A 72,089-nucleotide genomic window follows, 5' to 3' on the forward strand; every position below is an offset into this window, starting at 1 on the left:
TGTTTGGGGGGTCTAGGCTGTGTGAGACAGAGGGAGGGAGATACTCAGGAACTAGGGTAAGAAGGGTTCAGTGGATGGAGGACATGGTGGGGGCTGGAATCAAAAAGCCTGAATCTCCTCTTCCTTAGACCAGCTGTACTGCATCATAACGCCACTAAGTCACCCTGGGGTGAGAGGAGAGTCAGCCCCATTGAATTACTCCTGACTAAGTGTTGGTCATGTCAGCCCAATTGACTGCAGTGGAGTTACTTCTAACTTTACTTAAAGTTAGGGTATTTTGGTGCTGATTTTTTTTTCACACACAGAGAGATCAAACCGGGGCTCAGATCCTCATAGAAGCAGGTTTTCCAGTGTTTGATGGTTATTGCACCATAGTGCAGGCCAGATACCAGCCCTTTGGGGGAAATCAAGTTACAGTGCTATTAGCCATAGTGTGTAGCTCTCCAGTTAGGCACTTCAGCCTTTGAAGTGGTTGGTGTGGCACTAAACAGATTACACAATGCATGTGCATGGAGAGAGCATGAGCTGGTTGAATGCTACCTCTGGATCACAGACCTAAGCTTCTGAAGGACAAATGGTCTGGCCATCAAACCTGAGCCCCACTCGGGCACTGAGTTTGACTCTAATAGTGGGCCAAAGTCTGAAACTAAAAGAAGGTGGGGTCTGCCTCTGTCCAAGGGTTTCTAATTTTTCGATATGTCACCCAAGCACAGCAGAAAATTTGGAAGATGCTGAAACTATTTTTGGAATGAAAATAGGTTACACATGCACATTCCTGCTGGGTAGAGAGGATGGGGGGGAACAAAGGGAGAGGGTTTTACCAGCCGGCTTTCTAAACCCAAAGCTCTCAGTAACTTTACTCCTTATGAGGCGGTGTCTGGAAATAAATCAATGGGGACACAGCAAACCCATCTGATAAGTGGTTGATATAAACAGTGCAAACAAGAGTGCTTTCACTTAAAGCTTTTACTTTATTTAGCCTCCAGCACGTACACACACAAGCAACAGATTATGTTGGAGCACCCCAAACTGTAGTTACCCCAAGGTCTGGAGTGGTCCTCGAGTGTCCAGTGACAGATTTCCAGTGACCAGCCTTCCGTCTGCTGCTGAGGAACTCAAGATGGGTTCACAGCAGAGTTCACTTAACCCAGATCTTGTCCCCTTCTTATCCTTACAAGTGTTACGTAGCTAACCAATCAAAACCAACCATTAAGCAAGAAGCAGGTGTTAAAAAAAATGTCACTTAAAAAAAAAACATTAGCAAGCAATTTTCAGCTGTTAGCCTTGCAACTGTATTTCCACATCACAGCAGTCAAAACTATGTAGCCAGACTTCCTGTTTTTCTAAGATGCAAACTTCAGCAATTTCAAAAGAGAGCTTACCAGGAGGGATGCAGGCTCATGCTCACGTCTTGTGGTCGCTCACCCCCTGAGCTGCTTTTAGTAATGAGCAAGATAATCAGGATTCCAGCTACTGGCAGTGGCCGAAGCATTTTGCTAGTTGTGAAAAGCTCCCCAAGGAGGGTTTTTGGGGGCAGCAACAGAGGGGTGATTAAATTGGGGGATAAATGAGGTGGTGGGTCAGTTGGAGAGGAATGGGAGCTAGGTGAAGTGGAGGGTAAGGGTGGGGCACTGTGAAGGGGGATGTGATCGTGAGTGACAGCGGATTGGGGGGAAACAGAGGTAGAACAGGTATGGCTGACAGCCCCTATTTCCCTCCTATGTGAGTGCCAATATCTGCCTTTACCATTCAATAGAGCTACAGCGGACATAGTCAATGCTGCTAGTGTGCAAGCAGATGATTACCACTAGCTATTACCAGCTCTGGGGGACAACCTTAACCAAACTTCAATGTTAACTAAAGTTTTGTTTTGGTTTGTTGCAAGAGAGAGAGAGAAATAGATAGATAGATAGATCTTATCTAATTTACACTGGTATAAGCCTAAAGTAACTCTATTCACTTTAGCTAACTGAGTTTGGATGATTGCCACTCTGAATATATCATTTTACATAAAGAGATCGCACGTCACATTCTTGTGGAGACAATTATTCTATCTGCAAAAAGACAGACAGAATGAAGTCATGGTCGTGGGAGAAATCTGGAAATATTATTCTTGTTTAATAAAGTTCACTGAGTCAGTTTCCTCAGAGCACCTTTAATTTCCTTGTTCCTCATGCTGTAGATGATGGGATTCATGATCGGTGGCACTACAGAATAGAGCTCACCCACCGCAAGATCCAGACCTGATAGACAGATTTAGGGTGGTTTCACATAGGCAAAGTTCCCAGTGCAAACAAAAAAGGAGACCACAATCAGGTGAGAGAGGCAGGTGGAGATGGCTTTATGCTGGCCCCGCTCAGAGGAGACTCTCAGCACTGTGGTGAAGATCTGAACATATGACACAATTATTAAAACAAAGCAACTTATAGTTAAACATGCAAAAAAGGCAATAACCCCAACTTCATTGAGATATGAGTCAGAGCAAGTGAGTTTGAGTAGCTGTGGAATTTCACAAAAGAATTGATCCACTATGTTGCTTCCACAGAAGATTAATACAGATGTGTTCCCAGTGTGCGGTGCAGAGCAGAAAATACCACTGATCCAAGCACTGGCTGCCATTTCAATACAAGCTCTCCTGTTCATCAGAGACTCATAGTGTAGTGGTTTGCAGATGGCTACATAGCACTCGTATGCCATGATGGTGAGAAAACCAAAGTCAACCGCAGTGAAGAAAATGAAGAGAAAGACCTGGACAACACATTCAGAATAAGAAATTGACCTGGTGTTCAATAAGGAATTGGCCATGGACTTGGCGACAGTGATGGCGATAGATCCGAGGTCTATCATGGACAAATTCATCAAGAAGAAGTACATAGGGGTGTGAAGATGGTGGTCCAGGGCCACAGCTGCAATAATGAGGAGGTTCCCAATCAAGGCTGCCAGGAAAATCCGAAGAAACACCACAAAGTGCAAAATCTGCAGCTCTTGAGCCTCAAAGAAGCTCAGGAGAAGGAATTCGGTCACGATAATTTGGTTGGACATTTTCCTTCTTAGGACATCATGTGCTATCTGTGGAGGGACTGCAAGGGCAATGTCAGGATAGAGCACTTCTACCTCCTCACCTCTGACAATCACACCACGAGTCAGGTGCATTATCATCACACCAGTGTAAATCGGTATGGCACACCTACAGTTAAAGGATGGCTCCATTTCCACCATCTGACTATCCATCCAAGATGTGGCTTTATAAAAATCAGTGTAAATATGGAATGAGTCACAACACAAATTGAACAATCTTAGGAATGATGGTCCAGCTATTGTGACAATTGAGAGCTATTTTAGGAGAGGAGAATGACGCACTGCCTGCACTATGAGCTAGGAGTGTGATTCCCAGCTTGCATACACACACTCGCAGTAGCTCAATGATAGCTGGTGCGAGTATAAATTGCAGTGTAGCTACCATAGCATGGGCAGTGGCAGTAGAGGCACAGCTGAGCACATTCCCGCAGGGCACAGGTGGGTTTGTAGCTGTGCCCATGGCCCCAGAGATACACTGCTATTTGTACTCGCGCTAGCGCTCATCAAGCTAGTACATGTATGTAAGCGGGAAATTGCACCGCTAGCCCTTAGTTTAGACATAGCCTAGGTGAGTTTGGCTTGTGTAGCCTAGCAAAACACCAGCTGAGAGAGGATACGATCACTCTCTGTAAATAGATCAGGGAGGTAAACACTAGCGAGGGAGAAGAGCTGTTGATGCTAAAGGACAATGTTGGCATAAGAACAAATGACTATAAACTGGCCATGAGTAAATTTAGACTGGAAATGCAGAGAAAGTTTGTCCCCGTCAGAAGAGAGAGGGCCAGGAACAGCCCTCGTAGCAGATAACCCAGCTAGATTAATATGGGGATGGGTCAGTTTCTGATGGAGATTATATGACGGGGTTGTCAATGGTAGCAGAGGATTGGACTTGATGACTCAGATCCCTTTCTGTCATATGGTCTTATGACACACAGCAAGTTCACCACTTGGACAGGAAACAAAACTTCTAAACCACCAGCACAGCCTGATTCCCTTGTCCTAGAGAAACACGAAACAGACACCCCCAGTGCCCTGAGCACTGGCTTATCTCTAATAGTTCCTCTCTCCCTTTCCCTCCTTGTCCAGGGCTGCTGAGAGCGGGTTCAGGACCCGGAGAAAAAAAAATTTTGGGCCCCCCCAGCAAGGGTGGACTGGCTAAAAATCTTTACTCGGGATTTGTATTGATGTTCAGAAAAAATAAATGCCCTGCCTGGTATACAAATGAAACATGGAATAGGAAAAGAAAACATTTATTCTTAAGGAACATATAAAAAAAACATTTTAAAAAAACTTAAATTAAAATCACATATGCAACGTAGTCGGGCCCCCTTCCGGACCACCGGGTCCCAGTAATTTGTACCGGCGTCCCCCCCTCTCGTCAGCCCTGGCCTTGTCTAGTTGAACTGTGAGCTCCTGTGGGGAGTGTTTGTGTCTTACTATGTCTGTCTTCTATACCCTTGTCAAGGGCATTAGTGTTTAGCTGGCATCAGTGTGGGGCAGAGGCTCTGATGCTAGAATAGGAGAGCTGGGTTCTCTTCCTGTTGACCTCCTTTCTCTTCTTGGGTTGTGTCAGGATAGCCAGACCTTAGCTAGCCAGTTCAACTCCTACTCTAAGTTGAAAGGTACTAGTGGTTGTAAAACACATTCTGTGGCTAAGAGCTTTGCTTGTTACTCAATTTTTATCGTCTACTCATTTTTCCTTTGAAACACAAATAAACACAGTTGCAACAGCACAAATGGGTTGGAAATCATGGTATTATTCAAAACTATTGATGTTTCCCACTTTTGCTAACAACGCCATTTCCAATAAGGGGCAGTCAGAAATTTTCGTTCGAATTTTTGTTTTCAAAAACAGGATTTTAAACTAAACAAAAATGGTCAGGCAAAGTGTCTGAGATATTATTTTTTAAAAAAATTGGAAACCCCAGTTTTCTTTTGTTTTCAAATTAAAATTTTTAGTTTTCAACAGTTTTCAGCTGAAAAAAATAGTTTTTGGCTGCCAAGTCTCCAAAACTTTTCTGATTTCGGGTTTCTGGTGCAAAGTCAAAATTTTCCACTGATTTTTTTTTTCTGACTGGATCTAGATGTATGACTAAATAGATAGCAAAAGCCTTACAGAGTTCAAAATGTAATTTACATGTAGGGTCTTACGTATGCTTTGTATATTAATCTCCAAATATATTTAATTGAAATAAAGAACTTACTGTGCAGGTCATTGTGGATTTTTCCCAAACTTGTGATGCATTCAATCCTCCAGTGCCAGGATTCTTTGGTCATTATCTATCTAACTCCATTGTTAACACCGCTGGAGTATCTAGAAGCCAAAAGCTAAGCCATGCAAGAGTAATTTCTCCTCTCACTCTTAGACTGATCTGACAGAGCTAGGCACAGACCTGTTGCCCTCAGTAGATGAGCTGTGTGCAGCTGGCTTTGAGCTTCACTGATATTAAAGAACTGATGCTGTGGAAGGTGACTTATCCATGTCTATTTTCAGGCTTATGGGACTCACTCCCCGGAGCTCTGCACAGCTCAAAGCAGAGGCCCAGAGGCAAAAGTTCAAAGAGTCATAGAGAAAGCAAAAAGGAGCCATTATGATCCTATAGTTTGACCCTCTGCATAGCACAGGCCCTAGGATCTCCTCCAAAGTTCCCCAACTCCAGCCGAGTTCTGTTATCTGTGGGTCAGGATTACAAAGGCATTTAGGCGCCTAAAGATGGAGACAGGTGCCTAGTGGGATCTATCAAAGCTCCTAAGTGAGACAGGTGGCTAAGTCCTATTGACATCCAATGGGAGTTAGGAGCCTAATGTGCTTAGGTGCTATTGTAAATCCCAGTAGGTCTGCATCTCCATTCTTAGGTGCCTAAACCCCTTGCAATACTGGTCCTGTGTCTATCTTATTAATTTCCAAGGCCTGGGCTTCTCTTGAATTTCAGAAACATTAAGTCTGAGTTTTGCAAAGGAATCTGAGAGAGTAAGACAAGAACTCCCTTAGACTCCTTTTAACACCCCAGCCTATGATAACAAGTACAGCCAGGTAACAGTGACTAGAAAGATGATCAAGAAACTAAGTTAGCTCAATTCTTTGTGCCTTAGTGTCTCCAGGCCTAACATGGGACTTATAGTGATTCCTTAATTAGGGCCTGACCCACAATTTTTTTTCTCTAAGTAGGTGCTGTTAAGCTATGTGTTGATATATTTTGTTTGTTTGTTTGTTTATTTTATGGAAAATTGAGTTTTCAGCTAAACAATTTTTTCTCAGAATATTTTCTTGGAAATATTGATTATTCTTGGAAAACTGAAAACTAAAAAAAATGGTTTTAATCTTAAAATGTGCATTTTTCAGCTGAATTTTTTGACAGACAAAAAGTTAAAAAAATGAATACAAAAATAAAAGTCATATTTTGGGGTTTCAGTGAAAATTCAAAATTTTGCAGAAAGGAATAAAAATTCCAACCAGCAGTAGATATTTCATTACATTGATACCAAAAGTCAAAAATAGGTCAGATTGTAATTTCATATTTATGTTCTTAAATTTCCCCTGTATATTAATCCCCCAAAATATATTTAACTGAGATAGAAAATTTACTGTACTGGCCTTTGTGGAGTTTGTCTCAGCTTGTGATTCCTTCAATTCTCAACCATCAGTATTGTTTAGTCTATCTAACTGTCATGCACCCTCATTGTATTAGCCCACAGTCGTTTCCATGTGTTCAGTTGAGTTATGCTGATTTACACAGGCTGGGATCTGGCCCACTCTCTCCAATGGAGCTATGTCAATTTAAATCAGCTGGGGATCTGTCTCATTACAGTTTCAAATCCATATTCTGTGCCTGTGAATCTGAACTGAAGACAAGTCACAAATTCCTAACTCTTCTGCACGTCCTTAATTTCTTGCCTTTGAGATTAATTAGAAGTGTAACTTTTAATGGTTAAGGATTGATTCATTCAGTCCTCGGGATAGAACTTGGAGGAATTCAGTGTTGCTAAGATTTTCTGTATCCAGTCTTCCTCTTCTATTGGGATGAATGGCCCAACTTCTTTCTTTCTTTCTTTCTTTCTTTCTTTCTTTCTTTCTTTCTTTCTTTCTTTCTTTCTTCTTTCTTTCTTTCTTTCTCAGCAATTCCATTTTTTTTCTTACCTCAGACAACAGCTCATCAAGCAGCAGGTGCAATGATTCATGGCATTAGTATATATTGGCTGTAATTTTATTGAAGTCAGGGGGACCTGATCCCCAGTTTGTGTAAATTGGTATAGTGCTAAGGAGCTCTGTTGCTTTGCCTAAGTTGAGATTTTGAAGAACTTGCAAAAGAAACAAAAATTAGCTGCATAATAATAATAATAATAATAATAATAATAATAATAATAATAATAATAATAATAAAACAGAAGCAGGAAGCCTGTCAAACAGTCAGTGGATCAACTGGATGATTGAGGTGCTAAAGGAGCACACAAGGAAGACAACGCCATTTCAGAGAATCTAAATGAGTTCTTTCCATCAGTCTTCACTTCAGAGAATGTGAGGGAGATCCCCATACCTGAACTGTTCTTTTTAGGTGACAAATCTGAGGAACTGTCCCAGAATGTGGTGTCAATGGAGGAGATTTTGGAACAAACTGGTAAATTAAACAGTAATAAGTCACCAGGACCAGACGGTATTCACCCAAGAGTTCTGAATGAACTCAAATATGAAATTGCAGAATTATTAACTGCGGTATGTAACCTATCGCTTAAATCAGTCTCTGGATCAGATGACTAGAAGATAGTTAATGTAACACTGATTTTTTTAAAAAGTCTCCAGAGGCAATCATGGCAATTACAGACCAGTAAGCATAACTTCAATACCAAGAAATTGGTTGAAACTACAGTAAAGAATAGAATTATCAGGCACATAGATGAACACAATATGTTGGAGGAAGAGTCAACATGGCTTTTGTAAAGAGTAATCATGCCTCACCAATCTATTATAATTTTTTGATGGTGTCAACAAACCTGAGGACAAGGGTGATACTCTCAACACTGTGTACTTGGACTTTCAGAAAGCCTTGACAAGGTCCCTCACCAAAGGCTGTTAAGCAAAATAAGCAGTCATGGGATAAGAGGGAAAGTCGTCTCATGGATCAGTAATTGGTTGGAAGATAATAAACAAAGAGTAGGAATAAATGGTCAGTTTTCCACTGGAAAGTGATAAATAATGGGGTCCCCCAAGGATCTGTACTGGGACCAGTGCTGTTCAACATATTCATAAATGACCTGGAAAAAGGGGTAAACACTGGCATGGCAAAGTTTGCAGATGATACGTATTTACTCAAGATAGTTAAGTCCAAAGCTAACTGCAAGGAGTTACAAAGGGATCTCACAAAATTGGGTGTCTGGGCAACAAAACAGCAGATGAAATTTAGTGTTGATTAATGCAAAGTAATGCACACTGGAAAACATAATCCCAACTATACATACAATATTATGGGGTCTAAATTAGCTGTTACCACTCAAGAAAGTGGAGTCATTGTAGATATTGTTCTGAAAACATCTGCTCAATGTTCAGCGACAGTCAAAAAAGCTAACAGAATGTTAGGAACTATTAGAAAAGGGAAAGATAATAAGATAGAAAATATCATAATGCTTCTATATAAATCCATGGTACGCTTGCACCTTGAATACTACATGCAGTTCTGGTCACCCCATCTCAAAAAAGATATATTAGAGTTAGAAAAAGTACAGAGAAAGGCAACAAAAATGATTAGGAGTATGGAAAAGCTTCCATATGAGGAGAGATTTAAAAGACTATTTAAAAGGGCCTATTCAACTTTGAAAAGAGATGACAAAGGGAGGATACGATAGAAGTCTATAAAATCATGTATGGTGTGAAGAAAGTGAGTAGGGAAGTGTTATTTACTCCTTCACATAACTGAAGGACCAGTGAATTTCATTGGGGGACCACCCAATGAAATTAATAGGCAGCAGGTTTAACACTAACAAAAGATACTGGGCAAGATGGACTATTGATCTGACCCAGTATGACCATTGGGGAATACATCACATGTCTCTATGTGAGACAGATGCATGTATATCTATCATTGTACGTAGAGATAAAAAGATAGTCATGTACCTTTATTTTCTATTTTTTCTCACTGTCTCTGATACTAAGGGATAGTATTAAAATGGAAAAAAGTCAATGATGGTTATGAAGGAGATTAGAGAGATACAATGTCAGATAGTAAACAGTCAGTAGGAAAGTTTTAGAGTTGACTTAAATAGCTGAAAGCTAAGAAATAAAAATGATAACACCAGATGACAAAGCACCAGGTATAATTTTTAAAGTAAATTTTACTTAACATTTTCTACTGATGCCCAGGCAAATTTCCATCTATGCAGAGCCCGTCCCTTCTATGGTGACAATGAATACACAATGTCAAGTAACACACAAACCAGGGGCGGCTCTACACATTTTGGTGCCCCAAGCACAGCGATATGCCCACTCCACTTAAGCAGTGCCTGCGGGAGGTCCACTGGAGCTGCGGGGCCATCAGACCCTCGCAGGCAAGCTGCTGCAGGCACCCTGCCTGCCACCCTCCCAGCAACCGGCAGAGTGCCCCCTCACGGCTTGCTGCCCCAAGCAGGGGCTTGGCGTGCTGGGGCCGGGAGCCACCTCTGACAAAGACTGAAACAATGTTAATGTCAGCTTTTGGCCCTGCTCCCTTGGCCGGAGTCCAGCAGAGGTCAACAAAAAGTCCACTACTGGCAATGTTGGCACAAGCATCCAAGCTATATGAACTGGATTGGGGATCTGTGTACAGTTCATAAGAATGGTCAGGGCTGGTTTTAGCCAGTGTGGGGCCCAATTCCTGGGGCATGTACTCTCCCTGCGGCACTTCGGATTTCCAGCGGTGGAAGCGGGGCAGCAGGGCTCCGGCCGCGAGAGCGGGACAGCCGCACTTGCCACTCTAGGGCAGGGGAACCAGGGCTGCGGGCTTGTAGAACTCTGGCCGGGGTAGCGGGCTGCGGGGCAGCTGGGCTTCGGCTGGGAGAGTGGGGTTGCGAGGCTCTGGCTGGGGGAGGGGGACCGCTGGGTTGTGGGGATCCAGCTGGGAGAGCAGGGCTTTCCTTATAAGTAGGAGCATAGTCAGCAGATTGAGAGAGGTGATTGTTCCCCTCTATTCAGCATTGCTGAGGCCTCATATGGAGTATTGTGTCCAGTTTTGGGCCCTACACTACAAGAAGGATTTGGAAAGAGTCCAGCAGAGGTCAACAAAAATGATTAGTTTCAGAGTAGCAGCTGTGTTAGCCTGTATCTGCAAATAGAACAGGAGTACATGTGGCACCTTAGGGTATGTCTATACTACCTTCCAGATTGGTGGGGAGTGTTTGATGTATTGGGGATCGATTTATCGCATCTAGTCTGGATATGATAAATCGATCCCTGAATCAACGCCTGTACTCCACCTTGGCGGGAGGAGTAAGCGGAGTCGGTGGGGGAGCTGCGGAAGTCGACTTACCGGTGTGAGAATGGCCAGGTAAGTCGAAGTAAGATACTTTGACTTCAGCTACATGAATAGCGTAGCTGAAGTTGTGTATCTTAGTTTGAACCTCTCTGCTAGTGTAGCCCAGGCCTTAGAGACTAACGAGATACATACAGAGAACATGAAAAGGTGGCAGTTGCCCAACCCACTCTAAAAGGCTTGTTAATTAAGAGGGGTTTTATCAACAGGAGAAAAAAAATTGTAGTGATAATCAAGAGCCCATTTGAGAGAGTTTGACAAGAAGGTGTGAGGATACTTAACATAGGGAAATAGATTGAATGTGTGTAATGGGTCTGCCATTCCCACTCTCTATTTAAATATAGTTGATGGTATCTAGTTTGAATATTAATTCAAGTTCAGCAGTTCCTTGTCGGAGTCTGTTTTTGAAGTTTTCTGTTGCAAAATTGCCACCTCTAAATCTGTTACTGAGTGATCAGAGAGGTTGAAGTGTTCTCCTACTGGTTTTTGAATGTTATGATTCCTGATGTCAGATTTATGTCCATTTATTCTTTGCGTAGATTGTCAGGTTTGGCCAGTGTACATGGCAGAGAGGCATTGCTGGCACATGATGGCATCTATCACATTGGTAGATGGCTGGAGCACATGACTTATGAGGAAAGGCTAAAGGAACTAGGATTGTTTAGTCTGCAGAAGAGAAGAATGAGGGGGGATTTGATAGCTGCTTTCAACTACCTGAAAGGGAGTTCCATAGAGAATGGACTGTTCTCAGTGGTAGCAGATAAAAGAACAAGGAGTAATGGTCGCAAGTTGCAGTGCGGGAGGTTTAGGATGGATATTAGGAAAATCTTGTTCACTAGAAGGCTGGTGAAGCACTGGAATGGGTTACCTAGGGAGGCGGTGGAATCTCCTTCCTTAGAGGATATTAAGGTCAGGCTTGACAAAGCCCTGGCTGAGACGATTTATTTGGGGATTGGTCCTGCTTTGAGCAGGGGGTTGGACTAGATGACCTCCTGAGGTCCCTTCCAACCCTGATATTCTATGATTCTATGAACTCATCCACTCAGGGAAAGGAAACAGAGCATGTTAAAAATGTATCCAGTTGAAACAGCTTAAAGTTCAAACCCCAAGTATTTAGGATGAACTGTTTGTAGCTGAGCTGTGGATTAAGGTATTGTGAGAGAAATTATTTGGTAAATAATGTTAAATAATTAATTTTTATAAGAAAATCATGATCTGGGCATAGTCTTGGATAGGAAATGAGTCTCAATAATTTGCATAAACTATTCATTATCTAGCTAGCTAGCTAACTAACAATTCACAATCAAATAGAAATCTATCATTATGACACAATTAGGTTGTGTGTTAGGACAAAGAATGGTCCTCTCTCTCTGTCTATCTAATTTCAGACCCTGCCTTTTTCTGTCATATATGAAGTGTACACAACCATGCACAAAGATAGTGTTATTATACTAATAACAGGCCAACTTCTTAGATTCTTTCTCAGTTTGGATGTGACTAGATTTACACTGGATGGCATATGGAAAACCAGATCAGTGTATGTGATAGCATTTTCCCATTCACACCAATATTATAACAAATGACTCCTGACAAATAACTTGCACCAGACTTTGTTACTACTGAACTTAGTCCTGTGTCTTTGGTCCAAGACCTTGTCAATATTAAACTGGTGGTGTCAATGGAGCTACTCTGTATCTGCTCTGATTTAGATGAGATGAGAATCTCACCCTTATATCTCTGTTGCATTCATTTTTCCAAGCTGCCTGGATCCACACTTGGATCCTTGTGTGTTTTGGCCACTGACCAAATCATGATTCCTTTGAAGTGAGTGGCTAAATTCCAGTTACTTCAATGGGATCAAAATTTGGCCTCATTATCCAGAGTCTGATTGTCTTTAGGAAACGTTGAAAAACCTTCCTTTTAAATAAGACTTTCAACAATATCAAGAATAACACAACATTGATTTATGCAGTGGTGTTGTAGCCATGTTGGTTCCAGCATATTAGAGAGACAAGGTGAATGAGGTAAGATCTTTTATTCCTCAACTTCTGTTGGTGAGAGAGACAAGCTTTTGAGCTTACACAGAGTTCTTCTTCAGGTCTAGGAAATGTACTCAGAGTGTTACAGCTAAATACAAATTGGAACAGATTGTTTAGTGTAAATAGTTAACAAATATTTCAAGGGACCATTCAAGATGAATTAGCCTGTTGATGACACAGGGTATCATCAAACAATTACAATCTATACTCAATGGGGACCATGAACTAAAAGAAATCTTTCCATCACTCCTTCTTCTGGCCCTCAGACAACCTTCCAACATCTCCAAGCTCATCTTTTGAAGCAAGCTCCCCACAGAACAGGACACACTAACACAGCCACAACAACAGATATAAAACCTGCAGACATATCTCCACTGCTATGATGATCAGCACCCCCCACAAAACATCTGTCAAGATCCATGGGTCCTACACATGCCTATTGCAACATGTGGTGTTCCTCTTCCAGTGCACTAAATGCTCCAATAACAATTATGTGGATGAAACCAAACAATCACTACACTCTTGAATGAACTCACACAGGAAAATGATAAAAGACAAAAACACCCTATTGCCTGTGGGTGAACACTTTTCATAAAGTGATCATTCTATATCTGCAAAAAAAATCTATATCTGATCGCTCAGTCCTTCTCTCAAAGGAAACTTGCACAACACCTTCAAGGGATGGGCCTGGGACCTTAAATTATTAATGTTGCTAGATGCCAAAAATCATGGACTGAATAGAGTCACTGGATTTATGGCTTATTATAACAATCCATAATTCAGTAACCACCCCACCTCCCACCTCCTTCTCTATGACTGGAGACATGTTAATGGACATTTAACTTACACTGGTATAAACCTAGAATAATTCCATTGACTTAGTGGAGTGAGTCTGGATTTACCACTATAAATACAGCATTTTACATAAAAAATCATACAGCATATTCTTATGGGGACAGTAACAAAGTATTATCAATTGATTGTGTTTGTAAATAAACACAGATAAAAGCCGTGTTCATAAGAGAAATATAGACATTTTATTCTTGCTGAATAACCTCCACCCAGTGAGTTTCCTCAGGGAAGCTTTGATTTCCTTGTTCCTCATGCTATAGATGATCGGATTCATCACTGGTGGCAGCACGGAATAAAGAACAGCCACCACGAGATCCAGACCTGATGGAGAACTGGAGGTGGGTTTCAGGTATGCAAAGATGCCAGTGGAAACAAACAAGGAGACCACAATGAGGTGAGGGAGGCAAGTGGATAGGGCTTTATGCCGACCCTGCTCAGTGGGTATTCTCAGCACTGTTTGGAAGATCTGAATGTATGACAGAATTATAAGAACAAAACAGCTTAAGAGTAAGCATGCACTCAAGATGATTACCTCAACTTCACCAAAGTACGTGTCAGAGCAGGCGAGCTTGAGTAGCTGTGGAATTTCACAGAAGAACTGATTCACCTCATTGCCCCCACAGAAGGAGATTGCAAATGTGCTCCTGGTGTGCAATGAAGAATACACAATTATACTGATCCAGGCATTGGCTGCCATTTGGACACAAGCTCTCCTGTTCATTATAGCCTCATAGTGCAGTGGTTTGCAGATGGCAACATATAGATCGTATGCCATGACGGTGAGTAAGGCGAAGTCAGATACAGCAAAGAAAACAAAGAAAAAGACTTGGGCGACACATCCAGAATAGGAAATGGACCTGGTGTTCATAAGGGAATTGGCCATGGATTTGGGGATGGTGACAGAGATGGTACCAAGATCTAGAATGGACAAATTGATCAGGAAGAAGTACATGGGGCTGTGAAGGTGGTGATCAAGAGCTATGGCTGTGATGATAAGAAGATTCCCTGTCAGGGCTGCCAGGTAAAGCACCAGAAACACCAAGAAGTGCAAAATCTGCAGCTCCCGAACATCAGAGAATCCCAGGAGAAGGAACTCAGTTATGTTGGTTTGGTTGGACATTTTCTTTCTTAGTTCATCGTGTCCTGCCTGTGGAGGGAAAGACAAGGGCAATGGTCAGGATTATACTGAGAGAGAGAGTGACCCTGATCAAGATGTGAATATCAAAGGTACACAACATTGGTCATGACTATTGACTGGAGTAGTTAGTGTTCTTCACCGCTCATAAACAGAGCTCTATTCTGCTGTTTTATCACATGAGTGTAAATTGGCATCGCTCCCTTAAAGTCAATGTAGCTTGGTCAGTTTACACCATCTGAGGATTTGGCCCAATATGTGGCTTGATCAAATGCAGTATGGAGGATGGAACAAAGTACAACCCAAATCCAACAATGTTAGCCAATGTTTTGCCCCTATTTCTCACCAGGCTCATAAAAAGACCCAAAAATTGGGGCACCTGCTGACCCTAATTCCCACTTTCCTGGGAAAAGCAGCGTAAACTTATCAGGAGTCCCGCATGGCTGCTCCTCTGTGATGATTCCATCCCAACACCACACAGGCGGCCTGCTTCCTGTTTACACATTGATTTATGGCACCAAATTGTAGCTGCATTTCCATCTCTGGGAGATGATGGGCTAGTAGCATTGCTCAGTTACTGCTAGGTTGTATTGTTTCCCTCTGTGACTCTATGTCTGTATAGTGTGGGTCAGCAGCAGTCAGGAGACTTGGGTTCTACTCTTGGCTTTGCCACTGACCTTCACTGTGACCTTGGGGCTGTCACTTCTGCCTCTCTTTCCTCTCCCTTTATTTCTCTGTCTTGTCTCCTTTGAATGTAAACTCTTTTTGGGGATTGACTGTTTCTTCCTCGGGGTATGTTCTGTGTATGCGTGGACAGTATTTTTGTATAGTAGGCAGCAGTGTGGGACAGAGGCTACGATAGTAGAAGAGGAGAGCTGAGTTCTAGTTCCATCAACCTCCTGCATTTTCTTGGGTAAGATCAAGATAGACAGGCTTTGTCTGGGGACTTCAAATCCCTGGGCTTCAGTTTAGAGAGGTTAGTATGTTTAAGACATATTGTGTGGGCTACCAACTTTGCTACTTAGTTTCACCATCCTGCAGCTACCGCTTTGAAAGACATAAACACGGTTGCAATAGAGGGAATGGATTGGAAACTGTGGTGTCATTGGACAATGTTCATGTTCCCCAAACCCTGGCTGAAAGCTAAGTTTCCAGTAGTCAGACAATTTCTGCTTTATTTCAAAGGAAAATTGAGTTTTCAGTTGAATACGTTTTCATGGAAAGTCTCTGCTAGCTGTAAAAATGAAAACATTTTCTTATTATAACTAAAATTTTACAGTTTCCAGCAGATTCAGGATTAAATTGCTTGGTTCTCACAACCTCAATGAAAAGTCATTTTTTTCTGATTAATTTTTTTTTTAAATCTGATCATCTCTAGATGTTTGCATAATTTGATAGTTAAAGTCTTAAAGAGCTCTAATGGCAATTCATATTTCTGATATTAAATTTTCCCTGTACATTAATACTCTAACATATTGAAATAGAAAACTTACTTTCATAGACTCATAGAATCATAGAACTGGAAAGGGCCTTGAGAGGTCATCTAGTCCAGTTCCCTGCAATCTTGGCAGGACTAAGTATTATCTAGACCAGGCCTGTACAACTCATAAAGAGGCAAGGGCCATGTTACTCCAAAGAAAATAGTGGAGGGACGAATCCCCCTGGCCCCGTCGAACCCCCTGCAGGTCCGGCAAGCCCTCCAAAATACTTCCCCGCTCAGCACCGCCCACCCCATGGAAAGAAACCCACTTCCCCAGCACTGCCCCACTGAAACTACGGTATTGAATCTTGGTAATATGTAATAGCGGGCCCCTAAGGTAGTATAATTAAGGTAAAAGAAAAATCTCTTTTTGCCAGAAGTAGAATAAGATCTTTCTCCAACTTTGTAATCAGTTGTCCTGTTGAATGAATGAGGTGTGAATGAGGAAGGTGTGGAAGGCAGCACCTCCAGACAGCTGCAACCCTTGGAGGGGGGATGAGAGCCAGACCAGTTCAGTAGAACAGGTCAGACACTGACTCCACGCTCGCCTCCTCAGCCCCCCACCCACCCCTGGCTCACCTACTCACTCCCACCACTGCCAACCCGCCTCCTCAGCCACCCTCCCTCACCCGCCGCTCGCCTATTCACCCTCCCTGGGCCGCATATTGAGCCCACCTACTCACCCCCCCGTGGGTCACACAGTGAGCCCACATGGGCCGCATGCAGCCCCCAAGCTGCATGTTGTACAGGTCTGATCTAGACCATCCCTGACAGGTGTTTGTCTAACCTGCTCATAAAAATCTCCAGTGAAGGAGATTCCACAACCTCCAGGGGCAATTTATTCCTGTGCTTAACCACTCTGACAGTTAGGAAGTTTTTCCTAATGTCCAACTTAAACATTCCTTGTTGCAATTTAAACCCATTGCCTCTTGCCCTGTCCTCAAAGATTAACAGTTTTCTCCCTCCTCTTTGTAACAACCTTTTATGTACTTGAAAACTGTTATCATATCCCCTCTCAGTCTTCTCTTATCCAGACTAAACAAACCCAATTTTTTCAATCTTCCCTCCTAGGTCATGTTTTCTTAACATTTAATCATTTTTGTTGCCTTTCTCTGGACTTTTTCCAGTTTGTCCACATATTTCCTGAAATGTGGTGCCCAGAACTGGACACAACACTCCAACTGAGGCCTAATTAGCACAGAGTAGACTGAAAGAATTACTTCTCGTTTATTGCTTACAACACTCCTGCTAACACATCCCACAATGAGGTTTGCTTTTTTTTGCAACAATGTTGCACTGTTGACTAATATTTAGCTTGTGATCCATTATGACCTCCAGATCCCTTTCTGCAGTACACTTTCCTAGGCTGTTATTTCCCATTTTGTATGTGTGCAGCTGATTGTTCCTTCCTAAGTGGAGTACTTTGCATTTATCCTCATTGAATTTCATCCTATTTACATCTGACTATTTCTCCAGTTTTTCCCGATCATTTTGAATTATAATCCTATCCTCCAAAGCACTTGCAACCCCTCCCAGCTTGGTATCATCTGCAAACTTTAAAGTGTACTCTCTATGCCATTATCTAGATCATTGATGAAGATATTGAACAGAACAAGACCCAAAACCGATCCCTGTGGAACCCCACTCGTTACACCCCTCCAGCATGACTGTGAACCACTCATAACTACTCTCTGGGAACAGTTTTCTAACCAGTTATGCACCCACCTTATAGTAGCCCCATCTAGGTTGTATTTCCCTAGTTTGTTTATGAGAAGGTCATGCCAGAAAGTATCAAAAGCCTTACTAAAGTCAAGAAATACCACGTCTATCGCTTCTTTCCTATCCGCATGGCTTTTTACCCTGTCAAAAAAAATATCAGGTTGGTTTGACGTGATTTGTACTTGACAAATCCATGCTGACTGTTATTTATCACCCCATTATCTTCTAGATGTTTGCAAATTGATTGCTTAAGTATTAGCTCCATTATCTTTCCGGGTACAGAAGTTAAGCTGATTGGTCTGTAATTCCCTAGGTAGTCCTTATTTCCCTTTTTATAGATAGGCACTATATTTTCCCTTTTCCAGTCTTCTGGAATCGCTAATGGCTCAGATATCAACTTCTTCATATTCATCCTTTGTAATTTGACCCATACTTCCTATCTTTCTTACTCAGTGGGATAATTTCCTCTGTGCCCTTAGTAATGTCTCTTTGCAAAACTGCCAACTGTCTTCAATTGTTTTTCCCCTTGGACTTGCTTCCCATGGGATTTTGCCTACCAACTCCCTGAGTTTGCTGAAAAGTCTGCCTTCCAGAAATCCATCGTCTTTATTGTGCTGTTTTCCCTCCGACCATTGCTTAGAATCACGAACTCTTATCATTTTGTGATCACTTTCACCCAAGCCAACTTCCACTTTCAAATTCTCAACCAGTTCCTCCCTATTTGTCAAAATCAAATCTAGAACAGCCTAGTAGCTTTCTCCACCTTCTGAAATTAAAAAAAAATGTTTCCAGTGCATTCCAAGAACTTGTTGGATAATCTGTGCTCTGCTGTGTTATTTTCCCAACAGATGTCTGGGTAGCTGAAGTCCATCACGACCAAGTCCTGTGCTTTGGATGAATTTATTAGCTGTTTAAAAAAAGCCTCATCCACCTCTTCTACCTGGCTAGGTGGTCTGCAGTAAACCCCTACCATGACATCACCCTTGTTTTTTTACCCATTTTATCCTTACCCAGAGACTTTCACCAAGTCTGTCTCCTATTTTTATGTCAATGTAGGTCCAAGTGTATACACTTTTGATATATAAGGCAACACCTCCTCCATTTTTAACCTACCTGTCCTTCCTGACTAAATTGTACCATTCTATACCAATATTCCAGTCATGTGTATTATCCCACCAAGTCTCCATGATGCCAGCTATGTCACAGTTGTGTTTATATACTAGCATTTCAAGTTCTTCTTGATTATTGCCCATACTTCTCACATCAGTATACAGATATCTAAGATACTGATTTGATCTCCCTCCCACTCCCACAGTTCTGTCTCATTTCTCCTTTATTTCTGTTATAGCAGCCCATGCTCCCCCAGATTCTGACCCTTCTCCCAGATCTCCATGTTTATGACCTACCTGTGGTCACCTGCCCTCGTTGAACCTAGTTTGAAGCCCTCCTCACTAGGTTAGCCAGTCTGTATCCGGATATGTTCTTGCTCTTCTTCGTTATCCCAGTTTGCAGTGCATTTGATCTTGCAGTGTTAAGAATCATTGGTCATTATCTATCTATCTATCTATCTATGTGCCCACTGCCAGGATCGATTGGTTTTCTCGCTCTCTCCCATGCCCCAATGACTGTATTATGCACCAGGTGTTGTTGTGCCTCTTCACTGCATGTTCTGAGTTGCAGCGTCTCTCTGCAGTTCCTAGCATAGATGAGTGCTCCCTGCTTCCCTCCTAGGGTAGGTTTGGGTGAGAGGCAATGGACTGATTAGGATCAGGCAATGGACTGAAAGCCCCTCCAAGCTCTAGAGATGATGCCAGCTTGTGCATACTTCAGACACAGTTGAAACTTAGGATGTTCCTGTTGGGGCTAAATAGCTGAATCCAGTCTCCAGGGCTGTGAGCCCAGCTCTGATCTCATCTCTGGAGCAAATCACTCTGACAACCTGCACTACCTGACCCTAACCCCACCCTCCGAGGGGGAACAGCACCTGCCCTGGATCTCAAATGATGGCAGCATCCCTGGAAGTAGCCTTGGCTAAAAACAAGGCAGGGCTGAGTCACAAAGGAAATCCCCACAGGACGGCAAAATAAAATATAAATTAGTAGCACAGATATGTGGTCTACAATAACTGAGAGCCTAATGGCACCAGAGTGTCAGCTGGCCTGGAATGGCCTGTTCCTTCAATAACTTCACATAATTACTTCTGAGTGAGCAGAGATGGTCTTCTGCTGCACTGCACCAGCAACTTTTCGGATGCAGCCACCAGAGGAATCCTCAGCTCAGGCTGTCCTGGCTGCTTGAAGTTGGTCACTAAGAGGTACCCAGAGGCAAACAGTAAAAACTAAGGACCAGGTCCTGATCTGTTGTAAACTGATGGTGTAAAATTCCATTGACTTCAGAGTAGCAAGGGCTGTTTACACCAGTGGGGATCTGGCTCACTGACTTCCATGGAGCAGCATCCATTTACTCCATCTGGGGATCTGGCCCATGAGGCAGTTTCCAATCCATATTTTTTGCCTGTGAAACTGAACCAAAAAAGAGTCAAAAGTTCGTAATCAATCTGCTCTTTCTTAGTGCTTTGTCCATTGATATTAGTTACAAGTGTAATTTGTAAGGGTGATACAATGATTCATTCCCACTGGGGACAGAACTTTGGAGGAATTCCGTGTTGTGGAGATTTTCTGTATCTGATCTTCAACTTCTAGTGGGATGAATGGCCCAGCTTTTCTTTCTTTCTTTCTTTCTTCTTTCTTTCTTTCTTTCTTTCTTCTTTCTTTCTTTCTTTCTTAGTAGTTACATTTTTCCCTTTCTGCAGACAACACTCAAATAAAAGGCTCCTTTCTCTGTAGATTCACTGTTTAAAAGTGTTACATTCACACTAGACATTCATGTCACAGAATGAAATATGAAGGGCCAGATCCCCAGTGGGTATAAATCAGCCCTAGATCTATTGGAATCAATGGTTCCAATCCCCAGCTAGTTCAAATTAGGGTAGCACCATTGGAGTGAGTGGGTCAGAGCCCCAGTTTTTGTAAGTCACCTCTAGCTGCCTTGGTGTCAAAGGGTCCAGATCCCCAAACAGCTGTTGTGTAAATCAGCCCCAGCCCCACTGAAATCGATTAGACCAGTTCTCTGCAGCTGTAAATTGGCATAGTGCTATGGAATCTGGCCAGGTGACATGAGCTGAATATCTGTGCCGTGATATCTAGTGTTTTGCTTTTTCCTGTATCTGAGATTCTCATTGCTGGACATCACAATCCTATCTCAATGCTCATAGAATATTCCAATAACATGGTTAATAGAAACCTATGAGATGGGTACCCAGACAGTAAATGAACAGATTATTATTATAACTATACAGGAATACCCCGATAGTGAAGGTTGCACCATATCTTCTGTTTAAAGTTCCATCTCTCTTTATAAAAAATGATACGCTTAGTCAAATTTCTTTGATATTTAATGTGTCTTAGGAGGGTGCAGGGTAGGGTTGGTGACCTAAATTTGGGGTCATTTGAGCTAAGGGTTGTGGAGATATGAGCCCAGTTACAAGTTTCTAGGTTTGTTTATTTTGCTCAGAGCTAGAGATCAAATTATTGATGTGATGTGGGTCAAAATAGTATCAAGGTGTTGAGTTTTACCCCAGTAGTAAATGGCCCCCATTAAATGTTCTCTGAGCTCATGCAGTCCCACACTGAAAGAGCTCATCAGAATGTGTGGAGGCAAACAGTGTCAGAGTCCAGGAAAGCAGGTAATGAACGCAAGAAGAGGACGGATGAGTGAGATGAGAGGTGGCAGCAGCACGATGAAAGGAGGCAGGATCCAATGCTGAGGCTATATGCGGGAATGAAACTGATATGCTCTGGCATCTGGTGGAGCTGCAGGAAAAGAAGCTGGAGCACAGACCACCGCTGCCAACCTTGTGTAACTGCCCTCCCCCCTCCCCAAGTTCCATAACCTCCCCACTCAGATGCCCAAGAACACGGAGGGGTGGGGCTCCGGGGACCCAACCACTCCACCCCAGAGGACTGCCCAAGCAAAAAAAGACTGGCATTCAATCAGTTTTGAAGTGCAGTGTGGCCTTGTCCTTCCCTCCTGCCCTCATCCACTACCTCTCCTGGTGATTCCCTCCTCACCACCCCTCCCAGGCTACCTTGTGAGTTTTCCCACTATTTGTGTGATGCATTAATAAAGAATGCATGATTTGAAACAATAATGACTTTATTGTCTCTGCAAGTGGTGATCGAATGAGGGAGGTTGGTTGGCTTACAGGGAAGTAGAGTCAATCAAGGGGGGCAGGTTTTCATCAAGGAAAAACAAACAGAACTGTCACAGTGTAGCCTGGCCAGTCATGAAACTGGTTTTCAAAGCTTCTCTGATGCACAGCGTAGGCTGCTGTGCTCTTCTAAGCACCCTGGTGTCTGGCTGCATGTAATCAGTGGCCCGGCAATTTGCGTCAACCTCCCAACCCACGATAAATGTTTTCCCTTTACTCTTACAGAATAAGGGGATCACATCACACAGCAAGCAGCAATTAAAATGGGTATATTGGTTTTGCTGAGGTCTAACTGAGTCAGTAAACTGCTCCAGCAAGCTTCTAAACCTCCAAATGCACATTCTATCACCATTCTGCACTTGCTCAGCCTGTAGTTGAACAGCTCCTGACTACTGTCCAGATTCCTGTGTATGGCTTCATAAGCCATGGCATTAAGGGGTAGGCTGGGTCCCCAAGGATAACTTTTGGCATTTCAATATTTCCATTGGTAATTTTCTGGTTTGGGAAGTAAGTTCCTTCCTGCAGCTGTTCAAATCGATCAGAGTTCCTGAAGATGCGCGCATCATGCACCTTTCCCAGCCATCCCACATTGATATCGGTGAACGTTCCTTGTGATCCACCAGTGCTTGCAGCACCATTGAAAAGTACCCCTTGCTGTTTATATACTTGCTTCCTTGGTGCTCTGGTGCCTAGACAGGGATATGCGTTCCGTCTATCACCCCACTGCAGTTAGGGAAACGCACATCCTCCTCCTATGTAGTCCAGACAGGCACCTGTTTGCTGCAGGAAGCCAGCATGCTCAGCTGGGCAGTAGCTATGTGAGGTCTCCACATCAAGCAAACAGGAAGAATAATTTAAAACTTTCTGGGCTTTGAAAGAGGAGGAGTGCATGCTAGTTTAGCTTGATGCAGGAACGCTGAGTTCAAAAACAGTGACCAGAGTGGTCACAGTGGGCATTGTGAGGTACCTCCTGGAGGCCCGTTACAGTGATGTGAGGAACGCAGTGACTACACTGACGTTATGTTGCAAAAAGCTCCACGACTCTTGCCAAGGTGGTTTTATTATGTTGGAGTAGCAGGAGACTTAAATCTGCAGGAGGAGCATTGCAGTGTGTACGCTGTCACTGCTTTGTCAACAGAAGCTGCCTTTTGTCGACAGAACTGTGTAGTGTAGACAAGGCCATAGAGTCACAGCTAATTATGAGGTAGAAAATATAGTTTAGCATAAGTAGTTGACACATATTCCAAGAGACCATTCAAGATGTAGTGCCCTGTTAACACTCCTCCAGTTATAGAACAAAACAAAGCACACAGAAGCCAAAGTGGCAGCTGTGGAATCTTACCCCACTCAACAGTCTCTGGAAATGTGCCTCTACCCTGCCCTGGAAGGACCCTTTCTGTACATAAAAGGAGATTCCCTTCTCCATATCCCTGCATGCTTCCTTAGTAATGGACCAGAAGAATTACTGTGGCAAATTATTGCCAGTAATGTTGATATTAGTGTGATGGGGAGACATCCTCTGGGAACTGGACAAAGATACCCAGTGCATTTCATACAGGCCACCATAAAGAAATCAGAAAAAAACTAACAATTATTTATCCAGAGTGGAACAGCTTCAAATGGAGTGATTCTTGGAGCCTCAAATCAGAATAGCCCTAACTCTGATGACATGGATGGGGCACTGGATGCTTTCTCTATGCAAGTCCCTGTCAATTATGATCTCTCTCTCTACTCCATTCAACAGTGTGGTGTCTAAAGTCACTGACACACCAGGTCCCAGAATCCTAATTATTGAAAGAAGCCAGCAAGAGTGGCAGAATGGTGTCAGAGGGCACAGCATTAATGTAGATAACATTGTCCCGACAGTTTACATAAGAACTGAATTTGTGTTGTTCCTTATGAGACTCACAGCTCCAAGTCTGGAGACTCCTTGCAAGTTCTCAGATGTGAAATGTCGTAAAATCAAGTGAAAGCAATATTTGTATTATTTGTTCATTAGGACTGGTAAGAAAGCCCAAACGCTAGACCTCTGCTCTGTATTATAAGAATATATGCAAAATACACTGACTTGGTCCACCAAATCCTGGGTAACATTCTCCTTCCTTCAGTATTAAACTCTCCCATTAACCTATAGTAATTTTTCGCCATTTACCAATGGCAAAATTTCCCCCATAAGTCAACTAGAACATTCTCCTCCTTCAACCACCTATAGACTCCTCTTCCCTCAACCAACCAGACAAATCTGTCCTTCACCACCCGTAGACTCGTCTGCTCTCTACTAATGATAAGATTATCCTCCATTCACCCATCAAAACATTCTCCAGCAGAACCAGCCATAGACCTCTTTGCCCTTCACCACACAGCGTCTTCCGCACTTGACAACAATCACAGACTTTCCCTCCTCCTTATTTCCTATTCACAATTCATACAATTTGCCTTAACCAAAGTAGACTTCTTCCCTTTTCATTGACCAGGAGATCATTCCCCATTCATTGACTTTAATATTCTCCCTCCTCAGCCAATGAAACTTCCATATAATTTCCCCATCAACCCAGCCAAGCCCTCAAGGAAAGCTAGGGAGAACAGGTAAGCCAGCAGCCCATCCTGAAGGTTAACAGACTTGGTTTGCAGCTTCAGAAGACAATTCCACTGTCAGTGAAGCACCATTGGTTTGTTCAAGTGCCTCAGCAGATTACTGTTGCCCTGGTGTCTACCTTAGGGTGAAAGAAGGGACACTGTACCTTGATGTTTTCCAATGAGGCCATAACAACAAAGCTTGAAAGCAGAGCTGGCCAAAACATGGGCTTTCTGCTTTGTGGGAAATTTTGCTGTTTCAAAATTTCCCTCTAACTGAAAACTTGGGGGGAGAGAATGTTTTAGAAACACCAACACTTGGTGCTTCAGAAACGAAATTTTCTCTACAGGACCCTGGCATCTGCTGAGTGAAATGAACATTCTTGTCAGTTTCATGGCTGCTAATAGGAGCAGAATGTGAGTTTCACTCAACAGCTGATTCTGGTCTACCAGGCCAGCTGGTTGCCCACATTATGTGACTCAATGGCCATTTTGGGAAGCCAGCTGGCCTGGAAGTCTGGAAGCCCTCGTGTTTCTGGGCCAGGGCTGTCTGCATGCTGAGATTGCCCTAGAGCCATGGCCCATGGGAGCCCATACCAAGGTCTTCAAACTTCTTGCTCCTTAGCAGCTCAGCTTGGCAGGCTGGCAATCCATTGCCAATCTGACCTTTCTTCCCTGAAAGTTCGTCAAACCTGAGATGTTTCTGTGAATCATTTTGGGTTCTATGAATCAGCATTTTTGGACAAAACTCTGTTTCAATCAGAAGTTTTCCATCCAACTCTATTTGTGAGCTACCCTGTGATTTATCTCTTCCAGAAGCTGGAGTGAGCTCCTACTCTGTATCACTGGAAAAACGGAATGAATACAGCTAAATCTTTTTGTACGAATAATAACTTTGCTTTTTCAGGGAATGTGATTCAGCTGAGTTGATGGCCCCTGTGTGAACATTCCAGCCATGCAGATAGGAACGTTTATGGAAACAGTGACATTTAGGCAAATGGGATGGGGTTTTGGTCAGTGCACCCAATGGCACTTACATGGAAGCTAGGGAAGAAACTGGTCTTCCAGCTGCACACCATGTTGATCAACATCTTGGTGATGAGCATGCTGGTGAGCAGGATTTCCAGGAGGAGAGGTTGATGATGAAGAGTCATAATGGACTGGTTAGTCTAGAGAAGAAGGCCCAGTGATTCTAACTTTGAGATAAAAAAATTATTTTATCTTAATAATTCAAACTCAAGAAGGGGAGAGTAATTCCAATGCACCAATTGTAAGGCTTTATTTGACTGGGAAAGGAGAGAAATGGAGACAGTGTCAGGGTCTGACACCAGTTTGGTGTTAGCCTTGAGCCCTATCCATATCCTTAACCCATATCCAACAGAGAATTAAGCATGAGTTTCTCTTTAAACCTACAATTAAAGTAAAGAATGTGCTGAAGTGGCTGTGGAATCAGGGCCTTTGTACAGAGTATTCAAAGGGAGTGAGTTTGAAATTCATAATCATGGGTGTTTGGAGCAGATCCTCAGATGATGAAAAGTCTCTGAGATCTATTGACTTCAATGGAGCTGTGACAATTTAAACCAGCTGAGGGCTGCCTCCTTGATGTTTAAGGATCCCAAGTGTGATACTTCCATTTGTTCAGAGAAATGAAAGAGAGTATGTTAAAAATGTATCCTATCAAAACAGCTCAAAGTTAAAACACCAAGTATTTTAGGATGAACTGTTTGTAAATGACAGATAGAGTAAGATATAGCCATAAAAATCTTTGTTAAATAATGTTTAATAAGGAGGATTTATAAGAAAATCATGATCTGGACATAGACAATCATTAACAGGAAAAGAAGCACAATAATTTGCACAGTAATATCCCTAGATTATTCATTATCTAGCTAGCTAGCTAACATAATTCACAATCGAATAGAAATTGATCATTATGATTAATGAGGTTGTCATTGTGGAGAGCAAACCTTCATATGTCTCAGAAAATCCCATTAAAGAGATGACATATGAGCACTTCCAAGAGAGGGCAAACATCGAGAATCCTGTCTAACCAAACACTCATCACCTCCTCAGGCTTTCTCACCTCCAAAGAAACAAACCAAACCAGCAAACAAGTTAAGCAAAAAAAAAAAAAGGTAAAAATCTGACAAACAAGTAAACAAAAAACACAAAGAACAATTGCATTGATACCTCAATCAGAGATTATCCCCCCAAAATAAGAAGAGCCTGAGACCTCACTAGGGACTTTATTATGGGTACTGATTTTATGGGCAAGGTGCTCAGATAGTATAGCGGTGGATAGCAGTATATGAAGATAGTTTCCAATCTTATTTACATTGGTGTAAACCTATAATAACTCCTTTATTCTTGAGTCATGTTTGTCTGGATTTTTCCTAGTGTAAATACCCAATTCTGCATAAACAGATTGAACAGTATTTTCTCAGGGAGGCAATAATGTCATCAGCTGATTATATAAAGAAACACAGAATGAAATTGTTACTGACAGAGAAATATGGACATTTTATTCTTAGAGAATAACTTCCAACCTATCATTTTACTCAGTGCATCTTTGAGCTCTTTGTTTCTCATGCTGTAGATGATCGGATTCATCATTGGTGGCAACACAGAATAGAGAACAGCCACCATGAGATCCAGACCTGAGGTTGAGCTGGAGGTGGGTTTCAAGTAGGCAAAGGTCCCAGTGCAAATAAACAAGGAAACCACAATGAGGTGAGGGAGGCAGGTGGAGAAGGCTTTATACCGGCCCTGCTCAGAGGGGATTCTCATCACTGTGGTGAAGATCTGAACATATGACACAACTATGAAAACAAAGCAGCTTGAGGCTAAGCACACACTAAAGATGAGAAACCCGACTTCACTGAGGTCTGAGTTAGAACAAGCGAGCTTGAGGAGCTGGGGGACTTCACAGAAGAACTGATCCACCATGTTGCCTCCACAGAAGGATATTGCAAACGTGTTTCCAGTGTGCACTGCAGAATAGAGAATAACACTGATCCAGGAAATGGCTGCCATTTGGACACAAGCTCTTCTGTTCATCACTCTCTCATAGTGCAGTGGTTGGCAGATGGCGACATATCGGTCGTACGCCATGATGGTCAGTATGGCAAAATCTGCTGAAGCAAAGAAGAAGACAAGAAAGACTTGGGCGACACATCCAGAATAAGAAATCAATCTTTTGTTCATGAGGGAGTTGGCCATGGATTTGGGGATAGTGACAGAGATGGATCCGAGGTCTAGGATAGACAGATTGATCAGGAAGAAGTACATGGGGGTGTGAAGTTGGTGGTTGAGGGCTATGGCTGTGATGATGAGAAGGTTCCCCAGCAGAGATGCCAGGTAAAGCACTAGAAACACCACAAAGTGTAAAATCTGAAGTCCTGGAACATCAGAGAACCCCAGGAGAAGGAATTCAGTCATGGCGGTTTGGTTGGACATTTTCTTCCTCAGTACACTGTGTGATGGCTGTAGGAGGAATGAGAAGGGCAATGATCAGAGTTAGAGCGACAGTGGGAATGGCCTTGATTCCCTTTTATGTACTATCTCATTATATGAAGGTCGAAGGTGCACAGCACTCATCACTTGCAATGATGAGGTATTGTTACTGTTCCTCACCTCTGACAATCAATCAGTCATGTTATCACCCTAGCGTAAATTGAGTCAGCTCATTTAAAGTCAATGGAGCTTTGTTACTTTACTCCTTTTGAGGATTTAGCCCAAGATGTGGCCCGTAAAATGCTTTATGAAGGATGAAACAAAGTACAATTCAAACCCAACAATGCTTCCAAAGAAGGTCCCTCTGCTGCAGCCATCACCAAGCTCACAGGCTGGCCATGAAATGGATAAACTGAAATGCCAACACAGCCTGATTCTCATGTAGACTCACCCAGCATCATAAGTAGCAGCTCATCTGTGATTTTTCTACCCCAAGCTCTATGCCTAGACGGCCTGCTGCCTGCTTCCAAACTGATTTATGGCACCAACTCCCAGCTGCTCTTCGGCCTGCGTGTAACAATGGACTAGCGGCATCCCTCTGTCACCACTATGTTGTATCATTTACTCTGCATTGTGTGGTGAAGGGGTTGTCAGAACACTTGGGCTCTACTCTTGTCTCTACCAGTAACCTGCTGTGTGACCTTAGGCCAGTCATTTCCCCACTTTTTGCCTCTGTTTCCCCTCCCTTCCTCCCTTTCTCTGCTCTGTCTACTAGGACAGCTATCCCTTTGGAAGAGAAATCACATAGATGCAGCAGAATAAATGGTTTGAAATTAAGGTCTTATCAGGCAATATTAATGTTCCCCAATTTATTTGAAGTTTAAGGCAGGTTGGAAATTTTCATCTGTGTTCTTTTTAATAGAAAGCGGGTTTTCAGCTAAGCAACAACAAATCTCAGAATCTGTCTGCTTTTCTCCAAAGATTTTGTGATTGGTTAGTAAAGAAATTGAAAATTCAAAACCAAAACATTTTTGGTTTTGTGATAAAAATAATCCAGTTTTCAGCAAAAAGTTTTCATTTGCCAAAAACTGAAAAAAAAAATGAATTTGAGGTTTTCAGTTTAAAGTCAAAATTTCCCAGAAGGATGGAAAAATTCAAATCAGCAGTAGGTATTTGATTAAATTGAGAGTAAAAGTCTTAACAAGTTCCTATTGTAATTCATGTTTATTATCCTCATTTCCCTCTGTATGTTGATTCCCCAACATATTTAATTGAAATAGAAAACTTACTGTGCTGATCCTTGTGGATTTTTTTCCCAACTTATGATCCATTCAGTCATCCAGCACCAGGATTCTTTGGTCAATATCTACCAGAATCTGGAAGCTAAAGGCACAGGCATCTGAGAATCCTTTCCCCCTTCATTTTGAGACTGCTTAGCCAGAACTTGACTCAAACCTGTTGGCTTTGCAGATGAGCTGTGTGTAGCTGGCATTGATCATCACCGGCATTAAAGGACCGATGCTGTGGGAAGGTGATTTATTCATGTCTATTTCCTAAGGGCTAGGGGACACACTCCCTGGAGCCCTGCACAGCTCAGCAGCACAGGCCCACAGGCAAGTGCATAGATGAGTAGGTGATAAAGCCAAAAGAGCCATTCTGATCCTCTAGTCTGCACCTAACATAGCACAGGCCTATGATCTCCCCTGGTGTTCCCTGATTCCAGCCCAGCTTCTGTGTTATCTGTGGGCCAGGATCACAAAGATGGAGACAGGCATCTACGAGGATTTATCAATGCTCCTAAATGAGTTAGGTGGCCAAGGCCCATGGTCATTCAGTGGGAGTGAGGAGCTTAACCTGCTTAGATGCTATTGTAAATCCCAATAGGCAGCCATCTCCTTCTTTAGGTCCCTAAACCCCTTTGTAATCCTGGCCCTGTGTCTCCCGTTAACTTCCAAAGCGTGGGCTTCCCCTGAATTGCTGAAAAAGTTGCCTGGGATTTGCAAAGGAGTCTATAGCAGTAAGGCGTGTACATCTTGGGCTCCTAAATCCCTTAGACACCCTTGAGAATCCCAGCCTGAAATGATAACTAGGACAGCCTGGTATCTAAAGAAAGAAGGTTGAGATGCTAAGAACTCCTGTGATGGAAGCCCAGCTACGCAGCTATGTTACCTCAACTCTCTGTGCCTCACTTTGCCAAAATCTGGGGGATAATAAATGAGACTGGATGAAAATTTTATAAAGAAATGTTTATTTAGAGATGATTCATGATTCACCCACTGAACCCATCTTACCCTAGACCTTGAGTGTTTCCCTCCCTCTCCCTCACCCTACCCAGATCCCCAAGCACACACCCACAGCCCTTAATCTTCTCCCACCCTTCTCACAACCCCCACCCCACAGACCCTGTCAGCCCCTGTTCTTTGAGATTCCCCGTCCCATGGCCGAGTCAATTCTCACCCAGAGTTCCTGACTCAGCTTCCTCAGAGATCCCTGCTTAACCCCTCTGCCCACCAGTCCCCTGCTCTGCCCACCAGTTCTCTCGTCTCTCAGCCCCACTCCCCTGACATGGCCCCAGCTCCAGGGAACAGCCACTCACCCCTTGCTCCAAACACCTGCCCATTCTCTCCTCCTCCTCCTCCTCCTCATTGGCAAGCCCCAGCCACCACTTCCTTCCTTTCCAACTGTCTTCCTTCATCTTCCTGGCCAAGCCCCTTTTCTGAACAGTATTTCCAGGGTGGCCTCTGCCCACTGCCAACCAGGAACTCACTTCCAAAAGGTATTGCTGAGACAAAAAAGTCAGCAGGGTGAGACATTGGCATGGACCACGAAAGCCTTCGTGGTTACATTAGATCAGAGAATGAATTCAACTGCCATGGTGCAGGTCTCCAACCAGCCATTAACTCACAGGGAACCTCCCTGAAATGGAGATCAGTGCAGAATTGTCCACTGGGGGGGCTGGTCCCTGTCCCTCTATTTTCAGCAGCTGATGGTGGTCCCTCCAAGAGTCACAGCTCTGAGCTGGGCTGTTCCCAGGAGCCTGTGGAAAGAGGCACATTTACTCCCATAAAGCTCTGCTGATTCCCAGGGCTGGATTCAGACACTCCAGGGCCATGCATGGAGGTGGAAAAGGCTTCAAAGAAAGGCTCGGACAATGGCATGGGACCCTGCTCTGTCTCAGAAGAGTAGCAGGTGACTGTCCCCCAACCCCTTGGAATTAGCTCGGTGCCCACAGACAGGCAGAGGGCAGTCATGGTCCCCACAATCCTTACCTCCCCAGCCAGGATGTGTCTGCTAGGGTGAGGCGGTCAGGACTGCTGTGCTATTTTGCTCCCCTGCAGAGAAATCCCCCTGCATTGGTGGGGTTGTTGAGGTGCTCCAGAGCACAGGTGCTGGGAATTCAAATGCCATAGAGATGCCTGGGGCAGTTCCCTTCTCCCAGAGCCATTGTCTCAGACCCTCTTCAGACTCAGGCAGACAATGGGGCAGCTGCTGCACTGGGGGCAGATCTCCCCATTCTACCCCTATTGTACCAGGCTGTGGGTAGTGCAGCATCTGTTGCTGGCCCCAGTCAGACCAAGGGTACTGGACACCCTCACTCATCGTACCCCAGCATGTCCCATTCCTGGTATCTAGTCATGCTGTCCTTGATGCGGTACAGCAGGCACTCTGATATCAGTGGGTGCTCCATGAGATTCACCAGGTGGGGAATTTACTGAGGTAGGGCAGAGGGATAGTGAAATAAAGTAGGAAACGCTGTGATTAGTTGGGGGCTGAAGGGCAGAGCACTCCACAGAGAACGGCCATGCCCCAGGGGATTCTGGGTTTGAAGGGCCCAGGACCACACAGAAGGGCCACACCTCTGCAGGGGCTGGAGTCAAAGGACAAGCATCTCCTCTTCCTTAGACCGGACATACTCCATTGTAACACCCTGGGGTGAGTGAGGGGGAAATCAGCCCCATTCAGTACACAGGAGTTACTCCAGATTTACACCAGAGTGAGTGAGAGGGAATCAGCCCTATCCACTCCAAAGGAGTCACTTCTAACTTTTCTTAATGTTGGTGTGTTTTGGTGCTGATTTATTGTGCACAGACAGAGATCAAACCAGGGCTCAGATCTTCACAGCGTTTCCAGGGCTCAAGGGCCACTCACCAACTCTTTGGAGGAAATAAAGTGACAGCGTTATTAGCCAAAGGGTTTAGTTCTCAGTTAGGTCCGTTAACCTTCGAAGGGCTTGGAGTCGCACCGAATGGATTACGCTGAGCACATGCATGGAGAGAGGATGAACAGGTTCAAAGCTACCTCTGGCTAACAGGCTGTGAATCCTTGAAGAGAGTATGTCCAATAGTGGCTGACAAACCCGCATGCCATCTGGGCACTTTGAGTTCAGTTCAAACCCTGAGCTGAAATCTGAACCTAAGAATAAGGAGGCACCTGGCTTTGTCTGAGGGTTTCTAACTATAGGGCAATGTCACCTGGGTACCACAGGATATTTTGATGGTAATGAAACAATTTTTGAAATACACTTACCTTCTGGGAGAGGAGGATGGTGAGGTGGAAGAGCTAGTGTGAATTGCGGGAGTAGGGTTTGGGGGGCAGCGAGGAAAGGGAGGCTATGGGGAAAGGGACGAATAGGGTGGGTGGGTAGGAGATGGGTTGGGGGTCAGGAAATGAAGGGGTGGGACACTGTGAAGAGGGGAAAGGGGGTGAGTGACAGGGGACTGGGAGAACAGAGGGGTATGATGTCCTATCTCTTTCAATCTTCAGAGGGCTCTATGTTCTCTCCCCTCCCCAGTGAAAAGCCTCACTTTCCTGTTAGGTCCAGTTTTGCAGCATGAACAATAAAGTGAGCACAGCACCGAGCTGTGTTTCCATCAGCGCTCTCTGCACCTGTGTGCCTATCTCCTACCCTGCTGGATCCAGAACTAGAATGAGGGGCAGGGCGCCTGACAGCCCCACATTCACCTCCCTTGAGTGTGCCAGTATCAGGGGGCTCACAATGCATCTATGGTGTCGGACACCCCTCCCTCTCCCTCTTTTGTGATCTTGGAGGCTTTCTCCTTCCCTTTCGACAGGAGGGGGAACTGGGCCTCTCCCTAATCACCCATCCAGATGTGTGCCAGGGTCTGGGGAAGCACCGCCGCCCAGGGTGTGAAGCTGAGAGAAACCCAGAATGACCAAGTAGAGCACAGAATACAGCTCCTTTCTAGAAAAATGTGTTGATTCTTAAAAGAGCCTTTTACTTCACTCATCATCCATATCCACAGCCACCTGCAGCTGCCACAATGACCACTAACTCCAATCAATAAGCTTCCTTTCTGTTGAAAAACTAGGAAATAAAATGGCAAAAAAAATTATTAACACAGAGTTAACATTTCCCAATGACAGTTCGTGCTTGTGCAGAAGGTCGAGTTCAGCTAACTCATGCTTCTAACAAGGAAATGCAGAAATGAATTAAATGCCCTCATAATTTAGATAGATAGATAGATAGATTCTTATCTAATTCACAGTAAAGTAACTCCACTGACTTCAGTGAACTTAGTCTGCATTATTACTACTGTGAACACAACATATTTGCATAAAAAGCCTGAACATCACATTCCCATGGAGACAATAATGTCATCAGTTGATTATATCTTTAAGGAAGCACAGAATAAAAACATGGTCATAAGAGAAATCTGGAAATTTTATTTTTTTGGATAACTTCCCCTCAGTTAGTTTCCTCAGGGCACCTTTTATCTCCTTGTTCCTCATGCTGTAGATGGCTGGATTCATCACTGGAGGGATCACGGAATAAAGAACAGCCACTGTGACATCCAGACCTGATAATGAGCTGGAGGTGGGTTTCATGTAGGCAAAGGTGGCAGTGCAAACTAACAAGGAGACCACAGTGAGGTGAGGGAGGCAGGTGGAGAAGGCTTTATTTAGACCCTGCTCAGAGGGGATTCTCAGCACGATTTTGAAGATCTGAACATATGACACAATTATAAAAGCAAAGCAACTTAAGCCTAAGAACAAGATAAAAGAAGTAATAACAACCTCACTGAGGTATGCGTCATTGCAAGTGATCTTGAGCAGTTGGGGGATATCACAGAAGAACTGATCCACTTTGTTACCACCACAAAAAGGTAATGCAAATATGTTCCCGGTCTGCATAGTAGAAATGGGAATTCCACTGATCCAGGCACTGGCTGCCATTTGGACACAAGCTCCCCTGTTCATTATAGTCTCATAGTGCAGTGGTTGGCAGATGGCAATGTACCGGTCATATGCCATGATGGTGAGAAAAGCAAAGTCAACAACAATGAAGAAAATGAAGAGAAAGACTTGGGCAACGCAGCCAGCATAAGAAATAGACCTGGTGTTCAACAGGGAGTTGGCCATGGACTTGGGGACTGTGACGGAGATGGAGCCGAGGTCTAGTATGGACAAATTCATCAGGAAGAAGTACATGGGGGTGTGAAGATGGTGGTCGACCACTACAAGGATGATAACAAGGAGATTTCCCACCAGGGCTGCCAGGTAAATCCCTAGAAACACCACAGAGTGTAAAACCTGCAGCTCCCGAACCTCAGAGAACCCCAGGAGAAGGAACTCGGTCATGGCAGTTAGGTTGGACATTTTCTTTCTCAGGACATCACGGACTGTCTGTGGAAAGAAGGACAAGGGCAGTGGTCAGGCTAATGTCCTCCCACCTCCTCATCTCTGACAATCACACCACCAGTGAGGAGCATTGTCACACCAGTGTAAATTGCCACAGCTCCCTTACAGTCAACGGATGGCGTCCGTTTCCTCCATCTGAGGATCTGGTCCAAGATGAAGCTTGATAAAGCACAGTGTAAATATGGAACAAGTTATAACCCAAACCCAACAATCTTAGGAATGATGGTCATCCTATTGCGACAATGGAGAGCTAGTTTAGGAAAGAAGAATAAGGCTATATCTAAACTACAAGCTCGGGGAGTGATTCCCAGATCACATTCACTACTTACAATATCTCGAGGATGACTAGCACAAGTCTTAAAATAGTATAGCCATGGCAGAAGGGGAAATTGTGCTAAATACAGTGCATAGCCCCAGAGTACAAGTGGGTTTGTATTCTGCATGTCTACCATAGGTACACTGCTATTTATGCTCACAAAGCTAGCACATGAGTACGTCCATGCAAGCTGGTGAATCACAGCCCTAGCTTGCTGAGTAGATGTAGCCTAAAAGAGTTTGACTAATTACCTGAGCAAAATGCCAGCTGAGAGGGGTTATGAACACTCTCTATAAACACATCAAGGGGGTAAACACCAGGGAGGGAGCAGAGCTATTGCTGCTAAAGGAGAATGTTGGCACAAGAAGGAATGGGGATAAATTGTCCTTGAGTAAATTTAGCTTGGAAATGAGAAGAAAGTTTGTCCCCATCGGAGGAGGCATGATACAGAGCAACCTCCCAATAGGAGATAGTGGGGACAAACAACCTAACTGGTGTTAACACTGAGCTGTGTCCGTTTAGGATGGGGATTATATGACTGGGTTGCCAGTGAGAGCAGGGGATCTGACTCAGTGACCCAGGTCCCTTCTAGTCATATCTTCCTAGCAGAGCCGGCTCTAGGTATTTTGCTGCCCCAAGCACGGTAGGCAGGCTCTCTTCGGTGGCTTGCCTACAGGAGGTCCGAGGAAGCTGCGGGAACAGCGGACCCTCCGCAGGCATGCCTCCGAAGGCAACCTGCCTGCCGCCCTTGTGGTGACCAGCAGAGAGCGCCCCATGGTTGCCGCCCCAGGCATGCACTTGGTGTGCTGGTGCCTGGAGCCGCCTCTACTTCTTAGGACAAACAGCAGGCTAACAACTTGGACAGGAAACTAAACTTCTAAACCAGCAGCACAGCATGATCCCCTCTTCCCAGGGAACACGACACAGACATACCCAATGGCCCGAGCACCAGCTCATCTGTGATGATTCCACACTGAGTTCTGTGCAGAGATGTGCTGCTACCTGCTTACAGATTGATTCATGGCTCCTGATATCTGCTGCACTTGTGTCTCTGTGTAATGATGGGACAGGAGCATCCCTCTGTTACTGCTATGGTTTATCGTTTCCCTCTCTACCTTCATGTCTGCGCTGTGCAGGTCAATGGCAATCAGGAGACCTGGGTTATGTTCTTGTCTTTGCCACTGACCTTCTGGGTGACTTTGGGCAAGTCGCTTCCCCTTTCTGTGCCTCTGTTTCCTCTTCCCTACTTTCTCTGCCTTGTCTACTAGGACTATGATCTTCGTTAGGGAGGGGCTGTGTTTTACTATGTGTATGTTCTGTGCACCTGTTTACAGCTTTGATGTTCAGGTGGCAGCAGTGTGGAACAGAGGATATGAGGCTAGAGCAGGAGGTCTTGATGCTCTCCCCTTCATTTCCTCTGTGTCCTTGGACAGGATTGAGATAGACAGGCTTCAGATGGCTAGTGCAAAGCTGACTGAGTTTACAGTTTACAGGTGCTAGAGTGTACAAAACACAATCTGCAGGCTTTGCTGCTATCCTGTTTTTGCTGCTGTGCTGGTTTTTTACCTTTCTATAACTATTCCTTTGAAACAGAAATAAACACAGTTGCAATAGAAAAAGCAGGTTTGAAATGGCTGTATTATTAAATATAAGAATAATGTTTCCCAACTTTGTTTAAAGCTCAATTTCCAATTAGAGGCGGTCGGAGATTTCCTGCCCATTTTTGTTTTTAAAAAATGTCCAGGTAAAATTTCTGCTATACTTGAAACAATTTTTTTAAACTGAAAACCACAAATTTCTTTTGTTTGCAATGTAACTTTTTCACTTGACACTAGTATTTTGCTAAAAACAAATACATGTTTGGTTGCTAAATCCTGATTTTTTTCTGACTTTGGGTATCTGATGCAAAGTCAAAGTTTTCCACTGATTTTTAATCTGACTAGCTCTAGCTCTGTGACTGAACTGATAGCTAAAGCCTTAAAGGGTTCAAATGATAATTTATGTTTAGTGTCTTACATGTGCTTTGTATCTTAAACCACAACTGTATTTAATTGAAATAATGAATTAACTGTGCTGTTCACTGATGATTTTTCCCCAACTTGTAATGTATTCGATCTTCCAGCACCAGGATTCTTTGATCATTATTTTTTGATCTCCATTTCCCTACCACTGTAGTATCTAGAAGCCAAAGACACAGCTATGTAAGAACTCTTTCACCCCTCACTCTGCATCGATGTACTGGGTCTGGTGAAGACACACTACATCAATGGGAGACCATTTTTCCGTCAAAGTCGGTAATCCACCTCAACGAGAGGTGGAAGATACATCGAGGGGAGAGCGTCTGCCTTTGACATAGCATAGTGTGGACACTGTGGTAAGTGGATCTAAGCTATGTTGACTGAAGTTACATTGTTTATGTAACATAAGCAGTGTATCTCGGATTGACTTAGCATGGTAGCGTAGACCAGATTTAACAGTTCAGATTGTAATTTCACATATATGTTCTTAAATATTAATAGCCTAAAATATGTAATTGAAATACCAAACTTACTGTGGTGGTCTTTGTGGAATCTGTCTCAGCTTGTGATGCAGACAATTCGCAGGCATCAGAATTGTTTGGACATTATCTATCTATCTATCTATCTATCTATCTATCTATCTATCTATCTATCTATCCCTGTGTTATCCAGCAGAGCTTTGTTGTCCCCTTGCTGGGTGTCCTGAGTTGCTGGCTCTCTCTGCAGTTCCTAGCAGATCAGGATCTATTCCACAGACGGGCGCTCCCTGCTCCCCTCCCAGGGTAGGCTTGGCTGAGAGGCAATGGACTAAATGGGACCAGGGACTGAAAGCCCCTTCCAGCTCTAGAGATTATTCCAGTTTGTGCAGGCTTCAGACGTGGTCACAGCCCAGAATATCCCTGCTCTGGGGTTAAACAGCTGAATCCAGTCTGCAGGGCTGTGAGCCCAGCTCTGATCTCACCTCTGGAGCAAATCACCCTGACAACCCTCACTAGTTGATCCTAACCCCACAGATGTGAAACAGCATCCACCCTGGATCTCTCATGATGGCAGCAACTCTGGAAGAACCCTTGGCTAAAAACAAGGCAGGGCAGAGTCTGAAAGGGTACCCCCAAGGTGTTTGCAGAAATAAAATATATAGCACAGACATCTAATTTGCAATAGCTAAGAGCCCAGTGGCACCAGAGCCTCAATTGGCCTAAAATACCCTCTTCCTTCATTAACCCCACATAATTACCTCTGGGAGAACAGAGATATTTTTGTCTCTTGCATTGCACCAGCATCTCCTGAGATGCGGCCACCAGATGTACCTGCTGCTCAGGCTGACCCAGTTGCTTGAAGCAGTTCACTATGAGGTACCCAGAGGCAAAGACTAAAAACTAAGGGCCAGTTACAAAGCCAGTGGAAATTGATACAGTTCCATTGACTTTAGCGTAGTTTGGACTATTTACTCCAACTCGGAATCTGGTCCTGTGATTTGAATGGAGATATGCTGGTTTACACCAGCTGGGGATCTGGCCCACCACAGAGTTTCAAATCTATATTCTTTGCATGTGAAAGTGATCAGAAACTGATTCCAAAGTTCCTAACCTGCCTGCACTTTCTTAGCTCTTTGCGCATTGGAATTAATTACAAGTGAAACTTTTAATGGCGATGGAGAGATTCATTTCTATTCAGGATAGAACTTTGGAGGAATTCAGTGTTGCTAAGATTTTCTGTATGTGATCTTCAGCCTCTGTTGAGATGAATGGCCCAGAATCTTTCTTTCTTTCTTTCTTTCTTTCTTTCTTTCTTTCTTTCTTTCTTTCTTTCTCAACATTTACATTGTTTTTCCTCTTACTGCAAACAGCACTAAACTAAAAGGCTCATTGGGCTGCAGATGCAACGCTGCATGACATTTTGAAAATCTGTAATTCATGTTAGTTGCCCAGCATGTGTAAATTGGCTGTAGCTCCTTTGGAGTCTGCATCCATGATGCCTACTCTGCAGAGTCTTAATCACCTACTTTATGTTAATTATCCACTTCATTTTAAGTGGTCTCCTACAACATGTGTGATCTCATTAGTGTAACAATATATCCTCTCTTGTGTTTAGCTTGGACACTCTGGTTCTCTTCTCTAAGACCGAAGGAAGAGAGCTCTAAGAAGTGTGAAAGCTTATGCCTTCCACCAGCAGAAATTGCTCCAATAAAAGATGTTACCTCACCTACCTTGTCTCTCTCAAAATCTTGACAAGTCTTGCCCTACAGGAAACCCTTTTCCCACCCAACTTTATTCTTCAAGTATTCTTCTGTGCTCTCTTTCTGGTCACCATGTACATGTAGACAACAATAAAATTTAGATGTCGATCTCAAAGTGATTAATCAAGCAGGGTCAGTATCATCAGTCACATTTTCCAGATTGCACAAAGAGGGGAAATGACTGATCTGAGGTCACACAGCTGCTCAGAGGAACAGAACTCACGTGTACTGAGTCCCAGTTCTTTAGTCATGTTGCAACGACTGAGGAAGGATGGTGCATTCATTCGGATGCTAACCTGGAATCTGGGAGACCCAGCTCATTTCCCTGCCTTGCCACAAATTTCCTGTGTTATCTTGGGCACATCACTCTCCGGGCCTCAGTTCCCATCTGTAACATGGGTATAACAGCACGACCCTGCCTTATGGGGTCGGCTGAGGATAAATATAGTAAAGAGGTGGTTGAAAATATTTGTTCTTTATGAAAATTTTGACTTTTTCTAAAACTGAACATTTTAGTCTGAAAATTGCCAAAAGCTATTAAATTAAATTTTCAGCCAAAATGTTTATTTTTTCATATTTCATTATTTTAAAGAAAAACTGAAAAATTACAAGCATAGAAGAAGTATCATTCTTAGTTTTTACATAGTTTGTTGACCAGTAATATCATGGCAAAATGTATGTAGCAGCGTTATATGTGAAGTTATAAACATAAGATGAGCTCATGACTTAAAGTTTGTTTTCTATATAAGCCTGAGGAGTGGACAAACCAGTTCCTCAAAGACAAAGAATAAGCCGACGCCTCAGCCAGGTTTCAACAAGGTTGATGGGCCATTATCTGCTAAGTGGCCATGCTTTGGCAGAAAAGGGGACAGGGACAAAATTCTACATTTTAGCAAAGAAACAGCATGGAGTTCCTTTCCACAAAGACTGTCTGTTGCCTTGCTCCTGAATGGAAATGCTTCTCAGAAAGGGGACAGAACTATAAAAAGAAGGGTCAAACACCCCAAGATACCACTCTCTCTCTCTCTCCCTGTCCATAGCATTCACTGCATCTAAGGAAATAAAGGAAGCTGCTGTTGGACTCTGGAGGAAGGACCCTGACTTAAGAGGTTTGGTCAGTCAAACTGCTGGAAGCATGTGATGAGAAAACTTTGCTTTGAATGTAATAAAGTTTGTTAAGTTAGGCAGCATATTATCTTTATCTTTCTTGTATCCATTTCTGACTTTTATACCTCATTACTGGTACTCACTTCAAATCTATCTCTTTGTAGATAATAAATTTATTTTATTGTTTTATCTAATCTAGTTTGTTTAAATTGAAGTGTCTGCATAACAGTTTAAAATAATAAGCTGATATATTATTCCCTTAAAGGAATAACTGACTTAATATATTTGGACTGTCCAGGAGAGGGCTGTGTTGAAGCAGGAGATCTTGAGAGTGGCACCACGTAGCAGAGAAAAATGGTCAGTGAGGTTAAGACCACAATATGGAAGTCAAGCCGCCAAGAGAGTGGGCAGAATCAAAGCCAGGAACCCCCATGTTCATTAGACAGCCACCAGCAAGAGGTAGACATGAGTGCTCTCAATGGTGGCATATTGCAGTGGGTATCTGATAATCGCAGAGTGGTCAAAGGACATGACAGCAAGGATGAAAAACTCCATGGAGCCCACCAGGAAGAGGAAGTAGGCCTGAGCATGGCAGCTAGAGAAGGAAATTCACCATATTGGTCAATATCTTGGGGAGGAGCATGCTGGTGAGCAGGCCCTCCAGGAGGGAGAAGTTGGTGATGAGGGGACATTATGGACTGGTGAATCTGGAGAAGAAGGTCCAGAGATTCTGGCTTTGAGATTAACTTGTTATTTTACGTTAATACTCCAGACTCCAGAAGGGAAGAATAATTTTAATGCATCAATTGTAGGGCTTTGTTTGGCTGAGAAAGGAGAGAAACTGAGGAAGTGTCAGAGTCTGACACTTGTTTGGTATTAGCCTTAAATTCTATCCATAATCCTAATCCATATACAATAGTGATTTAAACATGGCTTTATCCTTAAATCTTCAGTGGGCCTACTCATGTGTTTAATGTTAAGAATGTGCTGAAGCGGCTTGTGGAATCAGGACCTTTGTACAGAATATTCAAAGGAAGTGAGTTTTGTTCAGTGCAGATCCTCAGCTGATGTAAATTCTCAGATTTCTATGGACTTCAGTGTAGCTAGAACCATGTATACCTGCTGAGGACTGACTCCTTGATTTTTAAGGATCCCAAGTGTGATACTTTCATTTATTCAGAGAAGCGAAAGAGATCATATTAAAAATGTATCCAGTCAAAACTGCTAAAAGTTCAAACAACAAGTACTTTTGATAAGTTGTTTGCAAATGAGCGATGGTGTAATATATAGTCATAAAAATCTTTACTAAATAACATTTAATAAGGGCTACTTATAGGACAATCATGCTCTGGACATAGACAATCATTAACAGGAAAAGATACACATTAATGTTCATAAATTATCTATCTACCTATCTAGCTAGCTAGTTAGCTAACATAATTCACAATCAAATAAAAATCCATCTTTATGACAAAAGGAGGTTGTGTGTTAGGACAGGGAATGATCTTAGGGAATGTGAAGAAGATTCCCAAACCTGAGCCATTCTTTTTGGGTGACAGATCTGAGGAACTGTCCCAAATTGAGGTGTCATTAGAGGAGGTTTTGGAACAAATTGATAAACTAAACAGTAATATATCTGCAGGACCTGATGGTATTCACTCAAGAGTTCTGAAGGAACTCAAATGTGAAATTGCAGGACTTCTAACTCTCGTCTGTAACCTATCATTTAAATCAGCTTCTGTACCAAATGACTGGAGGATAGCTAATGTAACACCAACTTTTAAAAAGGGTTCCAGAGATATCCCTGACAACTACAGGCCGGTAAGCCTCACTTCATTACCGGGCAAATTGGTTGAAACTATCATAAAGAACAAAATTGTCAGACACATAGATGAACAAAATTTGTTGGGAAACAGCCATATGTTTTGTAAAGGGAAATCATGCCTCACCAATCTACTAGAATTCTTTGAAGGGGTCAACAAGCATGCGGACAAAGGAGATCCAGTGGATATAGTGTATTTTGATTTTCAGAAAGCCTTTGACAAGGTCCCTAACCAAAGGCTCTTAAGCAAAATAAGCAGTCATAAGATAAGAGGGAAAGTTCTCCCATTGATTGGTAACTGGATAAAAGATAAGAAACAAAGAGTAGGAATTAATGATCAGTTTTCAGAATGGAGAGAGATAAATAGTGGTGTCCCCCAGGGATCTGTACTGGGCCCAGTCCTATTTAACATATTCATAAATGATTTGGAAAAAGGGGTAAACAGTGAGGTGGCAAAATTTACAGATGATACAAAACTACTCAAGATAGTTAAGTCTGTGGAAGACTGTGAAGAGCTACAAAAGAATTTCACAATACTGGGTGATTAGGCAACAAAATGGCAGATGAAATTTCATGTTGATAAATGCAAATGAATTCTTTGAAAAACATAATCCTAAGTATATACATACAACAATTGGGCCTAAATTAGCTGTAACCACTCAAGAAAGAGATCTTGTAGTCATTGTGGATAGTTCTCTGAAATCATCCACTCAATGTGCAGCGGCAGTCAAAAAAGAGAAGAGAATGTTGGGAATCATCAAGAAAGGGATAGATAATAAGACAGAAAATATCATATTGCCTCTATATAAATCCATGGTACACCCACACCTTGAATTCTGCATGCAGATGTGGTCGCCCCATCTGAAAAAAGATATATTGGAATTGGAAAAGGTTCAGAAAAGGGCAACAAAAATGATTAAGGGTATAGAACAGCTTTCGTATGAGGAGAGATTAATAAGACTGGAACTTTTCAGCTTGGAAAAGAGGCGAATGAGGAGAGATATGATAGAAGTCTATAAAATCATGAGTGGTATACAGAAAGTAAATAAGGAAATGTTATTTACTCCTTCTCATAATACAAGAACAAGGGGCCACCAAATGAAATTAATAGGTAGCAGGTTTAAAACAAACTCAAGAAAGTATTTTTTCATGCAATGCACTGTCAATCTCTGGAACTCCTTGCCAGACAGTGTTGTGAAGGCCAATTCTATAACAGGGTTCAAAAGGGAGCTAGATAGGTTAATGGAAGATAGGTCCATCAATTGCTATTAGGCAGGATGGGCAGGAATGGTGTCCCTAGCCTCTGTTTACCAGAAGCTGGGATTGGGTGACAGGGCGTGGATGACTTGATGATAACCTGTCTGTTCATTCCCTTTGGGGCACCTGCCATTGGCCACTGCCAGAGGACAGGATACTGGGCTTGATGGACCTTTGGTCTGACCCAGTATGGCAATTCTTATGGGCCTATCTGTCTGTCTGTCTAACTAATCACATGCTATTACGTATATACTGGATGGCATATGGAACACCAAATCAGTGCATGTGATGGCACTTTTCCACTTACACCAAGGTTAGAACAAAATGACCCCAGACAAGTTACTTACACCAGTGTTCATACTACTATTGAGTGTAGCCCAGAGACTTGGGCCAGAATATCATCAGTATTATAGTGGTGATGTCAGTGGATCTACTCTGCATTGGTGCTGATCTAGCAGAGTTGGAAAATGTGACCCTTACATCTCTGTCACCTTCACTTTTTTCAGGATGTGGTCAGCCAAATCTGGATCCTTGTGTGTACTGGTCATTGGCCAAACCCTGATCTCTTTGAAGTGATGGCGAGACCCCAGTAACTTGAATGGGATCCAATTTTGGCCTTGTTATCCTGAGTCAGATTTTCTTTAGGAGACACTGGAAAAAGTTTCTCTTCAGAACAGCCTTTCCACCACAGCACCAATGACACAGCTTTTAAATAATAATTTAAGTTAAAATGATAAAAACATGCCTCCCTGAGGTTCTTTGTTCTCCAATACATCATTAATAATACAATAATACCCCAATAATATAAACATAATCATTTAAGCAGGAATTCAACAGCGCAGAAACTTCTTTTGCACCCTTTTATTATTGTGGGGAGCAAACCTTCAGTGCGCTCAGAAAAAAATGGTCAAAGAGATGATATGTGGGCACTCCTGTCGAACCAAACTCTCACTGTGTCCCTGGGCCATTCCACCTCCAAAACCACCTGGAACAAAGAAACAAATCAAACCACCAACCAACTAGCTAAACAAAAATAAATTAAAAAACAGAAACAAACAACATGTGCATTGATACCTCAATCAGAATTTTTAGTCCCCAAAATAAGAAGAGCCAGAGACCCCACTAGAGACTTTTGCTATGGCTGCTGACATTATGTGAAAAGTGCTCATATAGTATGGTGACGGGTAACAGTATATAAACACTAGATAGATAGATAGATAGATAGATAATGATCTTATTTCCTTTGTGTAAATGTATAATAACTCTTTTTTTCTCTTCAGTCAAGTTTGGATTTTTACTAGTGTAAATACCCAATTCTGAATGAAGAGATAGCATGTTAAGTTCTCATGGAGACAATAATATTGTCAGATAATTATATTTCTAAAGAAACACAAAATGAAATCATGATCAAAGGATAAATATGGACATTTAATTCCTAATAAATAACCTCCAACCTTTCAGTTTATTCAGTGCACCTTTGAGCTCCTTGTTCCTCACGCTGTAGATGATCGGATTCATCATTGGTGGCAACACAGAATAGAGAACAGCCACCAAGAGATTTTGAACTGATGGGGAGCTGGAGATGGGTTTCAGTACAAAGGAACAAGGAGACCACAATGAGGTGAGGAAGGCAGGTGGAGAAGGCTTTATGTCAGCCCTGCTCAGAGGGGATTCTCACCACTGTTGTGAAGATCTGAACATATGACACAATTATGAAAACAAAGCAGCTTAACCATAAGAATAAACTAAAAATGAGAAATCCAAGTTCACTGGGGTCTGAACCAGAGCAGGCGAGTTTGAGGAGCTAGGGGATTTCACAGAAGAACTGATCCACCATGTTGCCGCCACAAAAGGATATTGCAAACGTGTTTCCAGTGTGCACTGCAGAGTAGAGAATAACACTGATCCAGGCACTGGCTGCCATTTGGACACAAGCTCTGCTGTTCATCACAGTCTCATAGTACAATGGTTGGCAGATGGCGACGTATTGATCATACGCCATGATGGCATAATCTGCTGAAGTAAAGAAGGCAAAGAGAAAGACTTGGGCAACACATCCAGAATAAGAAATCCATCTGGTGTTCATGAGAGAATTGGCCATGGATTTGGGGATGATGACAAAGACGGAGCCGAGGTCTAGGATGGACAGATTCATGAGGAAAAAATACATGGGGGTGTGAAGGTTGTGGTCGAGGGCTATGGCTATGATAAAGAGAAGGTTCCCTAGCAGGGATATCAGGTAAAGCAGTAGAAACACCACAAAGTGTAAAATCTGAAGTTCCTGAATGTCAGAGAATCCCAGGAGAAGGAACTCAGTTACTGTGGTTTGGTTGGACATTTTCTTCCTCAGTACATCGTATGATGGCTATGGAGGGAATGAGAAGGACAATGATCAGCATTAGAGTGACAGAGAAAATGACCCTGTTTCTCCTTACCCTAATACCTCATTATATGAATGTCAAAGGTACACAGAACTCGTCACTTGCAGTGATTAGGTATTGTTAGTGCTCCTTGCCTCTGACACTTAATCAGTTTATTATCGCAGTAATGTAAATTGAATCAGCTCCTTTAAAGTTAATGGAGCTTTGTCACTTTACCACATCTGAGGATTTGGCCCAAGGTGTGATTTGATAAAATGCAGTGTGAAGGATGGAACAAAGCACACTCCAAACCCAACAGTTTTTTCAAAGAAGGTCCCTCTATTGCAACCATCACCAAGCTCGCAGTTGGTCAAGATATTAACAGATTAAAATGCCAACACAGCCTGATTCCCACTTTGCAGAGCAATATGACATAGACTCCTCCATCATCGTAAGTAGCAGCTCATCTGTAACATTTCTACTCCAAGCTCTGTGCCTACATGGCTGGCTGCCTGCTTCCAAACTGATTTATGGCTACAACTCCCAGCTGCAGTTCTGCCTGCGTGTAACAATGGACTAGCAGCATCCTTTCATCATTGCTATGTTGTATCGTTTACTCTATGCAGTGCGATGCAGTGACTGTCAGGACACCGAGGCTCTGTTCTTGTCTCTGCCAGTGACCTGCTGTGTGACCTTGGACAAGTAATTTCCCCTTTTATTGCCCCTGTTCCCCACCCCCTTCTCTGCTATGACTGCTAGGACTGTAAGGGCTTTCAGAAAGGGGCCGGGGGGCAGATTTTCAAAGGCATTGAGGTACCTAATGGGATTCTCAAAACATCTAGGCCCTCAACACCCTTTGAAATCAACGACTTGTGAGCTCCTAGGTGCTTCTGAAAATCCCACTAGGTGCCGAAATACCTTTGGAAACATGGCCCCGTGTCTTGTTATTTGTAAGTTCTGCACACTCATTTACACCATATATACTCAGCCAGCAGCAGTGTGAAGCTAGGTCAGGAGCTCTGAGTTCTACACCCAGTGAGCTCCTGTATGTCCTTGAACAGGGTCCGGATAGACAGGGTTTGGTTGCTTGGTTCAACTCTAACTCAGGGTTAAAAGGGGCTAGTCTGTATACAACACAGTCTCTGCACTATCAACTTTACCACTTATTCAATTGTTACCTTCTTGCAACTATCCCTTTGAAAGAGAAATCACACAGATGCAATAGAATAAATGGACTTGAAATTAATGTTTTATCAGAGAATATTAATGTTCCCCAACTTATTTAAAGTTTAAGGCTGCTTGGAAATTTTTAGCTGTGTCTTTTATAATGGAGATTGTTTTTTCAGCTAAGCAACAACAAATCTCAGGCTCTGTCTGCTTTTCTCAAACCTTTTGTGTTTATTGATTAAAGAATCTGAAAACTCAAAAAACAAACATTTTTGGTGTGATTACAAAAAATCCAGTTTTCAGTAGAAAGTTTTCATTTGGAAAAGATTTTTTAAAAAAAAGAGATTTTTCGTTTTCAGTGAAAAGTCAACCTTTTCCTGAGAGGCAGAAAAATTCCTATCAGCAGTAGATAATTGATTAAACTGAGAGTAAGATCTTAACGAGTTCATATTGTAATTCATATTTATCATCTTAATTTTCCCCTGTATGTTGATCCCCAAACATATTTAATTGAAATAACAAACTTACTGTGCTGATCTTTGTGGATTTTTTCCCCAGCATAAGATGCATTCAGTCATCCAGCAGCAGGATTCTTTGGTCAATATCTATATACCACCTAGAAGCTAAAGGACAAGGTATCTGAGTGTCCTTTCACCCCTCATTCTGTGACTGAACTAGACTCTGATCTGTTGCTTTCTGCAGGTGAGCCGTGTATACCTGGTTTTGATTTGCAATAGCATTAAAGGACCCATGCTGCAGGAAGGTGATTTATTCACTTCTATTTTCTAAGGGCTAGCGGGACTCACTCCCTGGAGCCCTGCACAGCTCAGCAGCAAAGGCCCAGAGGCAAGTGCATAGATGCCTTGGTGAAAAAACCAAAAGAGCCATTCTGATCCTCTAATCTGATCCCTTACCTAGCACAGGGCCTACAATCTCCCACAGGGTTCCCTGATTCCAACCCAGCTTCTGTGTTATCTGTTGGCTAGGATTACAAATGGATTTCGGCATCTAATTAGATGGAGACAGGCACTGACTGGCATTTATTAATGCTTCTATGTGAACTAAGTGCCTAAATCCCATGGGCATTCAATGGGAGTTGGATGTCTAAACTGTTGGTCCTATTGTAAATCCCAGTAGACACTTATCAGCTTTTTTAGGTGCCTTAACCCCTTTGTAATCCTGGCTCTGCATCTATTTTGTTAACTTCTGAGGCCTGAGCTTCTCTGCAATTCCAGAAAATGACGGTAGGGATTTGTAAAGGAGCCTAATGGAGTAAAGCATGTACATCTTGGGCTTCTAACTCCCTAAGACTCCAGTAAGAATCGAGACCTCAAATGATAGCGTGTAGAGCAGTCAGCAGTGGCTAGAGAAAGGAGGTAAAGATGCTGGAAGCTCCTGTGATCTAAGCCTGGTTATGCACTATATTACCTCAACTATCTGTGCCTCAGTTTACCAATATAATTAATCTGAGGAATATTAATTATTATGGGAAGAACAATTCATAAAGAATCATTTATTTAGAGCTGATCCATGATTCAGTTTTGTTTGAGCTTTTAATGAATTTTCATAGATCTGGCTGAAGAACTTGTCAAGTTATTTTTTTCAAGCAGATTTTCCTTGTTTTCCACAGGAACATAGGAATTGCCAGAGACCAGTGCCCTGGGTCTGACTGGGGCCAGCCCCAGATAATGCACCACTCACAGCCTGGAGCAAAGGTTTGGAGAGTGGGGAGATCTGTCCCCAGTGCAACTGCAGCAGCATTGACTACCTGAGTCTGCAGAGAGCCTGAGACAATGGCTCTGGGAGAGCAGAACTGCCCCGGACGTCTCCATGGCATTTGAATTCCCAGCCCCACTTCTCTGAGGACTCCAACAACCCCAGCCCATCAGGGGGCTCAGTGTGCAGGGGAAGGGGAAGAGCACAACAGTCCTGACCCCATCACCCAAGCAGATACACCCTGGCTGGGAATGTAAGGACTGGGGAGGCCATGATTGCCCTCTGCCTGTCTGTGGGCACCTTGCTGAGCCCAAGGGGTGGGGGAGAGTAACCCATTGTGTCTTCTGGGAGGTAGCAGGAGTCCCATGCCACCATCCCACCCAACACTGACACTCCACGTGAACACAGGGTCAAGGGGGCAGAGCCCCATGCATGGCCCTGGAATGTTTGAACCCATCCCTGAGAGTCAACCTCTTTCCACAGGCTCATGGAACAGCCTTGCTCAGGGAAGTGACTCCTGGAGGGACCATAAGGGTGGTTCTCTGTGAGTTAGTGGCTGGTTGGAGACCTGCACCTCAGCAGTTTAATTCATTCTCTTATCTAATGTAACCTTGGAGATTCTCTTAATCCATGCCAATGTCTCACCCTGCTGAGCTCTTTGTCTCAGTGATACCTTGTGGCAATGAGTTCCCCAAGTCAATGGATTTATTAGCTCTTCAGGAGAACTTCTTGAACATTTTCTATCTAAACATTTTGTTGGTCAGAAAATGACATTTTATCAAAACAAAAATTTTCTCGGGAAAGGGTTGGATTCGATGAATCTTCTGGTTTAATTTTTATTTGTTAAAGGTGCAAAAATGACTGAAATATTCTGTTCTGACATTTTCCAGCTTAAAAAGTTTTTTTCATTTTGATGTCTCAGTTAATTTTTACTAAAGAAAAGGTGAAAATAATGAAAAAGGTCAAAATCAAAGCAAAACTTTCCTCTGGTGCATGGAGCATGTTGCTTGGTGGGACCCACTGGTCATGCCTCAGCTGATCAGTTCCCTGCCTTGGACACTGGTGGCTTCTCTGTCTCTCCCAGTCTTTGCCTGTGGTGAGAGTGCAGTCTGCTGAGGACTGAAATGCTTTAATTTAACTAAAGTCTTTGGGCTCAAGATGGGGGTAACTGAGTGAAGTTAAATGGCCTGTGATACACACAAGGTCAGAAGAGATGATCGAATGTCCCTTTGTGGCCTTAAACTCTGTGAAACTATGAAAATTATCAAAACAAAATGTTTCCATTGACTGAATGCATTTATTTATTTATTTTTAGATTATCTCTTAATCACTTAATGCTTTAAAATCCATGGTAACATTTCCCTCATCACCTAAGTTTCTGACTTTAGCATAAGCAATACCATCTCCTTCTAGGTGTTTGGAGTGATCCACAAACCAGAGAAGATAGGCATTCACCTGCATAGTGTTCATGAGGGGCCCAGTCTGGTAGGTCTGCTTAGAGGACACCTACCAGATCTGGTCCCATTCAGACCCTGTCTGCCAGAGGCAGAGGAAAGGTTGACGAACTTGAAATCTTGCCCCATCTATCAATATTATCTGGTCCAATCAAAGATATCACCTACCTTGTCTCTATCTCATAAAATGTGTTTAGCTGGTCAAAAATTTTGTGGGATTTTTTTTTCTTTGAAAAACTGCATTTTAGTTAAAGTTAAAAATATGAAAAAGTATTTTCAGAAATTGTGCAAACTTTTTTCAAAGGACAACAAAAAACTGGGGAAAACCACATTTTTTGTGTTCCCTCCGATGCTACCCCTGGTCCCCTATGTTTAGCTTTTTTTATAAGGAAAACAATCTAATATTAATAATACTACTACTGATAATAATAATTAATAAGATTGAAATACCAAAACCTGAACATTTTCAGTTATAATCTTCGTGAAAATTTTCAAACATTGGAGAAATGGTTCTTTTTATAATCTTAAATATTAAAATGTTTTTGAAATATTTCAAAAATAATTATAACAAATGTTTTTATTCCTGAACGACTCTATGTTTTTAATAATTGAAAGCTCGGAAAAGTGATTCAGTAAAAATGGCCTCTTCTTACTCAGCACACACTTCTACTAACCATGTGTAGCTGAGTAAGATTTTCAGCAACAAATAGAAATAAATAAATTGTAAATACTGTTACTCCTGTCGGTCCTTCAAAGTCAGCACAGATCTGGGAAACTGGCTGGTGGCTATTCCTGGCTTGCATATTGGCAACAGAATTGTGAACTGATTTTTCATCAATGACTCCTTTGCGAAATGACAGAAAGTAGCAGGAGTGCACAGGGGTATATGACAGCAGGGTGTGAAGGAGAGGGGGCTGCACAGCTTAAAGCTTAGTATTGCCTATAGAGCGTTTGTTGCTGGTGATGATGACAGAGAAGTTGATGATGACAGAGAAGTTGAGACACAGCTTCACGCTCAGGTCCCAGGCAGAGCTCACAGAACACACAGGTAGAGAATTAAAGTTTAATTTGTAAACCGATGCAGTGTCCAAATGGCCCGGCTAACGTCATTTTACAAGCACATTTCAGAAAGTTGTCCAATAGAGCCTAGAAGCTGTCCTCAGTGAGCAGAGGGTGGGATGTCAAAGGAGTCTGATGGATCTGAATATTTTCCCTTTAATAGCCACTCATGATTTTTGTTGTTGTTTTGTTATGTTGGTGCTTTAGTGTGTATGAGCCCCAATCCTGGACCACGACTCCATTGTGCAAGGTGCTGTACAAACACAGAACAAGAAGACCATCTCAGCCCCAAGGAGCTTAACTCCATGCCCTTCTGGAACTAGCCTAGGACCCAGTAGGATTGACTCCTTCCCTCCTGCTCTAACCCTGGATCACATTTCTCTCCCAGTGCCAGCAATAAAACTCACTGGAATTCCCTCAGACTGAGGCCACTCAAAAGTCCATTTCTTTCCCTGCATTCCAAATACTTCCTTTGTGTCCACCATATCAGGCAGGGGAACTCCAGAGCAGGCTGAGTTTGAGTGACTAAAATAAACATGTAACAGAACCAAACCACTCCAGGGATTTATTAATGATTCCGCTTGTGGCAGACTCCCTAAATCTCCAAAGAGTAAGGTCTCCTCATCCTGCCAGGAAAGCAGAGGGAGATTTCAGAGACTCTTTCATCCTAGAGCCAGCCTTACCTCATCTATCAGCTATTATATCAGAGGAAGATTTCTGGGGCTGTCTCATTTTTGGAGCCAGGTTCATTTTCCCAGACTCTCAGCACAGCAATGATCAACCCTGAGATGTGACTTCCCCAGGCTTTCCTTGCTCATTTGGGGGAGGCTGGCTATGAGACCATGCACATGGCAGGTTATGCGAGGTATTGACTCTTGATTCCTAAACTGTGCAATGTGATATTGGGGATAGGCATTGTTTTTGCCGGATAGGGGATAGTGTCTGTGGCAGTGTCAGAGCCCATAGTGAGAAGGAAGGAGAGGTCTGGTTGGGGACATCACACTGAGCACTTGTACTGTTTTCTATTTGAAAGGGTTATTACAGCTATTGACGGGGCTGTCAGATAAAAGGAGTTTGGATGATAATAGCCCACAGACCCATTCTTCTTCACCGGGGCCCAAACGCGCTCTCGGCAGCCCTGCCATTCTTGCTATGATCCTCTGAAATCTTCCTGTGACTAGCTGTGCCCCAGGTTCTCCCACAGCAGAGAATCTGTGGAGCTCAGATCTCCAGGGCAGGTTAGAGCTGGGAAACAGACCCCAGGGAAATGCCCAGATTGATGGATAAAACCATAGTGAGATTCCCACCATGGGTTTTGTTATTTCTTTCTCTTAGTACAGTCCAGGTTCTGTGGGTCTCCAGCAGCTGTGGACTGGAGGGGTCAAAGTAAACCTGCATCAGAACTGAAGGTGGAATTTGGCACATGACTCTTCCTGGTTCCTTTAAGAATCCCAGCCTCGGGGCCCCAAAGCAGCCCAGATTCACACTAAGGGCTGGACTGAGAAAAAACACAGGTGCCTCACAGCTACTCTCAGAGTCTAAGTCCAACACCTCGGTGCCACTGGCATTCACAACCCTCTACTTAGATTCACAATGGACCAGAGGTGCCTCACGGCTATTTTTGGTGCCAAAGTCTATCATTTTCTGCCACTCATATTCACAAACCTTGCTTAGCTGCCACTCGTATTTACAAACCCTGCTTAGCTGCCCCGTGGGCACCTAAACTCACTCTGCACCTAGATTTCGGCTGCAAAAGTTCCCCAGGTACCTAAGTTTATGCCACTGGGCACCTCCAGGCAGATCGATGCCTCAGTTCCAGTGTGTCCCACAAAGCAGAGGAAGGTGGGCAGAGGAACTGCTTTCTTCCTGGCAGCTGAGCTCAGAGCTCACCTACTGGACAAGGGCCCATTCAGAATCAAGCCAGAGGAAATGGGGTGGTGCAATGTGCCAGGGGAGAAAGGATTTGAACAAGGGTCTCCCACAGCCCACCTGAGTGCCCTAAACCCTGGGCTAAACAGTATAAGCTGGTGGGCGCTGCTGCCTCCCCCTCTGGCATGTCTTGCCAAAAAATGATGTAGACGCCTAGCTCCAGTGGAGGGGTTCTGGCTATGGATCCTGTAGCCCAGAGTTAGGCTCCAAGCTCTGTGAGAAGAGTGGGGTAGAGCACTCATCCCTTTCTGTGCCATCTCCCATCGCAAACACAAGCAGCGAGCCCTTCAGCCTGCTAGCTTTTGTGAATCCCATTCTTAGAAACCAACTTCTCCCTATTTGTTAGGGAGCGTGGGCACTGAACTCAAGCATTGTGAATCCCAGGGAGTTTTTTTAATAGTCTGAAAGCCAAAGTCCCATTGTGAATCCAGCCCTAAGGTCCTCAAATGATTAAAAGTGGATTGTTTGGTAACCTGTGCACAAGCAAATATGCATTTTAGCGCAAGCAAAATGTAAATGTATGCATAACGAACGCAGGCTGCACTTAAAGGGTGGGGGAGTCTATCCTGAAAAGCAGGGACTCTGAAAAGGATTAGGGGGTCATGGTGTATAATGAGCAGAACATAAGAGCCTAATTTGACACTCTGACCAAAACAAAAAAGATCCTGGGATGGATAAACAGGAAAATCTAAAGCACGTATGCAACCTCTGCTGGAATAGAGAGTCCAGTTTTAGTGCCACAGTTAAGGAAAGATGTTAAAAAATGTGGAGAGGGTTCAGAGGAGAGACACTAGAATGATTAAAGGATCAGAAAATGTATCTCTTAGTGATAAACCCAACGAGCTCAGTCCGTTCAGTTTAAGAAAGAGAAGGATAAGGGGTGACTTGATTACAGGCTACGTAAGTGTCTACACAGGGAATAAATATTTAATAAGGGCTCTTCAATGTAGCTGAAAAAGGTCTTACATGATAAAGTGTCTGAAAGTTGAAGCTAGACAAATTCAGACTGAAAATAAGGTGCAAATTTTTAACTGTGAGAGTTATTAACCCTTGGCATCTTCTTGATCAGGCCCGGCTCAAGCTCGGGGGGATTTCAGAGAGTCTTTGATGTTAGTGCCAGTCTCAGTGCATGGGTCAGATATGGTATAAGGGGAAGATTTCTGGGGCTTTCTCTTCTTTGGAATATGATTTCCTTCCCCTGTCTATTCAGAGAGCAATGATCAGCTTTGAAATGTGCCTTCCTCTGGTCATCCTTAATCATTAAGAGGCAGCTGGATTTGATATCACTGGCACGGCAGATTGCACGAGGTAGTGACTGTTTTTGTAAATAATCTACAGAGTACAATTAGCCATGAGCTTTGTTGCTGAAGGGGGGAAGAGGTGGGTGGGAGGATTTTCAAATGTAGGCTTGAGTATTAGAGAAGTCTAAGTGATTTAGGAGTACATCAGCCCACTGAGCCTTTACTACCAAAACTATCCGACACCTTTGTAAGACTAACTCTGTCTGAAAAGGCTTCTCCTTAGGCAACAACTCTATGCTGCTGTGATCTGAAAACCATTTTCTCTGGGGCTGGCTGGAGCTTGGAAGTTAAAACCAGAAAAAGCCAAGAGAAGTGCCCATATCTACTTATGAAACCTAAGTGAGATTCCCTGCACCTAACTCTCCTATTCTGCTTTGATGATCCTAGACTGAGAAGTGATATGTGTTATGGAAGGCCCCAGAAGGTGTCCATGGTAGGGCAGAAATTGAACCCAACTCCCTAGAATCCACAGCCAGTGATTTACCCATAAAGGCATCCTCCCCCTCTCCTCCAAACACAGCACTGTCACTTAAGAATGAGATATTTATTTAGGGTTGGGTGATATTTTCAGCTCTTGGGATTTTCAAAAATACTAGTGTGAGTTGAGTGTTCATAATACCATGGCAGCTTTGAATGTTTCATTGTAGATGAATACCTGAAAATCTTTACATGTTCATAGTTTTTCAATGGCCATGTCTGAAGCTTAGCACTAGAATGCACGTGTACCAAAATACAGAGACATGATTTTTTCAGAAATCGTCAGCAAAAGCTATTCCTGCTAAAGCCAATCAGACTTAATTCCTTTTCTTTATGTAGCCACTGTAACTGGTCAAAGACCATTGTTTTGTTAAGGCAGGATAGAAGGAATTCAGTACCTCTGATGGGGTAGAGAACCCCAAACTATCTGTCTCTGTCTTTCTTTCTAAAAACGCCAGCACTTTTGGGCCTCTGGGAGAGATCCTGACCACGATAAGAGTCAGTCACCATGTTGCTGGAAGACAGTGTGTGAGAAAGGCCAACTTGAGCAAAGCTTTGAACCAAAACTTGCTAAAGAATCTTTAGACTTTTGTCTGCATGTTCGTACTTTTATTTGCTGGTAACCATTTCTAACTTTGTGTCTTATACTTGAATTCACTAAAAGTCCTGTCTTCTTTTTTTTATAAATTGGTTTAATTTTGTAATCTAAACCAATCCAATGCTGTGTTTCAACTGAACTGTTTGGTAACTCCAGTTAAACTAGCAAAACTATTTTATATTGACTCTGTACAGAAGCAATGAACTTTTAATATCTGAACTGTGCAGAAGAGGGGCAGGACAGTGCAGAACACAGGTTTTTGGTAAAATTCAGGACTGGGAGAATGCTGGGGTTACCTGCAAGTAGTAATCAAGGCTGGAGGAAGCCAGGGTGTGACTGATAGGTTGTTGACAGGCTGCTGAGGTCAGAGCTGCTGGTCCAGTACTGCAGCTCTACGCAGACACTGAGGGGGTGACACCTACAAGCTGGTAGGCCGATTGTGAGAGTCCCAGATTGGGAGCTACAACAGCAAAGCATTGTAAGGCACTCAGGGTTATGGGGCGGGCTGTGACACAAACCTCACTGGTCTAGATCGCACACCAGAATGTGACAGACACCCCTGATGAGAACCCCTGGTCTGTGAGTACATCCACTTTGCAAATACACCTTCTTCCCAACCCTGAGCCTCTAGGCCACATGAGGAATCTGTGGCCCATGTGAGCTGTGCACTATCAGAGCTTCAAGAAGATGAATGGAGACAGTTGTTAGCACGAGGCATTTTGAGTGTGTAGGTTGCTCCTGTTCACTCCCAAAGACCTCAAATTGGAGATGACCACTGAAGGAGCTCAGAAGTTCTGCTGAAGCAGGAGTACTTACCATTGGGGCTGAGTACACAGTCTGGAATTTGGTAAACAAAGAAAATTTCCAAGCAAGTGTATCAGTTAACATGGAGTTAATATTCTTTTAATAACAGTAATGTATTGGGATTGCATCATAATAATTATAATCACTGTTCCTTCTTCAGGCATATTTTGAGGTTAATAAATGGAGAAGAAGAACTTCACCACCCCAGTGACAGAATTTGTCCTCTTTGACCTCACTCAGAGACCTGATCTGCAGCCATTCCTTTATGTGTCTTTCTTCATAGTCTACATGGGAAACTTCATCATCATCACCACTGTGATCTCGGACTACCAACTCCACACTTCCATGTATATCCTGCTGGCCAACTTGGCTTTCCTAGATATCAGCCATTCATCAGTCAATACTCCAAAATTACTCTCAGATCTCCTCTCACAGCATAAAACCATCTCTTTCAATGAGTGCATCCTTCAGATGTTTTTCTTCCACTTCTTTGCTGGGGCTATGGGGTTTTGCCTTGTGGGGATGGCGGTCGATCGGTACGTGGCCATCTATAAACCACTGCGGTACTTGACTATCATGAACCGGAGTATATGCATGAGGATAGTGGCACTGGCATGGCTGGCTGGATTGGCTCACTCTGCTGTTCAGACTGGACGGCTCCTCTAGTTACCGTTCTGTAGTCCAAACATCCTGGACAATTTCTACTGTGATGTCCCACAAGTCATCAAACTGGCCTGCACCAACACTCACTTGGCGGAAATGCAGATGAATTTCTACAATGGGTTAGTGATCATAACAATATTCATTATTCTGCTTATTTCTTACATTGTCGTCTTAATCAAGATCAGGACACATGTCACGGAAGGGAAGCACAAGGCTTTGTCCACCTGTGGAACCCAGATCACTGTGATGTGTTTGCAATTCATACCCAGCATCTTCATCTATGCTTGGCCCATCAAGCAGTTCGCCCTGCATAAGATGGTCTCAGTCATTTACTCTGTAATCACCCCAATGCTGAACCCGATGGTCTACACCCTGAGAAACGCTGAGATGAAGAAGGCTATCAGGAGACTATTGAACAGAATGTTGTTCTCACGGCAGGAAAGACAGACATAGTTTATCTCTCAATGTCCATTTGTGTTAAAAACTTGATCTCAGTCATATATCAGAGATCAGACATATGTGGTACGTGAAATGTGTGTGTGGTCAAATAAGATCAAATCCTGCACACTCATGAGAATCTCAGTTCACAAATGCATAATAGGTGGAGAGCCAGAACCTTCATAGAAGGAAGAAAAGCAGTCAGTGGAAATAAGATGTAGCTCCATATTGGTAAATAGTCCAGATCCCCAGCTTGAGGAAATAGGTGTATCTCACTAAATGACTTCCACCAGCTAGGGCTTTGACACTGAGAACTGCTGATCAAAATTATTCTAAGAATGATTTCAACTAATGAGGAATCCATGAAAATAAATATCTTCTAAAAAAATCTGTTGAATAAATTTTGTATCATAAGTAATGGACTGATTGTGATGAAGAAATTACTGTCAAATGTTCCAATAATTAATAAGGTCATTTTTTACTTTATGGCTAATTCTGTTATCTCATATATATACAGCACTTATCTGCATTTATCATGTGAAGTCTCATCAAAATCTTTTAATAATCTTCACAACTTACTTTAAAAAAATACTTGGTTTTAGTTCTCTACATGCTATTTCTATTTCTAACCCTATCTTCACAGGTTAAATTGAAGATTTCTTTGCTTCCTTTTTCTGCTAATCCTAATACAGAATGGGAGTAGAATGGGAAACATTTTTGATGGATTTTTTAATAATTCTCCTTTTCATTCATAATATACACTTTTTGATTTTTCCATATTTACTCCTTTTCTAAGAAAGAAAGAAGTTGGGCCATTCATCCCAATATAAATTGAAGATCGGATAGAGAAAATCTTAGCAACACTGAGTTCCTTCAAAGTTCTATCCCTAGTGGGAATGAATCACACCATAACCATTAAAAGTTCCAGCCTTGTAATTAATCCCATGGGACAAAGAGCTAAGAACATGCAAATAGGTTCAGAGTTTTTTTGTCATCTTTGCTTTAAACTCGCAAGCAGAGAATATGGATTTAAAACTGTGCAATGGGCCAGATGCCCAGCTGATATAAAAGATCCAGATCTCCAGTTGGTGAAAATAGGCCTACGTTCTATGAAGACAGTGGAACTGTAACAATATACATCAGCAGAGGACCTGGTCCTTAGCTTTTAGTGTTTGTTTTTGGGTTCCACTTAATGATCTACTTCAACCAGCCAGGGCAGCCTGAGCTGTGGGTTCTTCTGATGGCCGAATCCCTAGAATGGTTAATGTGATGTGGAGCTGGGAGGGGGAATCCCTGCTCATCCAGGAGAGATTATGTGGAGTTAATGGAGGAACAGGCTTTTTCAGTACAGATGAGTTTCTGGCACCACTAGGCTCTTAGCTATTCCAGGTCACATGTTGGTACTATAAGTACATTTTTTATTCTGCAAACACCTTGGGACACCCTTTGTGCCTCAGCCCTGCCTTGTTTTTAGCCAAGGGTCCTTCCAGGGATGCTGCCATTGTGTGAGATTTGGGCAGCTGCTGTTCTCCCTCTGTGGGTTTAGGATCAGGTAGGACAGGTTGTCTGGCTGGTTTGCTCCGAGGTGAGATCAGAGCTGGGCTCACAGCCCTGGAGACCGGATTCAGCTATTTAGACCCAGAACAGGGACATCCTGGGCTGTGACCATGTCTGAAGCCTGCACAAGCTGGGATCATCTCTAGAGCTGGGAGGGGCTTTCAGTCGCTGGTTCCATTTAGTCTATCACCTCTCAGCCAAGCCTGCCCTAGGAGGGGAGCAGGGAGACCCATCTATGGAATAGATCCTTGTCTGGTAGGAACTACAGAGACTCAGAAACTCCAGCGAAAGGGTCATGGAAATGGATGTGGGCTAATATAGAGATGGAGACATGAGAGACAGACAGATGAATTGTAACCCTTCTGCCAGGCAGAGTTGATAGCAACAAGGTTTGGGTTCAGTACATAGAGATTCCCTTTCAACAATGCAATGCAAAACTGGCTCGAGCCCCCACCCAGTGATCTGGAAAAATTACACACACATCCCTGGGTGCCTCAAAGAGGCAATACTTCCTCTCTGGCAAGCACAGAGTCTAGGTTTAGCAAAAAATCTTTAATAACAGGAGGTAAACAACTCAGCATCAAATTGGGAAAATACCACAACTAGGGTTCATAAACACAAGTCATAAACCAGAAGACCCATCCTCAAGTATCAGAGGGATAGCCGTGTTAGTCTGGATCTGTAAAAGCAGCAAAGAATCCTGTGGTACCTTATAGACTAACAGACGTTTTGGAGCATGAGCTTTCGTGGGTGAATACCCACTTCTTCAGATGCATGTCCTCAAGTAGGTTGGGTCATGTCCTTTCCTTTTGGGTTTTTGAGTCCAGTAATCCAAAAGTTACCCCACTCACAGTTGCTGTCCTTGGTCAGTGAAGCCCCAGAGTTCAGAAGTTCATCTGCAGAGTTTACCTTCCAGCCTGTGTGGAAGGGAGGGAGGTACAGAGGCATCTTACACCAGCGGTCTCAAACTCAATTTACCTTAGGGTCAGCGCCAGTCCTCAAATCTTCTCAGTGGGCCAATAATGTCACTGAAGATGGTGTTCATATCACTTCCCAGCCTGTTTCCCACTCTTTTCCTTCGCTCCCTTAGCCTCATGCCCCCCCAGCTGACTCTGCCTGGTGACTAGTGATGCTGCTTACACGGTTGACTCTGCTCTGCAACTAGTGATAGTGTCTCTGTCCCTCTCCCCCAGTTAATGGGAGCTGCAGGGGCAGGAGAAGACGTCTTGTAGCAGACAGCCGGCAGCATGGCTGCATGGGTCTCTCCTCTGTGGCTCTGCCAGTAACAGCAGGGATAGGGACCCACTTGCAGGTAGTGGAACTGCCTGAGGTCAATGAGAGGTGGCCGAGTGCAAATCCTGGAGGATCCCAGGAGCAGCAAGAAGGAGCAACGTTCAAGGGAGGGGCATGTGAATCTTCCCTGTGCACTCCCCTCCTGCCCCTACCCTCCCATGAGCCAGCAGCCATGAGGACTGGAAGAAAGAACTTTTCCATTGGCCGCAGTGGGGAGGTTCTTAAGCCACAGATGTCCCGGGGGCCAGGACTTTGAGACCTCTGCCTTACACGCTTCACTACTCAGGCCCTCAACAGCTGATTGCCATGCCTATCTGTGGGGTTCTGCTCCACTCTTCATCCCCAGGTGCCCAGCTGCCCACACCTCTCCACTAGCTGCCCAGGCCTATCCACCAGCCGCCACATCTCTCCATTAGCCATTCACCACTATGTCTGCACCACTCCCCTTCAACTCTTAACACAGCTCTCAGTGATTTCAGCTGTTAGTAGGGGACCCTCACTGCTGGTGCATGTAGACATTCTTCTTCTACCAGAACCACTAGCCCAAAGTAGATCTAATGCTGAGACCTAGGCATCAACATGTAACAAGACTTTTAATTGAGTTTAAATTAACTCTATTATTACAGAGCAGAATGATCAAATTGGTGTTTAAAACCTTCACTGTCAGATACAAATACCTGTCTCCACCATCTCACAAGTCCCTGGGCTTTGGAACCCATGTTTCTTATCTAATGAATGCTACTCATTTGAGGGTGAGTCCCTCAGTCATAAAATGCTAAGTACAGTTCTACTGTCCTTGATGCACATAACTGGGATAACAACTCTTTAATACTCCTGCCCCAATAACAAAGAGACTGGGGATCCCACAGCAACCAAAGTGTCCATTTGAGCAAGCAGTCCCATCATGCTATGCAGGATTAATGTGCCCATGCAAACGAGATCAGTCCCTGAAGTCCTTTTCCACAGATCACCACCAAATGTCAAGGGAGAGCTCATTCTGATTCTGCTTACTGTGACAGACCCAGGCCAGTGGGGTGCAGGAGTCTGGTAGAGGGCAATACACTGGTCACTGGGTGAGTAGTTTTCTGTTCCCTGAGTGACCAGAGCAGGGTCCGCACTAGAGTAGTCAGGAACTTGCTAGAACCAATTAAGGCAGACAGGCTGATTAGAACACCTGCAGCCAATCAAGGCAGGCTAATCAGGGCATCTGAGTTTTAAAAGGAACTTTCTCCAGTTAGATGGGGAGGAACCAGAGGAGAGGAAGTGCGTGTAAGGAGCTGGGAGCAAGAGACACAAGGAGCTGAGACTGAGAGGGTGTGCTGCTGGAGGACTAAGGAGTACAAGCATTATGAGACACCAGGAGGAAGGTCCTGTGATGAGAATAAAGAAGGTGTTGGGAGGAGGCCTTGGGGAAGTAGCCCAGGGAGGTGTAGCTGTCACCCAGCTGTTACAAGAGGCACTATAGACAGCTGCAAATCCATAGGGCCCTGGGCTGGAACCCAGAGTAGAGGGAGGGCCTGGGTTCTCCCCAAACCTCCCAACTCCTGATCAGACACAGGAGGAGTTGATCCAGACTGTGGGGGAGATCACTGATGTGAGCAAATCAGACAATTAATGCAGGACCCACCAAGGTAGAGGAGGAACTTTGTCACATTACAAAATAATGACAAAATAGTCAAAATCTTGCTTCAGAGGGAATGAACAGAAATGAGCAATTACCAAATGATCCATCCCCTGTTGTCCAGTCCCAGCTTCTGGCAATCAGAGGTTAGGAACATCCAAAGCATCGGGTTGTGTCCCTGACCATCTTGGCTAATAGCCATTGATGGACCTATCCTCCATGAACCTATGTAATTCTTTTTTTAACCTAGTTATACTTTTGGCCCTCACAAAATCCCCTGGCAATGAGTTCAAAAAGTTGACTGTGCCTTGTGGGAAGAAGTAATTACTTTTGTTTGTTCTGAATCTGCTACCTATTTATTTTATTGTGTGACCCCTGGTCCTTCTGTTATGTGAAGGGGTAGATAACATTTCCCCATTCACTCTCTCCACAACATTCATGATTTTATAGACGTTTATCATATCCTGCTTTGGTCGTCTCTTTCTAAGCTGAACAATACCAGTCTTTTTATCAATCCTCATATGGAAGCTGTTCCATACACTTAATCATTTTTGTTGCTCTTCTCTGTACTTTTTCCAATTCTAATGTATCTTTTTTTGAGATGGGGCAACCAGAACAGCAACCATTTTTCAAGGCATGCACTAACCATGTATTTATATAGTGGCATTATGATATTTTCTGCTTTATTATCTATCACTTTCCTAATGGTTCCTAACATCCTGCTAGTTTTTTTCACTGCTGCTGCACATTCAACAGATGTTTTCAGAGAACTATTCACAATGACATCAAGATCTCTTTCTTGAGCAGTAATAGTTAATTTAGACCCCATCATTTTATATGTATAGTTGAGATTATGTTTTCCAGTGTACATTACTATGGATTTATCAATATAGAACTCCATCTACCATTTTGTTGCCCATTCATCCAGTTTTGATTCTTCACTCTCAGCCTTGGACTTAACAATCTTGAGTCATTTTGTGTTGTCTGCAAATTTTGCCACCTCACTGTTCACTCCAAGATCATTTATTAATATGTTGAACAGCACAGGTCTCAGTAGATATCCTTGGGGAATACAGCTATTTACCTCTTTCCATTGTGAAAACTATTTATTCCTACCCTTTGTTCTCTATCTTTTAACAACATACTAATCCATGAGAGAACATTCCCTCTTATCCCATGACTGCTAACTTTGCTTAAGAGCTGTTGGTGTGGGACTTTGTCAAGAGCTTTCTGAAAGTCCAGATGCCCTATATCAACTGGATCACCCTTATCCACATGTTTGTTGACTCCCTAAAAGAATTCTGATAGATTGGTGAGGTATGATTTCCCTTTACAAAAGCCATACTGACTCCTCCCCAACATATCTTGTTTAGCTATGTGTCTGATAATTCTGTTCTTTAAAATAGCTTCAACCAATCTGCATGGTACTGAGCTAAGGCTCACCAGCCTATAATTGTCAGGATTGCCTCTAGAGCCCATTTTAAAAATCAGCATTACATTAGCTACCCTGCAGTCATTTGTCCAGAGGTTAATTTAAGTGATGGGTCACATACCACAGTTAGTTGTTCTGCAATTTCATATTTGAGTTCTTTCAGAACTCTTGGGTGAATACTATTTGGTCCTGAAGACTTATTACTGTTTAATTTATCAATTTGTTTGAAAACCTCCCCTACTGGTGCCTCAATCTGGGACAGTTCCTCAGATTTGTCACCTAAAAAAGTAAAAGTCTCATGTGTGGGAATCTCCCTCACTTCCTCTGTAAAGAAGATTGATGCAAAGAATTTATTTAGCTTCTCTGCAACAGCCTTGCCTTCCCCGAGTGCTCCCTTAGCATCTTGACCATCCAGCAACACCACTAGTTGTTTGGCAAGCTTCCTGCTTCTGAAGTACTTAAGAAAAATTGCTCTTAGTTTTTGTGTGTTTTGTTAGTTGCTTTTCATCTTCTTTTCCGGCCTGCCTAATTATACTTTTAGGCTTGTCTTGCCACAAATCAATGTGTAAAAAGGTAGCTGGCCCTTTATGTGGTGTTGGGATGGAATCATTACAGACAAGCTGCCATGTAGGAGGTTGGGTGAATAAATGTTGTATTTCTCCAGAAAGTGGGAATCAATATTTTAGCATTATCAATAGTATTAGCCATGTTAGTATTTAAATTTCATGCCCAAATTTAGAGCCTGCTGTTTGTTATAATTGTGTACCATATTGGCTAGAATTGTTGGATTTGGGTTGTACTTTGTTCCAGCCTTCATACTGAATCTTATCAAGCCACATCTTGGGCCATGAGAGCTGTGCACCCTTGACATTCCCATCATGAGATATTATGGAGTGAGAATTAGGTCATTTTCTCTCTCAATCTAATCTTGACCATTGCCTCTCTCCTTCCATCCACAGGCAGGACATAACTGTCTTGTTTTGCAGACCTGTATCTGTCGAGGGCTTACTAAATAAAGTTCCCTTTGCTAAACCCTTTGCTAAACCTGTATTCTTTGCCTCCCTGCCACATTCTTCTTAAAGAGATTCAGCTAGAAGCCCAGAGTGAGCACAGCCTAGGTGAAGTTCTGGCCGAGTTCTAAGGCAGCTGGACAGTGGCATCCCATAGACAAAGGAAGGGTGTCAGAAGAGAGATCTGAGCTAGAGACTGTTTCCTACAGCCCCAGAGCTAGAAACAAAGATGACACTCTACCCAGATGCAGTTATCTTGGAAGTACATGGCTCCCACTGATTGGGCTCTCTTGCAAGAGACAGGTGACTGTACTGCTGGCTAATGGACCAGGTTGTAATACTTTGCTTATCTGGCTTTTGTTTTATTTTATCAGTTTGCCAATTTGGTTTGAGCTCTTTTTTCTGTTTTGGGAAGGGGAGGGAAATGTTTATTGCATGGCAGAGGGCGTCGATATTCTGTCTTGTGCTTGAGAAGCCAGTGTGCCATCACTTTGATGTTGTTTACTGAGTGAGTTTAAGGTTTGCTTTCCACGATGATCATGGGGTGGAAAGGAGATGCTGTAGCTCTATGGATGGCTGAGTTCCTGTTGAAAGGATTATTTTGATGGTGCTGGGTTTGTATTGTATTAGTAATGACATGTTTGGGGACCTTGAGCCTTGGACAGGCGTCATCATCATTTTAAACCTAATACAGTCACACTCTCATGTATTCATTTAGTTGGAATAAATGGGCTAAAGGTGTTAACATAATCCAGTCACTGTCCAACATGAAACAGTGTTAAAGAAGGTCTGGAACCTCATGTACAGAGACCTCAGCTTGCTTCACACAATAGCAAACACACCATTAAAAATGTGCTATTAAGCTATGTCCTCAGCTGATGAAAAGCAATGCAGCTGAAGTCAATGGAGCTATGTTGATTTACAAGAACCAAGGACACAGCTCATTGACTTCATTAGTTCCCATGAATTTCAGATCATACACCATAACCTGAACTGCACCTTCTCAACCTTCCTTTCTTCACACACCCTGTCACTGGGTGAGCTGGGCCTTTATGAGGGAATGGGTCCAACCCATCCGTGCCTTATTAACAGCTTCTCAATGGGGCCTGATAGAGAGCAGCTGGTCTCTCTAAAATGCCAGAGAGAAAGAGGAAATAGGGGAGGAAGCTGTGGCAGAGGCTGCAGAACTCAGGAGGCACCTACAGGAAACAGACCTTTGACTGAGGGGAGAGCAGAAGCCAGTCCTGGAAAGGGATGAAAAGCTGTTCCCAACTTGGAAATTTGAAGATAGACAAGGAGACCTCAGGGAGTAGGGGCTAGGTCCAGCTTGAGCCCAGGCGGGAAGACTCTTTTGTGCTTACTTTAAATTTTATGTTAATAAACCAGACCCTAAGAAGGGACACATGCTCCTTTGTGGAGTTATTGAGGAGTTACAAGGAAGGAAATGGAGGCCAGGCACTGAGGAGTCATCCCACGTCATGAGGTGGCATTCCAGAGGTGGCCACTCTATTTACACGTTCCTTTACCAAATTACCCTTTCCTCTCCTGTCCACATAATTTGTGGATATTGATGTAGTAGAGTTGTGTGCAGGGAGGGATTAGTTTGATCCATGGTGGAGACAGAAGACTGGCATTCCCAGCGGAGCAGGGTTAAGGTTGCTAGAGGAAATCTGCCTTTAGTTTTCCATTAACTTCTTTCAAGAGCTGTTTGGAATTTTTCACATGAGAGATTTTTCCCTTGAAAAATGTGAATTCATCAAAATTTGCATTTCCTGCTGGACAGCTGGGAGGTGGGCAACAGGGAAGCCAGACAGCATGGGCATCTGGGCATCTGAGGAATTGGGCAGCAGTCAAGCTGAAGTCAACCAGGAGGCTGCCTGATTTCCACTAAAAGTTTCAATGAATTCAACGCATTCCAATAAAAAGTTCTGATTCTGTCAAAACAGCTTGTTCCAGTGAAAAATTGTTCAATAGGATAATTTTTACCCAGTTCTAATCATTATATTTTAACATATTTATCCCACTGACAGGAGTGATGTACAAGTTATTAGCAAGGCCACTCAGGAAAAGAAATCGGACTCCGGCTCAGAGATCGTCCTTTTCTCTGCTCAGCCCATTATATGAGTAAGACTTTGGATGCAACATTGCGTACCAAGCTATAGCACCCAATTCCTCACCAGCAAGGATCAATGGGAAATTTGGGTAAACAAGGAAAGCAGGGTTAGGACTCTAGGACTTTATTGCTTGTAGTTATAAATTATTTATTGCATCAGATTTACCAGAGCACTTATCCCTTATTAAGCCAACCACTAACTGATTAGGATACATGGGGACTTTCCATGGGGCCATAGTGTTCCACCTCTCAGTTTTATCACAAAGGAGACTGATAGGTGACTTGATTAAAGCGTATATGCTCCTTCATGGGGAGAAAGCACCTGGTTCTGAAGGGCACTTTCAAATTAACAGGATAAGAACAAATGGCTGGAAGCTGAAACCAGACAAATGCAAATTAGAAATAGGGTAAAAATGTTTAACAGTGAGGGTTTGAAGGGGTACAATGACCTCACATTGTCTGGAAAGAGGCTAATGAGGGCCTGGGCGCTCTGTCAACCCTACCCTGTTACACCTATGAGAGGAGTCAAAGCCTGGAGGGAGCAATTGAAAAAGGGAATGCTCAATACAGTCATGGCTCAGCAGGAGAAGGAGTGGACCTCTTGTGCTAGCACCTTGAGGGACGGCCTGACTGGGCTCAGAGAAAACCTATAGCTTGTGTGGAGGCAGGCTGATCTTGGGCCAGGGGCTGTCCTGAGCCTGCTAAGTGCCAGATCCTCTTTGGGGCAGATAGACTCAGTGTGGGACCTATAGATTTGCTTTGTTCACCATAATGAATCCTCTTTCCTTCTGGGATCTGTGGAGGAGTGAGCCTGAGAAGGGGCTGTAAGGAACATTGATGGATGAGTTTGTTGGTCTAGGGGTATGGTTGTCTCTGTAGGTGCAAGTAGTCCTGAGTTCAAATCCCCAAAGAGCCCTCTTGAGTTTTCCTACAGAAAAGGACCTGGGGATTACAGTGGATGAGAAGCTGGATATAAGTCAGCAGTGTGCCCCCGTTGCCAGGAAGTCCAATGGCATATTGAGCTGTATTAGTAGAAGCATTGCCAGCAGATCAGGAGAAGTGATTAGGACACTTTTAAGGCCACACCTTGAGTATTGTATCCAGTTTTGGTCCCCACACTACAGAAGGGATGTGGACAAATTGAAGACCGTCCAGCAGAGAGCAATAGAAATGATTAGGGGCTGGGGCACATGACTTATAAGGAAAGGCTGAGGGAACTGCGGTTATTTAGTCTGCAGAAGAGAAGAGTGAGGGGAGACTTGATAGCAGCCTTCAACTACCTGATGGGAGGTTCCAAAGGGAATGGAGTTAAGCTGCTCTCAGTGTTGGCAGATGACAGAACAAGGAGCAATGGTCTCAAGTTGCAGTGGAGGAGGTCTAAGTTAGATATTAGGAAACACTATTTCACTAGGAGGGTGGTGAAGCACTGGAATGGGTTACCTAAGGAGGTGGTGGAATCTCCATTCTTAGAGATTTTTAAGGCTTTGCTTGACAAAGCCCTGGCTGGGATGATTTACTTGGTGTTGGTCCTGCTTTGAGCAAGGGGTTGGATTGGTGACCTCTTGAGTTCTCTTCCAACCCTAATCTTCTATGATTCTATGGCAAACTGAGTTAGAAAGTAGCCAAGGAGTAGGCAATGGGTGTGAATAGACAGACCTGAACTGCTTACTACAGAGTACCCAGAGTATATAGTATTCCTGGGTTCTCCTACCAGCCTCTTGAGGACATGGCACGAAGACCCCCAGAGATGACCTGGAAGGCCAATAAAACCTCAAGTCAGAATGAAGACCTGGCATGAAGCCGCTGGACTACTGAGGAGCTAGATTGGGTTTACTTCAGATTGGGTGGGAATATATGTGACTTGGCTGGAGGGCTGAGTTATGAGAAGTAGATCACAGCATGGCCAGAGTGACAGTCAGCATGGAGTGCCAAAGAAGAAGATGACCTTGCTATGCTATGCCCAGCCATGAGGAGACGCGATAGTCAGGGAGAAACACTTCTAGAGAAATTGTTTAACCATTTGAACAAGCTACCAAAAGAAGTGGTGAATTCTCCATCTCTTGATATCTTCAGATGAAGACTAGATGCTTTTCTGAAAGTTGCTTTAACCAAGCACAAGTTATTGGGCTAAATACTAGGGAAACTAAGTGAGATGTAATGTCCTGCTATGTACAGGAACTCAGAGAAGATGATTTAATATCCCCTGGGATATTAAATCATCTTCTCTGAGTTCCTGTACATAGTTCCATAGTTCTCTGAGTTTCTGTACATAGGATCGATGAATCTATAAACTCTCTTCTAAAGCAGTTGGTACTAGATAATTCAGAGACAATACAGTGGACAAGGTGGATGACTGGCCTCCTCTAGAATGGCAATTTCTATGTTCCTTAGAACTGGTAAACAGAAACGCCTCCTTTGATGTTAGACGTTTTCCTATCTCCATAACTGTTCCTTTGAAGCTAGAAGTTGTCCTATCTCCACAACTTTCTCACTGAGGTTAGGAGTTCATGTATTAAACTCGTTTATAAGTTCTAAAAATAAAAAGTAGCATTAATGCTGCCTTTGCAGCAGTTGTAAATGCCCATTAGCATAAGTTTCCAGGGAATTGTTTCATTCTTATATAATGAATCAGAAAAGGCATTCATTTTTGGAGATCAGATAAAAACCATCTGTGCCAAGCAGGAGAATAGAACAGGGGGTGCTCTGTAGAACTCTTAGGTCTCTTTACTGCGGTCCATGGTGATAGACTCTGGATCCTGGTCTCTGAAATGCTGTATGAAGAGGCCACAGCAGAGACACCAGCTTTTATTATACCTGTTTTTGAGGAAGCAGAACCTTTCTCATCAGATTCACAGAAGGTAAAGAATGATGTATATTGTCATGAATAACATGTAACAGAGATACTGTGTTTCTTTGAGACACCCCTGAACAGACAGTTTTGGATGTATGTAGAACACCCTAGGTTTTCTCAGAGTCAGCCCTAGCCAGAGCTAGATGGCAGGAACTTGTGAGGATTTATGAGAATATGTGCATCCCCAGTCGTTCACTGCATAAAAGCCAACCTCCATGATCAATGCTGGTTAAAGCCCAGCAGCAGTGAGACCCTAGATGGAGGGAGAGAAGGAAGAAACTAAGAAAATAAACTTGTTCTGAGGGTAACATATTTAATGCATCTGGATAAAAATAAATGTAACACAAATTCAGTAGGAGGAACAATCCTTAGAATAGGAAATCTTAAATGAGGTATATAGCTAGCTAACTGTCTGTCAGACCATTGGTCGCTATCTATCCTTCAGTCCACAATCTAGTTTTATTTCTGCCTCTCTGGCAGTGTCTCTGTCTCCCCTTCATCTGTCTACCTATCTATCTAACTTCATTAATTTGCCATCAGAGTGATTTCTAAGTTACATGTGATAAAAGCAACCCTAAAATACATGAGTTTATGGTTCAGTATGACTGCAAAAAATGCAATCTCTAGCAGATAGGAAGAAGAAATGGGAAGGTATTAAAATGAATATTGTATTGTATCTGATATTTGCATTGCTAGTATTTGTAATCCTGTTAAAACTACCTAAACAAAGACATAGAATAACCATCAAACAACAATTACTGTACTTCTTAACTTAAAATTCACAAACAAATTCATCACTAACTAAAGCATCAATAAAAAATTCAGATATGTGTGTGACAAGGAGGTAAAATAATAAATCATAGAACTGAAGGGCTGGAAAGGATCTTGAAAGGCCACCTAGTCCATCCTCCTGGGCTGACCATCTGGACCATCTCTGACAGGTGTTTGACTAAGCTGCTTTATAAAATGTCAAACAATGGGGATTCCAAAACCTGCTTTGTAACCTGTTCTGAGGCTTCCCTATCCTTTGAGTTACAAAGCTTTTCTACTGTCTAAACTAAATCGCCCTTGCTACAGATAAAACTGATTCCTTCTTATGCGACCCTCAGTGGACTTAAAGAATAATTGATTGCCCTCCTCTTTATAATAACTTTTTACATGTTTGAAGACTCATTATGTTCCCCCTTAGTTTTCTCTTCTCTAGAGTAAACATGTCCAATTTTTTCAACCTTTCCTCATAGGTCTAAACCTTTTATCATTTTGTTGCTCACTTCTAGATTCTCCCCAATTTGTCCATGTATTTCTTATTGTGTGATGGCCAAAACTCAACATAGTCCTTCAGCTGAGGCCTTCATGGTGATGAGTAGAGCAGAACAATTACCTCCTGGGTCTTACATACAACACAACAGATGATTCTGGCTTCGCTTGTTAGAGTGTGCAGAAAACTGTGAGTGGTCTCATAGCACCATGAAGACGTTCAGTAACTATGTTTCTCAGCAGCTGGTCAGAAAGTTTATAAAGGGCATAAAATATTATTCTGATCTTTTACAGCTGGAGAAAGTGAGGCACGGAATGATATGATTTGCTCGAGGTCACATTGGGTCAGGACTGAAGCCCAGATCTCCTGACTCCCAGTCTTGCCCATTACACTGCACAATGCTGAAGTGCACAGTGTTACTGGGGATAACTGAGGTACCAACCCAGCAAAAGGGTTTGGGGTTAGAGTATGTACAGGGCCATTGATGATATTTGCAGTGCAAAGGATAAAGAGCAGAAATCCAAGACAACCTGTCCCTCCCTCTCTAATAAGATTTAAACATCAACAAAAACAAAGTAACCCCTCCCCCCAAAGGTATCTGTTTCATGTCATATTTCACAGGCTATTATTACTACTTTTTAAAAACTTTTTGTTCTTGATAGAACCCATGGCGGACACAAAAGAGAGAAATCAAACATTCATCTCAGGATTTATCCTCTTGGGCTTTGGGAATCTCCATAAACTAAAAATTCTTCTCTTCCCACTGTTTCTTGTGATCTACATTGTGACAGTGGCTGGGAACATCCGCATTGTTGCACTAGTTGTGGCTGATGAGCACTTTCACACCCCCATGTACTTCTTCCTGGGGAACTTGTCCTGCTTGGAGACCTGCTACACCTCCGCCCTCCTGCTCAGGATGCTGGTCAGTCTCCTGACTGGGGACAGATCCATTTCTCTTAGTGGCTGCATGGTACAATTTGATATCTTTGGTTCTCTGTTAGGTACAGAATGTTGTCTCTTATCAGTGATGTCTTACGATCGGTATTTAGCTATATGCAAACCACTGCAATATGCAGCCCAAATGAATAGTAGATTTTCTTTCCAGCTAGCAGTCAGGTGTTGGCTAACTGGGTCTGTAGTCAGCACAATCATAGCATGTTGGCTATCACAATTGATTTTCTGTGGCCCCAATGAAATTGACCATTTCCTTTGTGGTTACACCACATTGATAAAACTGTCCTGCAGTGACACCAGCTTGATATTTCTTGTGATTTCTCCTCTCTCCTTCATATTCATTCTTCCCCCATTTCTATTAACCCAGGCATCTTATGTGTATATCATCAGCACTGTCCTGAGAATTTCTTCCAGCACTGGGAGACAAAAGGCTTTTTCCACCTGCTCCTCTCACTTCATCGTGGTGACAATTTTCTATGAGACTCTATTCGTTGTCTACATGCTCCCAGGCACTGCTGC

General features: G+C 43.1%; 3 protein-coding genes and 2 pseudogenes across 3 annotated transcripts; 1 reads left to right on the forward strand and 4 right to left on the reverse strand.

The window, feature by feature from the left end:
- Positions 1–13,628: 13,628 nt before the first annotated feature.
- LOC127032879 (olfactory receptor 14A16-like) lies at positions 13,629–14,609 on the reverse strand. Its single transcript, XM_050920473.1, has one exon. The coding sequence runs from the start codon at positions 14,583–14,585 to the stop codon at positions 13,629–13,631; it is 957 nt and encodes a 318-aa protein (XP_050776430.1). The 5' UTR covers positions 14,586–14,609.
- Positions 14,610–27,139: 12,530 nt separating this feature from the next.
- On the reverse strand, positions 27,140–28,099 carry LOC127032826 (olfactory receptor 14A16-like). The gene has a single exon (XM_050920434.1). The coding sequence runs from the start codon at positions 28,097–28,099 to the stop codon at positions 27,140–27,142; it is 960 nt and encodes a 319-aa protein (XP_050776391.1).
- Positions 28,100–32,756: 4,657 nt separating this feature from the next.
- LOC127033175 (olfactory receptor 14A16-like) lies at positions 32,757–34,696 on the reverse strand. Its single transcript, XM_050920972.1, has 3 exons — positions 34,138–34,696; positions 33,826–33,966; positions 32,757–32,779 (listed from the first exon to the last, which is right to left on the reverse strand). Exons 1-3 carry the CDS (start codon positions 34,694–34,696, stop codon positions 32,757–32,759), a joined length of 723 nt encoding a protein of 240 aa, XP_050776929.1.
- Positions 34,697–44,943: 10,247 nt separating this feature from the next.
- LOC127033176 (olfactory receptor 14I1-like) lies at positions 44,944–45,853 on the reverse strand (annotated as a pseudogene).
- A 10,707-nt stretch (positions 45,854–56,560) lies between these two features.
- Positions 56,561–57,496, forward strand: LOC127032845 (olfactory receptor 4D1-like; annotated as a pseudogene).
- The last annotated feature ends 14,593 nt before the right edge of the window (positions 57,497–72,089 follow it).

The sequence above is a fragment of the Gopherus flavomarginatus genome, chromosome 12 (assembly GCF_025201925.1).
Source record: "Gopherus flavomarginatus isolate rGopFla2 chromosome 12, rGopFla2.mat.asm, whole genome shotgun sequence".
NCBI lineage: Eukaryota > Metazoa > Chordata > Testudines > Testudinidae > Gopherus > Gopherus flavomarginatus.

Coding starts and splice junctions, on each gene's coding strand:
- LOC127032879 (XM_050920473.1), bottom strand. CDS start 14,585: ATGTCCAACCAAACCAACATAACTGAGTTCCTTCTCCTGGGATTCTCT.
- LOC127032826 (XM_050920434.1), bottom strand. CDS start 28,099: ATGTCCAACCAAACCGCCATGACTGAATTCCTTCTCCTGGGGTTCTCT.
- LOC127033175 (XM_050920972.1), bottom strand. CDS start 34,696: ATGACCGAGTTCCTTCTCCTGGGGTTCTCTGAGGTTCGGGAGCTGCAG. Junction 33,967..34,137: donor TTGCAATGACGCATACCTCA/GTGAGGTTGTTA, acceptor TCTCCTTGTTAG/TTTGCACTGCCACCTTTGCC. Junction 32,780..33,825: donor GAGGAACAAGGAGATAAAAG/GTGCCCTGAGGA, acceptor CCCTCTTCACAG/TGTCCCACCCCTTCATTTCC.